We start from the raw sequence: 66,239 nt of genomic DNA, 5'->3' as shown, positions 1-66,239 counted from the left end.
CCTTTTGTAGCCATAAAATAGCAAACTATGCTCATGAATTACAGATTAATACTTATTTCCGTGGTTATGAAAATGGATCGAATTTCAAATTCAGTAAAGTGTAATGAAAATATATTTGCCCCCAAGAAAACTGTAATTTACTTAGTGTGCCTATGCCGCAAAATAACAAACATTTTTTCTGAAGAAAAAAAAAGAACATAAAATCACTGCAAATAAACCACAATTTTATTTTTTTAAATAAACATACACTTAACTGAGGGTTGTATTAATGTGTCATGAATGTTCGCTTATATAATAATAGCCTATTGAATAGGCCTGTTTTATTTTGCCTGTAGACTTCATTTAAAAGTTCACATTTATATGAAATGCCAAATATAGGCTATAATACGTTGTCTTTTCTAAGCTGTTTATTTTTAAACTCGAATTCGTGGTTATAGAAAAATTTACATTTGAATTTTTTATCGTTATTTTCGTGATCTCAAAGCCAGCCACACAAAAGGAAATGAAAATAATTTCTCTATTGCCTTCTGGTCAATTGAACTTCCTCTTCAGAAAGAGGTTATCTAGATGAGATGCCTGTCCCTAACATATTCCCAGGCCTGGGCTCACGCTGTAATTATTCCCCGGGTTTTTCTTTGAGATCGGACGCTGCACTGGGTAAGCACAAAGAAGTCAGAGAGCATCCTTGAACCCTTTCAATACGGGGCCACTGATATTCAAATAACATGCAGGAACCATTTGACTGCGCCGCGACAAGAGCATTTCAATTTCATCATTTGCATATGGCTTTTTACCCCTTTTCCTTTTCAAAAGTTTAGAAACAGTTCCCATAACATCAAATCAAGTGTAGAGTTTCAAGGAAAGCTTAGAGATGCTTTATCCTTATTCTTGGACTGCCATCTTTCCGTTTGACATGCAAATTAAAGCAGTTAATTTGGACAATTAAAATAAATATTCAGGGGGCTTTTGTCATCAAAACCCCCTGGAAGCCCCCAGATAAAGTAAAGCTGAACAAATGATGTCTCGGAGATTAATTAGATATTTGATAAGACACGAATCCCTAATCGCAAATACAAGACACATGGGGTTGCGATGTGCTCCAAGTCATAATTAATACCATTTAACAAGATTTTCATTTGGGCATGAAATGTCTTTTCCGGGGCATTAACTATTGATTTATTCCTCAGAGAGAATGCACGTCAATGTGCGATTGCCTATATCAGCAATGTATGATTGATTTTATGTAAAGGAACACTCTTGCCTATCTACATTTTACGTTTGGCAATCGTTCATTTTGACCATTTATACCATCACATAAAATACCTTGGTTCATAATTTATTTTCATTTCGCATAATGAAAACAAGTATGGGACCCAATACAGTGAAACATTCCCATCACACGACTGCTGCCTCAGATTTTAGATCGTTTTAATTATGACAAAATGAAAGTCTTATACGTGTGACTTTATACAAGTAAACATTTATATATTTTTTTAGCAAAGAAATGAAATGGTTAACTGAATTTAAAAAGCTGTGTACATACATATCCACAAAGTGCGTTGAAAGTAAACTCCCTGAATTTCAGGATCCCAAACACGAATAAAACAATCATAATTCACATTTACATGAAAATAACACATTGTTTGTTGTCAATATGTACAATATGATGGCGACTCACATGGGCCAACCAAGTTCATTTGGGTTAGCTCGCCCTTTTTAAGCACTGATCGTAAAAAGTACCCCGCGGTTCATTTTTAAGTTGACAGCTTTATAGTTATGTCATTTTCACATAATATAGAATAATTCTGCTTTTCGTTTGATGGTGAATAACGAGTTGAACATAATCAATATGGTGTTAAGTTTGAATTCTTTTTTGTTTTCAAATGCTTTGCGTAAAATCGTATTTTCCTCCAATACTATCTCTCAAACCCAGACCCGTTTTAATACATGTACCAGTTTTGATAACCTACTGGTCATTTGCTTTATAAAGTTAGTTTCAAGGTCATTCAAATAACAGCCATTCAGTGTTCGTCATGAGGAGATGGATCCTTGATTCTGGGGTTTACCCCGTCTAAAATGAGTTCTGGGGACTCGGACCTGGGGGTCTCCAGGTTACTGGTGTCGGTGTCACTGTCGCTCCCCTTTTTGCCTTCACCACCACCGGCAGTGTGGGTTTTAATGTGCTTGCTCAAATGGTCGCTCCTCATAAAGCGCTTGTTGCATACTGGGCAAGCAAACCTTTTCTCGCCGGTGTGGGTACGGAGGTGTCTCTGAAGTTCATCTGATCTTGTAAATCTTTTGCCACAAAAAAGCCAATTGCAGACAAATGGCCGCTCGCCAGTATGCCATCTCAAATGGGCTTTAAGGTGAGAGGTTTTGCCATACACCTTACCGCAGCCTGGAATGTGACAGCTGTGAAGTCCTTTCCTCCGGAGGCTGGCCCCCGCAGGCCCCAGCCGCTCAGCCTCCTGACAGTTCGGACAGTCGCACGTGGCTCTGCCAGAGTACCTCCTGGATGACCTTGAGGAACCAGAACTGGAACCTGAAATCATAGCGTTGGCGGCAGAGGCGTCCGTGTATGTTGGAATGACTGTTTTGAATCCCTCTTGTGTTAACAGGTGTTGGCTGGTTGATAGAAGATGCGATGCCGTGGGACTTATACCAGTTGAGCTGAATGCCGAGTGTGTCAAAGTGGAGAAGTCAGGGTTATAGCCACTGAGCTGAGAGTGTATGGCTTGGGGGGTCCCGGAATGCAGGGAGGTCTGCAGCGAGCTTGCAGGGTTTTGGACCTCGAGCCATGAGCCAGGGTTGGTATGAACGTCCCACCACGCGGACGCCCCATTAGTAACATCGCCCGAGATGGTTGAATGGAAACCAGACTTGTACCACGACTCATACGGATGTGCCATCCCTACCCTCGGGTACAAGGTTTCTGCTGATGTGTGGACTTTGGAAATGAAGGCTGATTGCCCAGACTCTTGAGACGAAATGCTTGCTGAGTTGGAAAACAGACTGCTGTACTCTGTGGAAAACGCAGATGTGGTCGGGGAGGTGGAGGCTAAGCAGAACGCGCTGTTGCCTGTGCCAGTAGTTGATGTTAGTCCGGTCGATCCGCGGCTTGTTGCTACAGTGAATCCAGGGAGACTGGATCCCAAGTTGCAACTAGAGGAGGATCTTTTCCAAGGATGAAATCCGCCTTTTGAAAAAGCACTGGAATCAGGTAGAGTGGTAAGGGGACTGGTATTGCCAATTTTGTTACAAGTAGCAGCCAGCATAGCTAGAGGTGTAGTTCCAAATCGTGGTTCTTCCTGTAAAGAGATGAATATCTGTACTTTAGAACACTGCAAGTAACATTTACCATTTTCTTTCTGTAAATAAGATGCATGCATTTGCTAGAAGTATAATTTGCGTCTGCCTATGTGGTCGTCCAACCGTTCGGTTGTTGTGCTTGTTTAGATAGCAATTAGTGCAGAGGCTACACAATTATTTACCGCATTGGATTCAAACATACATTTAGTGAAAATGTTCATTCATAAAGAATGTATCGAAATGTGAACTAAATATCCACTGAACCTAATAAACAGACACAATCATGGAGGAAATACAGTAATGTCACTCAGTAGAGAGTTTACTGCAGGTCTCGAAAGTTTGCGCATGTGGGTAGCCTATTATGAAAGTTGGCAAAAACAAAAATTACTTTGATTGAGGAAAATTACAACATCTACACAAGCACTTTCAATACCTACAGTAACAACAAAGCTCAACGATAAGAGAACAATGACCGAAAAGTAGCCTATACAATTTAGTAAGTGTGAAAGTATAAAGCCTACTTCACACATGAAAACCAATATATTTTTTGTCGGCTTACCCCAAGTATAGACGTAGCCATATCCAGGGTCTTTGCTATGTTGAATTGGTCACAATTCTGCAATAGTGTACTTTTCCAATTCGACTCAGACACTTTGCTTTTCCGTAGTCACACGATTTCTCTCTTGGCTCGGAGCTCCTACACTACCTAGTTGTAGAGAGCGCGTTCTTTGAAGTACAGCTGGCAAGAGCAAGCAGCCAATCTATGCGCTGGATTCTTGGCAAGAGGACGACGTCAGCCAATGAGAGATTCGACCAAGGACAGAAACGCTAAAGCTTCATGTCAATCAATAACTCTTGTGCGGATTTGACTGTCAAGCAAGGTACGATTTGGTATTTTTATACATGTTATGTATTCTCCCATCAAGGCTCAATGTGCTCTATATTGTAGAATCGAGATCATTTTGGTTTAAGCTAGTTCTCTGCAAGAGGTAAGAATTTGATATGATTTATTTAGAGGTATTTTGTTTCTGTTGCATTTCAGAAAGCTTTCTGACCAATTGTTATTTTTTTTCAACTGCAGGTTCTTTGTTTCTCTAGGCCTATATAGACATAATTGTAAAATATAATGTTCTGATGTATAGCTGCCTCTGCTTTTATCCCTCGTGGAGTCCCAAATTGTTTTATGTTTCATGTCATAACATGAGGGGATTGGTGATTATTTAAAAAATAGATATATATATTTACGAATTGCGGTGCCTTCATATTTTTTTTTTAACTAAGGATGTCATGCACTTTCAGGAATGGAAACGTCTTCATAGGCGCAGGGCATGTGCTTGCTTACACCATCCATGAAGTTAAGCAGAAGTTCCCATGCACTCACCAGGGGGCCAGAAGTGCAATAAACGGACTCATTATCAATAAACAATGGCTGACTAAAGTGAAGACGCTTACAAGACAAGGTATGTCATACAACAGGTGAATTATCTTAAAAGTTTCTATAGGCTCAAGCGGTGTTGCCATGTGTGCGTTTAAGAGGCTATTGGGGACTTGTTTTTAATCTGTGTGTGTGTGCGCGTGTGTGCGTGGAGTGCGCTCGCGCCCGTCCCCCTGCCTGTCTGTGCCAATTTACGCGCGTGTGTTGAGGCTGTACAGTGGGGCTTTTCGGTTAATTAAAAAGTGACAATTAACTCGATGAGTGGTTGGTGTTCTAAGTGCTACAGCCTGGAAACTAAAAATATTTGAAAAATATTGCAGTCATAATAATCACGAGATGTTGTTTCCCTCATGTCAGCCTGGCGAATGCATTTCATTCAACGATGCAGGCTGATTTAATATGGCACAATGAAACCATAGAGCATTCCACACTAAAGATTTAGGCCAACTGAATTATAACGTTTGGAGATATAATTGAACCATTGAAAAAACATGTGGAGCGCATCAACATTAACTTTTTCTTTCGCCAAATTACTATATATTTTTTTCTTCCTCTGGAATTTATAAAGATCACAATGCAATATATGTCAACGTGTTTCACAGCTTGTTAAAACATTTAGGGGTAATGACATAATGTAACAATGGCCTGCTTTGGTGTGACTCTTCATCCCTTAAAAAGGTAAAGCAATTTTCCATAGAATGGCTTCGCCAAAAGCTGTGTATTACAGTATTCAAAACGAGCGAATAATGCACCATTATTGAGCTTGAATGCTGCCAGTCAACCAAGCGCAATTTGTTCAAAGGCTTCCTCTGCTTTAAATCCCCACCTTTTGAGCGGCGAATATAAAACAATTTCATCAAATCCAACGAACGGAGCCAAGAAAAGTGCTTCATTTTTGCAATCATTGCAATTTTAGTGGTGTGCTATTAGCACTATTAAATGTCGATTATGCATTAACAAATTTGATTGCAATGCCAAAGTGTCTCGAACAGCGTGAGTGTGTGAGCGTGTAATTATTATTTTATATTTTTATATTTTTTTTAAGTACAGTTCTAAATGTTTTGTAGTGTAATGCACCTTTGGTTAAAATGAGGACCGTGTCATTCATTGTTTATTTTTTTAATTTGTTATGTATAATGGTATTCTGGTATTATCTGTCTCTTCCTGTTTTATTAATATTTATTGGTTCGAAGATAAAGATAAAGGATTTATCAGTGAACAAGGCGAAGATAAGGCCCTCGATGGAGTGCTCGTTTTTAATTAGAGTGTTTATCCCCACATTATTCAACATCTAACTGATTATTGAAACACTTCTGGAAATAAAATAAGTAAAGAAATGTATAACGAACAAAAACTTTAGTAACAAAAGAACACGAAAACAATTAGGATTAGATTATCTTTCAAAATGACAGGTGTTGGTTCACATATGATTGCCAATACTCATTTTCAATTGTGTTGACTTTTTAGTCTTTTTGAATGCCATTGTAAATTGGAATTTCATCATGTGGGCCTACCATAATAACAATGTCATAGCCTGCGTAATAGTTGGTAGTAGGCCTACCCAATGCCAGCATCCTTGACGAAATATTGTCATTAAAAATATTTGAACAGTGTCATTCAAGTGGGAATTTGGAGTTGAATCTCGCATGCAGGACTCCACCCGAGAGCACTTTTCTGTGGCAATTAGGAGCCTATTACAAGTCATTAGATTGATCAATGTACCTTAAACAATGAGAATGATTTATTTGGTAGAACAAAACGCTGTGCATCTATTGTGGTGAGGCTAAGTGACGGTGCATCCATCAAGGCGTTCAACGACAAAAGATAAATGATTAATACAAACCTATTCATTTAAACTCTTGATACAAAAGGCCTTTGACTTGCTTCAAATCAAGATTATTAGAGGCTCGTTTTCTGCATGTTAAACGACTCAGGGTGCTGGATTAGGCCAAGTTTTCTGGTTGGTCCCTGCAGGGATTAATTTGCTTTGCTTTTGAGGAAAGTTTATTTGTGGACAATTAACTAATCGGTGTAATCTCATGGTCGAGAGTGGCGGAGGTCCACAGGCCTACACCTGTTTCTGTCCAAGAGGGGAAACAATTTAGGGGCAATGATGCCATGCTTCAATTCTAAGTAGTTTTATATGTTAATTGATGTCATTATCTGAAAACAGGTGTATGATAGTCTACTAAATCCGACAGAAATGTTAAATCAACTCTGCCTAGCCTACATGCTTGTTTGGGTCATGGTGATTGGGTCATTGGGTCTAAGATAGAAAACGATATTTTATCATAAACTCGCGTTTTTTGTATATTGTAAAATCTATAACACATCTCTTTCTATACGATTTATAGACTAACGCACGAGATCATCGATGTGAGTCTATTTTGCGTGTGCAAAGACTTGCATGCCATGCTGTTTTCCATTAATTGTCAATGTACAGTATTCAACCTGTTTCTCAGCCGTGTCTGTCCGGCTCTTGCACAGTAAGCATTGTTGGACACCTTTTACATTTTGCATCCGATGTTTGTAATTCTTCTGGTTGTCAAGGGAGTAAAAAAAAAACAAATGCGGGAAGACTTGTATTCACTATATAATGGTGCATAACAGGAAGATATAGAATCATATTCCTGTTCAGTATGAAATATAATTTTATTGGGAGGGAAATAAACCAGAGCGACAAACCAGTCTGTTGCAAGGAGTAGCCTAGAAGATTCACCTTCAGGGGCGGAATGGAACCAGGAATCGGCCCTGACATGTCAAACACACCAGCCCATTTTTTTCCTTGAGGTCCCCACAAAATGGACTAGCACATCTGGTATTTGCCCGAAATGCCAGATGGCCGCTCTGCCCCTGTTCACCTTGTTAAAGGCACTATAGTCCCACAGCTGCTTACTTGCACTGATTTAACCCTCCCTGATAAGAGGTGCAGACTAACCAGCACTCCCTGCCACTGTCATATTGTGCGTGAGGGATTGTCGTTACATGCCTGACACTTGGATAGGCTCCTGTAATAACTCCTACAGTTACCGATATTGGCTTGTACATGTGTTGTCTATGTTCTGTGGTGAAGCTTGGCTCAGCTCACAAGTACAGTAGGCCTAACATTAACAAGTGTCTGCTAAATTTAGAAACATGGGTCAGCTACCAGTGTCATCTTTCATTTCAGCCAGACGCATGTCCTAGTTTAAGGGTGAGGCGTTAGCCAGTGTGAGTGAGGTCGACTGAACTTGCTGTTAGCTAGACCGGTATTAGCTTCTTCTCCAGAGCTTACATTACCAGAAATATATGTATTTTTTCTCACTCTAAGTTGTGAGTAGATTTAGTAGGCAGTGAAAACTGAAGAAAAGGACATGGCTCCCAAGAAGGTGTGTTTTGTGTATTCTATAGTAGCTCAGGCCAAAGCTGAATGTGTAGCCTCGATTTACATAACGCCACGAGGTCTGACTCGCTATGGACATTGACACGTTGTTTTTATTAGCAGAAGGGAGGTGATGGACAGCAGCCACCACCACTGATTGGACGGTTTGGGACTTCTTTGAAAATAGGAATCGTCGGATTGCCCAATGTAGGGTATGTCTATAGTCGTTACATGTAAACTGGAAATATACATTTGACTGCTTAACAACATGGCCTATGCATTTTTAAGTACAGTACTAAATGTATTCATATGGCTCCCATGAGCCAGTGTAAAGGTATTCTGGTCATTCATTGACTAGTTCATTACAGGCCACATGCCATTAGGCTTTCACTAGACTAGTGGACACAGGTCATGGAGTGCATGCATTTCACTGTACACGTGAACCTAAAGGTCGCAAACCCCGCACCAGTAATTTAATTTGCCTAATGTCATTCAATAATTCAGAATATTGACTCACTCTTAAACGTAAAAGATTAGAACAAACAGACACAAAATGCTTTGGATTGATACATGGGAAGTATAAGATCCAACTCCGATAAAGACATACAACAAACGATACCATGGTGTATAATCCGAAAGCCTACCAAGCAGCAACAGCTCTCACACTATGGTCTTCTGCTATTTCCTGTCATTTACACTGTACAGGGATCAGGATGGTAGCATGAGTGTTCTTTGGAGATCATTTCTCCCGTATGAAATAATAGCAGGCATGTGGCTTCAACATGATCACTGTCCTCACCCTGCTCCCCACCCTGCCTAGCCCCCACTGCTGTTGACCTGGCCTCATGCACTGTGACGGGCTGATGAATAGCGACATGAGAGCTGATTGAAGTGACATGTTTTTTGTCCACCACTGTAGGCAGAATAACAAATGTAAATCTAAAGCAGATTGTGTATTTCTGATAACGGAACAATCCTGCGATTATAAGATGAATCCATGCTGTATCACAGCAATATCCGGGCAATTCCTGTCCTGTCTGTTTTGGAGTCTAAACCAACCAATCTATGAAATGTGGAGCGCACCAGGTGAGGGGATAAAGATAGAAACGTCCAGGATTATATTTAACTGCCTTGCCATTATTACACTTGCATTCATTGAGTAGTCAGTGCAACCTGAAGCACTCTTGAGGTGCTTGTGCTGTGGAACAGAAATCGCTCAGTGAGCACGACATGGGGCTATGTTTGGCTGTACCCGTTCAACAGCTCAGATCTGTCAGGAACGTAATTGTCCCCTGGATTCCAAGCACAATTGATCTATTATGGGATTATCTGACCTTGTAATTGGGCTTAGTGTTTCACAATCAGGCCATTTATGATTCTGAAGATCAAATGTTCAATATATTAGATTGACTTCTTTGTCGTAGTGGAGAATGAAATGGTCTTTCTGCCTTGCAGGCTTTGCTGAGGTCTTTGAATAAACCAACATCATACTCTCAACCCATCAGGATCCACCAACAGTTTCTGGGATGCGTTGACCTCTGTGCTGTTTTTATTTCTAGGAAGTCAACCTTTTTCAACGTACTGACAAAGAGTCAAGCTGCAGCTGAGAATTTCCCCTTCTGCACCATTGACCCAAATGAAAGCAGAGTGCCCATTCCAGATGAACGCTACGATTTCCTGTGCCAATTCCACAAGCCTGTCAGGTATGGGGTCTCACTGTTCACGTATTATTCACACTTCAGACTTGGGATCTCTGCCAAATATGTATAGGTCACTGCAAGTATACACTACAGCGACGTGAGAAGATACAGAAATGTTGTTGACATTGAGTTGCCAGTCCTTTACCATACATATGATAACTGCAGTTTTTCATGTTTTTTATTATTATTATTATTTTTTTAAAGTAAGAGGCCATAGCATTTATGTGTCAGTAGCTGGCTATCATATGTCATTATGAGCGAGGTTAGACCAGCCTATTGGTTTAATGTGAGAAAGTCATAAATCACAGCACTGAACCAATGTCTCTCTGTCTCCGGGGTTGACGGTAGTGCAATATAACATGTTCAGCACTGAGCAATGTGAAACGTTTCATTATGACTCTGCTACGACTTTTCCATGAGCAGTATGACACACACACCATCACCCTTTAGTCATAGCTCTTGTGTCTCAAACCATACATTCCAGAGTATAGGTGCCTGATGATGAAATCAAGGCATGGCACCACTACCTCTGTTGTTGTAGTAGAAGTATAATTGCGAGGTGTAGAACCAGTCTTAGTGTACAGGGTTGGGTTTTATTCTCATTTATCCACATTGAGTGGGAAGGCTCATAGAGCCGAGGCTCAAGGGATACCACTTACTCTGACAGATAGCTAATACCCAGTAGCCAGAGAGAGGGAAAAAAACATATTATTTTTATGTATGTTGTGTATTTTTCATAGAAATCTTAGAAACTGTTTGACCACCAAGAATCTACCCTGGTAGTGTTGATCCATATCCAAAAACATAAGAAAGACTGATTCACAAGCTGTGGGCTTGTCTCTGTATTTTATTATATTAGACTTTAGACATTAGCTGACTTATATAACCCCTGTTTCCTTTCCACTGCCTTAACCCCACTGCCTGTTCTGCAGCAAGGTGCCAGCCTTCCTGAACGTGGTAGACATAGCAGGACTGGTGAAGGGAGCTCACGCTGGCCAGGGTCTGGGCAACGCCTTCCTGTCCCACATCAGTGCCTGCGATGGCATCTTCCACATGACACGTGAGTCCCACCTGTCAGACTATAGCACACTGCATATCACTCTGTAAAATGACCCGCTTTTCATTTGGTTAAAGAGAAGAATTACTGAAAATGTATTTCATACCTCCCTGTAGTATGTTGTTGACAGAGTTTTTCTACCGAGGCCTATATTGTTCTGTCAGCTGTGTTCCAAGACAAACACAAAATTCAGGGATAGTGCAGGTGAAGCCAGACCCAAAACTCACATTCCTATCCAGAGTTTTTCCCTGAATCGGAGGAAAGGGAATGAAAGGAGCCGTGTCTGGTTTGGGAGACTCACTGCACACAATCGGTAGCATGCTCTGAGGTTGGGAAATAAAACTTGACTCAGAGGGATGTCTTTAGTGGCTTCCTGTGACCACAGATTATTGTAACTTGATCCCGAAATGCCACAGTTGATTATGGTTGAGCACAAGAACTGTAAGTAGCCTATATGGCAAAAAATACAGTAAGGTTAAAGGTACAATGCAGCCGTTTTCATCTCAATATCAAATCATTTCTGGGTAACAATTAATTAACTTACTGTGATTGTTTTCAACTAAAATGGTCAAAAAGAAACAAAAATAGCTTCTCAGCAAAGAGCAATTACTCTAGCAAGAATTTAGCTAGGATTGTAAAATAAAAACTAGCTGTTATTGGCAGAGAAGTTTGGAACTCTATTTCTTATTGGTCGATTAACTAATTTACCGCCTGGAGATGTCACCAGAGGGGTATCCTGCAAAGCAAACATTTTCTAAAGCTAACCAGCTTCAGTTAGCATCACATTCCAGCTCAGGATTCATCCGAACTACAGTACGTACTACAATGGTGGATATTGCTTGTCCGCCTGCGGCTAACTCTGGGAGGCTTGTAACTGTGCGTGCATGTCGCTGTTCGAACACCGAACTCTTCATTGAGAAATTGTTGAAACCGTCAACCCATGGGCAAGTCAGTGCCACATTTTCACTTGTGGCAAAATCAAAATGAAGGAAAATGTATCTTGCAAATTCAGCAGGCTGTGGTGTGAAATAGGCTTTTAGAAGTGCCATCTTTATTTTATTACTTATAGTTAATGCCATCTTTGATGTGCTTATCAATACATGAGCTACTTTCATCCCACTCCAATCGATAAAATAATGTTATTAAGTCATACAAAAGTTTTACATTTCAAATGCATTTTGTCATTACTAAATAATGTGATAGGTATTTTACTATTTTCTAACACACAAAAAAACATTTGATTAATAAAATATTGAATCAGCCGTCTTCCTCAAAGGAAGGGGATGATGACGCAATCTTTGCAAGAGGGAGGGAATCTGATTTCATTGGTCCTCAACTCGCGGCTCCGTCATTTCATTTAGGGTAAGGGGAGTTAGCTGTGAGTTAGCCTGCCCCGGAGCAGGTTAGTTCTGAAGGATTCATTGCCATAGAAATTTAGCTGACTAAAAGGTGAGCGCCACTTTCGTATGACTGGTTATCCCGAGTTGAACTCAGAGTTGACCAAAGTTACCTCGCTAACTCCTCAAACCAGGTATGTAGGATACCCCTTAGGCAGGCCAAAACAGACTGAAATGTCAGGCTGTCTTTTCAAACAGCTCTTACACTAAAAGGGCATTATCATCATTTTCACAGTATTATTCTAACCTCATAGTGTGGAAATATACACTGACTATACCAAACATTAGAAACAACTGTTGAGCTTGAAAAACCCCGCAGCGGTGTAGTTCTAGACACAAACCGGTGCGCCTGGCATACCCCGTTCAAAGGCACTTAAATCTTTTGTCTTGCCCATTCACCCTCTGAATGGCACACGTACCCAATCCATGTCTCAATTGTCTCAAGGCTTAGAAATCGGGGAGGTCTCCTCCCCGTCCTCTACATTGAATGAAGTGGATTTAACAAGGGACATCAATAAGGGATCATAGCTCACCTGAATTCACCTGGTCAATCGACAGTATGTAATGGAAAGAGGTGTTCTTAATGTTTTGTTTACTCCAGTGTATATAAAACACAGTAAAATCACATTTTTGATTGCACTGGGCCTTTAATATTTTATTTCTGTGTTTTATATGACATATCCTATAAATGATATGAAATCAATGCAATACCAGCCCGCATCACACTAAATATATTGAAACATTGCTGAGTTTTCCCTCATTTTTGTGCAGATAAATGGCTTTTTAGGGTTAGTTGGCGCTGTTCAGTGAAAGCTGAAAGGTCATTCTGTAATACAGGTACAATTCAGCATTGTTGCTTTCAGTTTATCATGCCCACTAACAGCCTTTTGTATTCTCAGTAAATACACAGATGTGAGTGCATTCGCAAAACAACCCCCACAAAATACTTCTCACTTGTCTAGGTCAACGCCTGAAGTTCTTTTGTGCCTTCGACATCGTCTTTGTCTTACATAATTAACGTGTTACACGCTAGAATAATTTAAATTGCTGCTACAAAAATGTGGATGGAGGCTATTTTAAAAATTGCTGAATTTGTTTACTGATTGTATGCAGCTATTGACTTTGCCATTATATGAAAAGAGCTCTGATTAGTGACTAGGCTGTGGCAGGCAGAGAGCAGGCAAATGGACAGGGTTAAAATACAGACCATTTTCTCATATTGTTCCCAGGTCATCTCTGCAAGGGATTACTTGGTGGACAGTATAAGTGTGTCGTTTCAGATCCGAGGCCATTTTCCAATAGCCTTTCAACTGACTTTGTGTGACAGACTGTACGTCGTGAACTACCTCAGGACTCTGATGAATATCTCAAATGTGTAGCTTGTGACCTTTTCATATTTCTTCACAGCCGTGGAACGGATATCCCCCTGCCGCTTGCTTTCTTCACGGTTACTATTTGTCCTGTGATTAAGAAGGTATGAAGAAGGCATTCGGTTATATCCTCTTCAAATACACAGAAACGCATCACAATGCAGCCTCCTTTCCGAGCAATTATAACAAACTATTGAAATATAGTACAGTATCAAGTGGAGGCTGCGCCAGTGTACACTAAATGACTTTCATGAAAGGGTGTGTTGTGTATGGAAGGATTTAGTTCCCTTAGACAACTGGTCTGAGAGGAGGTTGTCTGCTTTTGTTGATGCAATTGAGGACCACCCACTGTAACTAAGCTATAGCAAAGATTTACTCACTAGGACAAAGTCATGTTAGGTGAGATTTGCCTACGGAGGATACGTTGTGACCATTACTTTTGTCGACTGTCTCTGGGAAATCCCTGTTCTAGTGAGGTTGTACTGTTATGTACTATATAGACGTTATATACATGTACTATATAGACGTTACATCACTAGATGAATGTGTCCCCGGGCACCGAAGACGTGGATGTCGATTAAGGCAGCCCCCCGCACCGCTCTGATTCAGAGGGATTTGGGTTAAATGCGGAAGACACATTTCAGTTGAAGGCATTCAGTTGTACAACTGACTAGGTATCCCCCTCTCCCTTTCGTATTCTGACTAAAGATACAGGTACAGTATGTCTCCTGTGATACTGTGTTGTCTTCTGTCTGCAGTGGCCTCAGGGAGAAGCAGCCGTGTTAATATTGTTTCTTAACCACCGTTTAGAGGCTTCCCAGGGGCTTACATTTAGAGGCTTATATTTCTATCTACCTGAATGACTTTGTTTTGACATTGTACTTATGGATGCATTGAAATGTATTAACAAGATGTTATTATTCGGGTTTTGTGTCAAATGATATGTGCTTACGTACAGCCGCTAGTGAAAGTCTCACCACACCTTCAACAGTCTTCACATTTTGCTGCCTCAGAGATGGAATCCGCAGTAGGGGGTAACAGCGCCACTGACCGCCCCACCACCATTGTTATTGTTTTTGTTGCCGAGCTGAGGAGCGTTGCGTAGCAACATATAGGCCATTCCACTGTTTTTGTCAAAGACAGCAATATTCAAACATTTTCTCAGATTTCAAACAAATGTAAGCCAGGACTGAGACTGGACCACTCAGGAACACTCAACACCTCTTGGAAAGCCATTCGGGTGTCTCTTTGCCATTAAAATGTGTGTAATTGTCCTGCAGAAAAAATACAACTATTCCAGGGTTGAGTTATCAGAAGACTGAGGCAGGTTTTCCTCTAACTTTTTACCTAGGCTTTGCTCCTTCTATATTTTCTTTGATCTTGACAAACTCCCCAGTCCCTGCCAGTGACAAACATATCCATAACATGATGCTGCCACCACAATACTTGGAAATACAGAGGGTTTCACTCTGTTGATATGTATTGGATTTTAACCAAACCTTTTGTTTTTAATTTAGGTCAAAAAGTGAATTTCTTTGCTGTGTTGTTTTGCAGTATTACTTAACGAGCTTGTTGCAAACATAATGGATGGTTTGGAACAGATTCTTTAACACCGGCTTCTTTTCACTTTGCCATACAGGCCAGTAATGTGGAGTGAATGCAATGTTGATCCTCTGTATTTTCAAGTATTATGGTGGCAGCATCATGTTATGAGCATGCTTGTCATCGACAAGGGACTGGGGAGTTTGTCAGGATCATTATAAAAATGAAAGCCTTAGTAAAAAGTTAGAGGAAACCCTGCATCTGTCTTCTGAATACCTAACCCTGGGATGGAGTTATATTTTTTAGCAGGACAATTACACACATGTGAATGCAAAAGACATACCAGAATGGCTTTCCAAGAGGTGTTGAGAAGTTGGAAAAATCATATTCCAAATTATTCACAACTGTAATGGCTGCCAAAAGCGCTTCTACCAACAAGTAGTACCTCTGGGGTGTGAGGACATGCACGATCAAGCCTTCTTCATTTTTTAAATTTGTATTAATTTGGACCCATTTTTATCAATTTTCTTTCACTCTGAAAGTGTGGAGTAGGTTATGCAGATCCCTCGGAAACTCCCCAATTTAAAAAAATAAATGTTTATTTAATTTTATGGCAGGAAAATGTGAAAGCTTTGCCAGTGTTGTGTAGGCTTTCACTAGACACTGTATGTGCTTGCTTTTTTTGTTGACACAAAGAATGAAGCAGATCCTCAAACCAAAACCAGCTCTGTTTTGTCTGTGTGTAGAAAACAGTCTTTCTAAATAGGGATGAAATTATGTGGATGCTTTTACTGGGACTTTACGACGATCTGTTTTGACACACCATTGTTGTCCCTCTGTGGACTCCTTAGAGACTAAGCGGTATGTTCCACAAGTTACCCATTAAACATTGCTGGTTTTGTTTTGCAATTACAGTACAGGCTGCAATATTCCAGGCACTTCTTTTATATTGCTTGATTATACGGTTGGGGTGAGCACACTTTTTCTTGTCTGGAACAGTATGTTTGTCTGAAAATTAGAAACGTGGTTTCTCCAAACATCTTACAGAGCAGAGCACTAGCCGAGTGTCAGTGAAGTGCTTTTTAGTGCATGTGCCTGTGCCAAACTGGAGGACTGGTTGACCTGATTCTTATCCAATGAGGTGGAGGTTTGTGAAACCTCAGCCATACTGTACACTAGATCAGCTGTAAAACTGAACCCTTTTACTTTATTCCGAATGACCATTATGGAAACCCTTTGTAAATGTAGGCCTATCTGCTATCGTTTCATTTTCCTTGAATGACACTAGACACTACTTTCCCCTAGACACTACTTTCCCCTAGACACTACTTTCCCCTAGACATTACTTTCCCCTACTTTCCCCTTTCAATTCGATTATTGCGATAGGTTCCTATTATGATTTGTTCTATAGTCAAAACAACACTCTTGTTTATGTATATTTGTATCATTAACTGGTTGGCATATTGATGAAGTGCGTGATTATGTTCTAAACAGTGCATTCTCCGACTTTACATACCTCAGCTGGAGCCTTATGAAAGCCAGACAGTTGTCAAACAGGCTTTTCAGCCTGGCGTTGGAACTTTGAAGTCAAGTCAGACCAAGTTGCTCAATTCTCCCAGTAGTGTGCATGTTATGAACATTTTTCAACCCCTATGGTTTAATTTAAAAAAAATAAAAAATAAAAAATGGTATAAACAGTGGATTTGCTTTTAACGTAACCTTCCAAAAACTATTAAGGGGCATTTTGGCTTCCTGAAAGCTGATTCTATTGAATGCCTTATAGTTTCCCATATTTCACAAGGGAATGGTTTGAAGGGTATGTGCTCCCAGTGCTTCTACAGTGACTGTAACACCGTTGGATCCTCTTCCTCAGACACGGACACGTTCTAGCTCGACTGTTCTGTGTCCCTCACCAGTAACCACATGCTTCCCCACATGGCCTAATTCACACTGGTTTGATCTCCAACTATTTATTGAAGAAACAGGATGCTCACAGACTAGTCCCTAGTAGCTGCATGAGCAGGCCAAAGGCAGTATCAGAAATCGTATGCTTATGAATCTGTTCGCCATAGCCTGATACTGTACATAGTTGTGAGTCATTCTCATCCATGTGTATTAATTGCTCAATGTGCGTAGCCAAAGAAGTAGCATACAATGTAGTACATTCATCCACAAAGACTGGATGTGGTCAACCAATTGGAAAACATCAGTTTTTCTTGTCTCCTACTCTACTCACTCTAATGCCTTGAGCACCTGCATACTACTACGTTTAACCAAGATTCTACTTAAACCAGCGGAAAAAGACAGAGCAAAGCATTACGATACTATATCTTACATGTGGACATATTGCCAGAGTATTGAATCTTTAACAGTAATATCAAGTATTACAGGGAGTGCTTGCTGTCTGTAATTTGATCAATAAAAACGTTGAACTTGAACATCTGAACTTAAGAAATTGCCAGTCAACAACCCAGATACTGGTAGTATTTACCTATTGCATTGATGTATCTGCCAAATGATGTCAAAGGGAGTCTGGGGAATGAGACTGAATGCTGGTCTTCCTGTGTGGTGCTGGTGTGGAGGGTGATCATGTGACTCGCAGAGAAGTTGTAGACAGGAACCTCTGGTGATGACAACTCGCCCTGTTACTTCTGACCTTTAGGCACTTCTAGTGTCTGTGTCCCCTGGGTAAAAACATGACTGACAGAATCATTCACTGGTAACATTGTAAAATACTGTTTGTGATGGAAAGGAAATGACTGTGATGAAAGGATAATGTAGCACTCTGTAGCTTCCTAGTAAATCAAATCAAAATGTGTTGGTCACAAAGACATATTTGGCAGATGTTATTGCGGGTGTAGCGAAATGCTTATAGCTAGTCACACTGCATTCACAGAAATTATTGTTCAGTTGGATAGCCACAAAATGCACAAATGGTTGTGTTTTACCTTTGTTTCCATTACTAGAGAGGCACTTCATGTCTAACTAGTCTAGACTCATGTTTTGTATGTGGGAGCATTTGTCACTGCTTTGTTGAGCAGTTTGATCACGGTGTGATTTGTACTCAGTAGTCATTACAACATACTCCAAACGATTTCCAGTATTCAGAGAAATAGTATCTGAAGTGACCCCAGCCCCATTTCCAAGTATTCCATGTATGTATATTCAATTATTACAGCATTTCCATAGTTTAATTTAATCGCCAGAGCAAAGAAACGATGGGATAAGTTACTTCCTATTTATGTTCTGTAAGAGCGCAATCATTTTTTTTTTTTTGAAATGCACAGCCTATGTGCTGTTCTGTGTGTGTGTGTGTGCTCCTGCAATTATATCATCTGCTGTCTTACAGAGTGATGTGATTTCCTAGAGACACAGAGCGGATCCACGGCATTTTGCTCTATTTACCGGTGGAAATCATGAATCCTCCTCCAGCGTGTTTGTGGCCTGTGTTGATATATACTGTCTCACCGTTTAAATGAGCATTTGGGATTCTGGCAGAATGAAGAGTTTTTGTCAGCCTCCACTCATCGTGGGTGATTAGACTAAAACGTCTACTCATCTTGACTGGAGATCACAGCAGCTCCAGATAACATGCTTGGTGATTGAAGGTCGAAATATTTTGAATTCTAATGGGGCTTGGCGGATGAATTGCCTGAAATAGACTGTAGAATTTTTCTGCTTCCTCCTCCTGCCCCCCTTCCCTGTCTGCTGTGAAAAGAACCATTGGGAATGGCTGGGCCCGATGATCATAGAATTATTGGATGGTGATTCTAAACCCCTCAAAGAGGAGTTGCTATGGTGATCCCTTTCCAAACTGTAAAATGATTCACCTTTTTGAAAGGCTGGAGGGTCTGAAAGCCGAACACATCATTGTTCAGGTTGCGGTTGGTTAGGAAATTGCTGGTGCCTGTGCAATCAGCACCGCTATGGTAGTTAAGAATCTAAAAAGGTTTGTTCTCTGAATGATGTGGGACAACAGTGATGTGCATATGATGGTTCCTTTCAATCAAGGCGCTCTCGGACCCACTGGCTTAAAAAAAATGACAGAGGAGACTTAAATGAAAAGCGAATGAACACCATTATTGTCTATCAGAGTTAATGAAAACGGTAGCCTCCCCAGTACATTCATTCTTCAACTGCATAAATATCCAACTAGACTGAGAGGTTATCTTCCCAGTCAGATGTCAGCTCTTCACTTTGGCACCTATTTTCAGTGACAAAAATATTGCTGAAAGGATACACATTTGATACATCGGTTTGTTTGGAAGTACTGCAATTGGCTTGAGATTATATTGGAATGGGAGATACCTTGAGGTAGCCGACTGATATTCATAGGATGAAACACTGTCATTTCTTTACAATCAATTCGGAAATATGGTTTCTTGCCGGAAACATGAGGATGTCCTTTTAGATATACAAACATACAATTTCTGATGTCTTTAAACATTTCTTTTTAGATACAGATGTATTTTCCATTTTTGCAATCCGTTGAGAAAGTAAATAACCCAAAACAAGTGAGATGAGTCCTACATGTAAGTCTGCTATCAACATTTTTTTTTCATGATATATATATATAAAAAGAAATCAACATAAATAATCCTGTCTACATTGCCAGTGTTTTGATGCAGGGAAGACGGCTATAATGGGCTTTTCCTGACAAACTCATAAAGTAGTTTTACTGCTTTGAATACCAGGAGAATTGCGGTATTAGATTTGTATAGAACATCTTAAAAGCGGGGCCAGGAATGCAAGCGCTTCAGATCTGCTCTTCCCCCTCTCGCATGTGAAAACATGCACAGGAAGTTAGCAGCCAGTGAGTCAAATAAAATCAATAAACTGTTATTTATCACATGCTTCTTAAACAACTGTGATAGACTAATAGTGAAATGCTTACTTACGGGTCCCTTTCCAACAATGCAGAGTTAACGATAAAGATAAAAAAATATATAGAAATAGTGTCACGAGGAACAAATACATAGTGAATAACTATAAAGACTTAAAGTAACGTGGCTATATACAGGAAGTACCAGTACCAAAGTCGATGTGCAGTGGTACGAGGTAATTGAAGTAGCTATATACATGTAGGTAGGGGTAAAGTGATTAGGCAACCGGATAGATAATAGACAGTAGCAGCAGCGTATGTGGTACGTGTGAATGAGTGTGTGTGGAGTCAGTATGCATTTGTGTACCTGCTATGTATGTGTGGGCATATGTAGTGTGTGTACAGATGTAGGATAATTTGATCGCTCTTTTGTTGCTGAGAAATGCAAACTTTTAGTGTATTTCAGTTTTAAAATTTCAGACTCGATTTGACCTAATGAAAAATGTCCATTAATTATAATCCACATAATAATTCACATTTTCTGTTGCTGCAGGGTAATTCTCCTGCTGTACCAACTGGCTCAAATTAGTATCCCACACATCCTATGTGTGTGTTGGGATGTCAGTGTACGTATGTGTGAGTTTGTGGGTAGAGTCCAGTGTGTGTGCATAGAGTCAATGCAAGAGAGTTAGCGCAATAAAGGGTCAATGCCGGTAGCTATTTGATTAGCTATATAGCTACCACTGTTAAAACTTAATGATGGTATTGGAGTCGTGCCTGGCCGTGCAGTCATGAGTGAACAGGGAGTACAGGAGGGGTCTAAGCATGCACCCCTGAGGGGCCCCCGTGTTGAGGGTCAGCGTGGCGGATGTGTTCTGGCCTACCCTTACCATCTGGGGGGTGGCCCGTCAGAAAGTCCAGGATGCAGTTGCAGAGGGAAGTGTTTAATCCCAGGGTCCTTGGCTTAGTGATGAGCTTTGAGGGTACTATGGTGTTGAACGCTGAGCTCTAGTCAATGAATAACATTCTCACATAGGTGTTCCTTTAGTCCAGGTGGGAAAGGGCAGTGTAGAGATTGCATCATCTGTGGATCTGTTAGGGCGGTATGCAAATTGGAGTCGTTCTAGGGTTTCTGGGATAATGGTGTTGTCAGTCATGACCAGCCTTTCAAAGCACTTCATGGCTACAGACGTGAGTGCTACAGGTCGATAGTCATTTAGGAAGGTTACCTTAGTGTTCTTGGGCACAGGGACTATGAAACATGTTGGTATTACAGACTCAGACAGGGAGAGGTTGAAAATGTCAGTGAAGACACTTGTCAGCTTATGCTCAGAGTACACGTCCTGGGAATCCGTTTGCCTTGCGATCTTGTTGACCTGTTTAAAGGTCTTACTCACATCGGCTGCAGAGAGCGTGATCACACTGTCGTCCGGAACAGCTGATGCTCTCATACATGTTTCAGTGTTACTTGCATAGAAGTAATTTAGCTCGTCTGGTAGGCTCATGTCACTGGGCAGCTCTCGGCTGTGCTTCCCTTTGTAGTCTGTTATAGTTTGCAAGCCCTGCCACGTCCGACGAGCATCGGAGCCGGTGTAGTACGATTCGATCTTAGTCCAGTATTGACGCTTTGCCTGTTTGATGAGGAGGATAGAATTATGGTCAGATTTGCCTAATGGAGAGCGAGGGAGAGCTTTGTATGTGTTGCGTGTGGGGTCAAGGTGGTCTAGAGTTCTTTTCCCCTCTGGTTGCACATTTAACATGCTGGTGGAAATTTGGTAAAACAGATTTAAGATTCCCTGCATTAAAGTCCCCGGGCCACTAGGAGCGCCGCCTCTGGATAAACATTTTCCTGTTTTCCTGTGGGGGTATACAGCTCATTGAGGGTGGTCTTAGTGCCAGCATCGGTCTGTAGTGGTATGTATTCAGCTACGATAAATTCAGATGAAAACTCTCTCGGTAGATAGTGTGGTCTACAGCGTATCATGAGATACTCTACCTCAGGTGAGCAAAACCTTGAGATTTCCGTAGATATCGTGCACCAGCTGTTGTTTACAAATAAACTTAGTCCGCCACCCCTTGTCTTACCAGAGGCTGCTGTTCTATCCTGCCGATACAGTGTAGAAACCACAAGCTGTATGATGTTCATGTCGTCGTTCAGCCACGACTAGGTGAAACGTAAGATATTAGTTTTTAATGTCCCGTTGGCAGTTTAGTCTTGCTTTTAGGTCATCGATTTTATTTTCCAATGACTGGATGTTTGTCAATAGAGCGGATGGCAGTGGGGTTTTACTCGCTCGCCTACGATTTCACAGAAGGCAGCCCGACCTCCACCCCCTTTTTCTCTGTCTTCTCTTCACGCAAATGACGTGGATTTGGGCCTGTTCCCGGGAATGCAGTATATCCTTCACGTCGGACTCGTTAAAGGAAAAGCATCTACCAGTTCGTGGTGAGTAATCGCTGTTCTGATGTCCAGAAGTTATTTTCGGTTATAAGAGATGGTAGCAGCATCATTATGTACAAAATAAGGGACTGATATAAAAACTAGTTACAAACAATGCAATTTTGTAATACAAAAATAACACATTTGGTTAGGAGCACGTAAAACATCAACCATACAATTTTATGGACCTTCCTCTGACACTGCCTGGTGTACCGGTCCTGGATGGCAGGAGCTCGGCCCCAGCGATGACTGTAATTAGAGTGAATTATGTTGACCACATAGCCTCTCCAGGTAGCAACATGATTTATACATTTTTTATTTAACATTTATTTAGCTAGGCAAGTCAGATTTTTATTTACATTGACAGCCTACTTGTAAAGCCCCCCGGCCAAACCCGGACGACGCTGAGCCAATCCCTATGGGACTCCCGATCATGTCCGGTTGTGAAACAGCCAGGGATCGAACCCTGGTCTGTAGTGATGCCTCTAGCACTGCGATGCAGTGCCTTAGACCGCTGCGCCACTCGGGAGGCCTAGAGGAGTCAGTTTGATCAGTATTTACTTGTGACATGTTTCTCCTGTCTCTCCTTGTCTTTGTACTTGACGGAAAAGTAATGACATCAGTCCCTTAAACTAGCTGCATGTTTTCAAGTGTTTCACCTCTACAAACTGAAAATATACGGCCTCTTGAAACAGTTGTCACCCTGGTTCATTGAAAGCTCACATGTCAGCAACCCAGAGGAGTAACAAGCTGTAAAACCAAAAACAATCAATGAGCCCATTATTGTGCCAAATGATTTGAACTAGAGACGTAACAGACCTTGTTCAATACCTGTCTGTGAATTGTATTATTTTCACTATGGGAATGGAATTCTACATCGCAGATGCTGTAAAAGGCAAAGTCAATCTATTGAGACATGCTAACAAAAGAGAAGGCAGTGCATGTTAGAGAGATAGGCACTGTTGCTCTGTTTCCCTAGTCCCTAGCTCCCACTGGTGCTCCCACTGGTGCTGCTACTGGCGCTCTCACTGGTGCTCTAACGTAAGAGTCCTATCCCATGACTTTGCTGAGGCAAGGCTTCCCCAGACTCCACTCCTTACGGCCATTCTCTGGTCAGAGCATTGTTGTGCCGCTCGGGCCCTTAAAAGATAAAGCCCTTTGTTCTGTCAATAAAGGAACACCTGCTAATGGTCTCTTCAAAACATACAGTATTTGAAACAAAGCAGTAAAATGTTAATTGGAAGATAGACTTGACTCCTGAAACCAGGCTCTCTTCCCCTCCACCCTCTTCTTTTTTTCTTTTTTTACTGTCTTCCTTGTGGCTTTGTGTGGCGCCGCAGTCTCATAAGTGCCGTCTTCACAGAGGCCTACCCAGACCCAGTCGTTAAAGGCCTAATTGTGGAGATTTACCTCCTCCGGTTTTTTTTCTCTTCTTCTCCCCTCTTTCTCCTCATGCATAGATAGTAGCCCAGTTACTAAGGCCTGAATGGGCCTGGTGTGATGTAAATGTGAAATCAGAGGAAATGAAAGTAAATGACTTTGGAACGTAGTGTTCAGTAAAGGCTGTTGGTAGATCACTGAAGGGGTAGGGGATCATCTGCTCCTCAACCTAGACGGTACAGCTTCTTCCTCACAATCCACTTGTGAATTCCGTGTGTGTAATAGTGAGTTATTCGTTTGTTGGGAGGGCTGTTATTTAGCAGATTAACCTTGTCAACATATGACTGTTATTGTTATGTCCAGCCTTTCCAACAAATATACATATTAGAGATACAACCCATAGAACATGTATCCCTCTTGTTTGATCTATCCCCAAAAAAGAATGACAATCCTTTGTCAGTATATACATTGATGCCTCTCACAGATGATTCACATTGCGTTATTTTCACTTTAAGTTCATGAAGGGACCGTGCACACAATAGCACATTTTCATTCCAATCAGTGTAGAACTGGGAGCTGGCAAATTGGAGCAGCAAAACAATAATTCCACTGATTGGCCTCTTTCTGTGTGGCGTAAGTGAACTGTTTATACTGTGGAGTACCTCTGGAAGAGGAGAGGAACCAAAACAGCCTGATTAGGCAAAGTGTAATTGGATAAGTTCATTTTACCATGAGTATGACAACGACACGCATGATCATGATAGCTTGCACCAAGGTGTAGAGCTTCTGTTGACTCGAAGGAGACTGGCAAATTTGATTTCATGTTAATCTGTCATTTTGTTGTTGATCTCATCACGCTATCAGAGTTCAAAATGATTGAATGGTGACGTAAGCAGTTGCATTTACATAGATTGATTACTTGTTTGTGTAATGTCAGAAGAAGAAGAAGCCAGTGTAACATGCACATAAAGAATGTATATATGTACTACCATTCAAAAGTTTGGGGTCACTTAGAAATGTCCTTGTTTTTTAAAAGAAAGCACATTTTTTGTCCATTAAAATAACATACAATTGATCAGAAATACAGTGTAGACATTGTTAATGTTGTAAATGACTATTGTAGCTGGAAACGGCAGATTTTTTTATGGAATATCTACATAGGTGTACAGAGGGCCATTATCAGCAACCATCACTCCTGTGTTCCAATGGCACGTGTTGGCTAATTGATCATTAGAAAACGCTTTTGCAATTATGTTAGCACAGCTAAAATGAGTTGTTCTGATTTAAAGAAGCAATACAACTGGTCTTCTTTAGGCTAGTTGAGTATCTGGAGCATCAGCATTTGTGGGTTCAATTACAGGCACAAAATGGCCAGAAACAAAAAAAACTTTCTTCTGAAACTAGTCAGTCTATTCTTGTTCTGAGAAATGAAGGCTATTCCATGTGAGAAATTGCCAAGAAACTGAAGATCTTGTACAACGCTATGTACTACTCCCTTCACAGAACAATGCAAACTGACTCTAACCAGAAGAGAAAGAGGAGTGGGAGGCCCCAGTGCACCGCTGAGAAAGGGGACAAGTATCTAGTTTGAGAAACAGACGTCTCACAAGTCCTCAAATGGTAGCTTCATTAAATAGTACCCGGAAAACACCAGTCTCAACGTCAACAGTGAAGAGGCGACTCCAGGATGCTGGCCTTCTAGACAGAGTTCCTCTAGTGTCTGTGTTCTTTTGCCCACTTTAATCTTTTATTTCTATTGGCCAGTCTGAGATGTGGCCTTTTCTTTGCAACTCTGCCTAGAAGGCCAGCATCCCGGCGTTGCCTCATCACTGTTGATGTTGAGGCTGGTGTTTTGCGGGTACTATTGAATGAAGCTGCCAGTTGAGGACTTGTGAAGCGTCTGTTTCTCATACTATACACTCTAATGTACTTGTCCTCTTGCTCAGTTGTGCACCGGGGCCTCCCACTCCTCTTTCTATTCTGGTTAGTGTCAGTTTGCTCTGTTCCGGAAAGGGAGTAGTACACAGCGTTGTACAAGATCTTCAGTTTCTTGGCAATTTCTTGCATGGAATAGCCTTCATTTCTCAGAACAAGAATAGACTGACGAGTTTCAAAAGAAAGTTATTTGTTTCTGGGCATTTCGAGCCTGTAATCAAACCCACAAATGCTGATGCTCCAGATACTCAACTAGTCTAAAGAAGGCCAGTTGTATTGCTTATTTAATCAGCACAACAGTTTTCAGCTGTGCTAACATAATTGCAAAATGGTTTTCTAATGATCAATTAGCCTTTTAAAATGATAAACTTGGATTAGCTAACACAACGTGCCATTGGAACACAGGAGTAATGGTTGCTGATAATGGGCATCTGTACGCTTATGTAGATATTCCATAAAAAATCTGCCGTTTCCAGCTACAATAGTCATTTACAAAATTAACAATGTCTACACTGTATTTCTGATCAATTTGATGTTATTTTAATGGACAAAAGACATACTTTTCTTTCAAAAGCAAGGACATTTCTAAGTGAACCCAAATTCTTTGAACGGTAGTGTATATCAGACAGTATACCACGGGTATGACCCAAAAATACTTTTTACTTTTGTAATTACTTTGGTAGCCAGTTTATAATAGCAATAAGGCACCTCTGGGGTTTGTGTTATATGGTCAATATACAGTACCACGGCTAACGGCTGTATCCAGGCACTCCGTGTTGCATCGTGCATAAGAACAGCCCTTAGCCGTGATATATTGGCCACCCTTGGGCCTTATTGCTGAAATATAACACAGCACATAACTCAATTAGTTAAACAGGGGAGAGGAAGTCTCAGGAAACTGCAGTGTTGTTGGAATACCTGTTAAAACACCCATCCATGCCATGAATCATCAACCTTTCCAACATGAATCATGGTTGAAACTTGTTCTAAATCAGAAGTATGACAGCCATGATAAGTGGCATGAATCAATCAAATGATGTACTTTCCTCACTGGGCCTCAACTGTCAACACTCCTCTCCACTGAGGTGTCAACACTTCAAGCGGGAGTGCTGTTGGAATATAAAGTAACCCTTCGCCAAAACACGCAGATGTCAAACATATCATGCATCATCCATTAACACAGCAATGCTTTAACCTGAGCTTCAATGTCCTGACAGACACTACACAGCAGGGTTGTGCTCAATTCAGAATTTTGGAATTGACTCCCATTCAACTCACGATTTAAAACTGAAATTGAATTGGCCAAACCCCACAGGATTTTGAATTTGAATTTGAGTGACAGGAAGTAGAATTTAATTCAGTGCAATTCAAATAAATTCCACTCAGTCATAGAACATGAGTTTCATTGAATCTGACAGGTCACTAGATAACAAATAGTTAATCACTTTTCTCTGGAAACAATGTTCATTTCCTGTACTCTTTAACGTTAGTGCTTAGAATAAGCATATTTATGGCAACAAATCATTTAATTTGTTTGGCTTTTTTTCTAAAGCTTTAGGGCCAACTTGAGTAAAGTAATGGATCCTGGGAAATTTAGTATTTCCCCCATATTGTTTGTTGTTGTGATTAAAGAAAAAAAATGACTTTGAATATTCGCATATAGGTTTTGTTTCATTAATCATTCATTTTAAGATTTTGTCCTGAAAATCTATTGTTTCAACAAATGAAATCAAATTTTATTGGTCACATACACATGGTTAGCAGATGTTAATGCGAGTGTAGCGAAATGCTTATGCTTCTAGTTCTGACCATGCAGTAATATCTAACAAGTAATCTAACAATTTCACAACAACTACCTTAAACATACAAGTGTAAAGGAATGAATAAGAATATGTACATATAAATATATGGATGAGCGATGCATGTGTATAATGACGTGCTTTATGTACAATATGTATATTGTTATGGATTACACCTAATACAGAATAGGAGAGGCATTTGAATTTGATTTAATTTCACTAAATGAAATTCTATTTCCTTTTAATTAAAATTCAAATTGCAATTCTGTATCCTGTTTGCGACAAATTTAATTCAACGTCTAGAATTTAATTGGAATTTCCGTGGCTCTCTCAATTCAATTTTGAAGTTAGCACAACCCTGCTACACAGGTGGATGATAAAGCTTCATTTATCGTGAAAATGTAAGGTTTAAGTGCAACTGAAGATCAGTGTTTTACGAAAACAGTTTAAATGATTTTCAAAAAACTCATTGTTAATGCTTGTCAGGTAGAAGAAGATGTGTAAGGGTATGCTGCTCATGAGCTTAACCATACACAGAAACAACATCTTTGTGTTTAGTTACATGGTGTTTTACTCGTGGCTTTATAGAAGTAAAAGTTTCAGAAAACAAGTTAAAATATCAGCCGGATGTCCGAGAAGCCATAAATGATTCTTGTCACCTGCCAGTTGGGTGAATGGTAACGATCACTGTGCTGACACTAGTTAATGGCATAGTAGATAGTGGGCCAGAGAGATGGCCATGACTGGTATTAAAGGATGTCAGTCCCCGTCTGACAGATGCCTCCCACTACCCTTCCATTCCTGCCCCGTGGCCGGAACCCTGAGCCCTTCTCCAGAATCAGGGGGAGGACATCATCAGTGGCTGGCTAAATTGTGTGGTTAAGTGCTTCATTATCTAATCACCATCAAGACCATTGCAACTAGGCCATTGATTAGCAGAGGGAAGGCCCTGTTTTTATGTATTTATATTTACAGTAACATTTTCCGTATGAATACATTTTTATTTCCAGGAGGCAATTTTTAACTGTTTGTGTTTTTAAGAGGCTGTGCCAGACAGCCTCTTAGAAATTAACTAGCTACACACCATACAGATGTACATTCTGGCACAGGCACAGGTACAGAAAGTTGTCTTGTTTCTCAGCACAATAAAAACAGAAACGCCTTTGGCTAAACTCACACATTGGGGTACTAAAGTTGGCAAAGAGTTAAAGTTTTCCATGTAAGTAAAAGGGGGAGCCCACAACTGTTAGAGGAATTTACCATGACACTGCAAGTTGAAGATTCATAGTGGTGCTTACAAAACGTGTGCTTGCTTACGGTATGTATTTTGTAGAATAGTCAAATGTATTGTGATTTGGCTATTACATTTACCAATGGTTTTCTCCCACTGTGCTTTTTGAAGTGGATCTATTTATTCGTCCAATTTTCCCCTGCGAATGTAATCATTGTTGGTGATCTCAGTACTCATAGTACAACTTGTGACCTGAGGAACAGTCGATGCCATTGATCCTGATTGTGTGTGTGTGTGTGTGTGTGTGTGTGTGTGTGTGTGTGTGTGTGTGTGTGTGTGTGTGTGTGTGTGTGTGTGTGTGTGTGTGTGTGTGTGTGTGTGTGTGTGTGTGTGTGTGTGTGTGTGTGTGTGTGTGTGTGTGTGTCAGTGGAGGCTGCTGAGGGAAGAACGGCTCATAATAATGTCCGGAACGGAGCAAATGGAATGGCATCAAACACATGGAAACCATATGTTTGATGCATTTGATAACATTCCACCCATTCCGCTGCAGTCATTACCATGAGCCAGTCCTCCCCAATTAAGGTGCCACCAACCTCCTGTGGTGTGTGCTTGTGTGTATTTCTGTAGCTACAGCAAAGGTTCAAGTACTTGTGCATGTGGTAGTGTGTTATAGTGATGTGATCCTCTTGCTGTATTGTAGGTGCGTTTGAGGATGAGGACATTGTCCATGTGGAGGGGAACGTGGACCCAGTGAGGGACATTGAGATCATCCATGAGGAGCTGAGGCTGAAGGATGAGGAGATGATCGGGCCCATTATGGAGAAGCTGGAGAAGGTGGCCGTGAGGGGAAGCGACAAGAAACTCAAACCTGAATACGTGAGTCAATGTCTCAGCATGTCCAATGCAGCTCCCACACAGCACCTGAGCACAAATAATAACTCTGCGTTCCACACACAGTGTCAATGAGGATTTTCTTTCTACCCCCCCCCCCCCCCCCCCCCCATAGGGTCTCCTTCCTCTCTTTGCGCCATTCTCTCTCTCTTTCTGAGATTGAAAGTGATCGGGGGTCAGGGGTTTTCTGCTGTTGAAATCATGAATAGAGAGTTAGGTATTCAGCTGCTAACCCTGGGTCACAGTGCTGGGCTAATGAAAGTGTTTTCACAAGCCTCTTTTCATCTGAAGTAATACTCAAATCACAGCACAGCTCTCGCTAGCTCGCTCTCGCACCCACAGCAGTTTCTGGAAATTGGGTGAGGCCATACAATGGGTGACCCACAATCCCACATCCCAGATATGAATACAATAAATGTGCTTTGACAGAACATTCTTCGGTTCTCCGCAGTGAGACACAGAATAGACTGTGTAAGATTAGAGGGCGTCGAAATACACTGTATATCATGTCGAAATGCATGCGGGGCCCAAACCTAAGTAATAATATTGATGTATATATAACGAAGCTTTGCCGTATTCACTGCGGTAATTCTGCTTCTGTCGTGATTGTATGATGTGCTCTGTGCAGGGCAGAGGGAGTGTGACCCAATGCAGAATGGGCGAGTAAGCGAGGTAATCTGGCTTTTCAGAGGGAGCGACGTGCTCAATTTCAGAACCCCTGCACATGGAGCCTCTGACCGCTCATTACACTAACGAGCGGGGCCATTTCACCTGCTGCAGGGGCCCCGGCCGGTCGGTCCCCCTCAGAGTAATCCCCCTTAGCAGCCCGGCAGACGGGCAGCCATTCAGGCCAGGCAGGTGGCCGCTGACGCACATAATTGCTGACAATTTTAGGCAATGAATAAAAATAATTTACATTACTTGTCAAAGGTTGTGTATGCCTTGCCAAGTGAAATCTATAGACGGCTCCTTTAGAGGTGAGAGAATGGTCCTTATCAAAGGCTGCATTTCTTACAGGCTGAATTTGGTATTTGACACGTTCAGCTGAGTTTTATTTTGTTTTACTGAGAGCATCCTTCGTCCTTCTGTTTATGTCCAGGTATAGGGTAGGCAGTACCTCTGCCACCGTGTACCATGATTCTCCTTAATGTAAATAAATAAATGGTTTAGCAGCACGTCCTTTTATAGTGCCTTGAGTACCATAAAATAACCAGGTAAATACCATGTATTTGAATTTAAACGGTAATAATTAGCACTTACTGAGTAATTAACGAGAACGTAGAATGAAGCACTGATTTCTGTAGCTGCAGTTTGTTTTCCCAGAGCTCCTCACTTAGTCCTCTCTCTTTCGAAAATACGCCTGAATACTGAATTAACACGCATTTAAGTACAGATATTTACATTTCTGTAGTGTGACATATTATACACATTTCTATACAAATAATGATGTTACTCAATATTCTATAGCTACCTACATGTGTTGGGTATTGATAGGACTGAGACAAACATGGGGTGTTTTATAACTGAAGCTGATTATTTCTGTTATAAAATAGACATGATATCTGCACTTGTTCAAGAGGGATTGAAACCATGCCATCTGCCTTTTTCTGAGAATACTCGGCCAATTGAACCATGCATGTATTTATTCAGCATGAATTCAACTGGCTGATTGTGGGTTCACAAGCAAATATGTCTTTGCATATTGTGAAACACTGTATAGGCCTAATGTTGCAACATCATTTGCTATTCGAACTCCTATTAAAAGACTGTTGTTATGATCACTTCAATCCATTTTGAGATCATAATGTACATTGAACAAGGACAATGTTTCATCCCAGAATTCCCTGTCCGTAACAAACAATAATATTCAGCAGCTAGGACCCCCAGCAGTGTTTCCTGGTGGCAGGCGTATGTGTTTGACCCCTGTGGGACCCATATGCCTTTTATTAACACCTGCCTGTTAGAGGAGCGCTGCACGGAGGCCTAGAGCTGATGAGGGAAACCTGGAGCGGGTTCAGCCTGTGTCACTGGCCGTTTGCTGTTTCCATTTCACACATGATTAATCTCTCTGTGAAGACTTGGGCTGACGCGGGCGGACTGTGCGGCGCTCTTCCTGCTCTCTCTCCTGCTGGCCGCACTCTGGCTGCCTGACTAAAAGGCCTTTAGAATTCCTGCGGAGAGAGAGATGTGCAGAGAGGGAATGCAGCTGCCTGGGGGTCAGTGTGTGGAGCTTTTTCTGCCATTGTGTAATTGAGGCTCTGGCAGGCTCTTTTCCTCTGTTCTTTAAAGGGTTGTGTGATTGTGAAGTGCTGCGAGGGTTTGGGGAGGAAAGAGGAGGTAGGGGGAGTGTTGCAGGGGGTGGAGGAGTTTTTATATGAAGGGGGAGGTTAAGTTGAAAGGAACAAAAAGAATGTGTTCCGCTAATTTCTGTGGGGGTCGGATCAACAATAATAGGCTCAATTTCTTTATTACAAATTTTTATAACTGCCTCCCTCCCATGTTCCCACCCATTCCCGCTCCCAGATCCTGTCATGGCCCAGTCTTGCCTGTGGGTTCTCAACCCACAACTGCTTCAGTAATGAACATGGCAAACACTGCTGGAAAAGCCTAATATTTTCTCCAGGAGGAACAGTGTGTAATTAGTACCTGACTAGTGCATATTCAATGACTGCTCACTGCAGAGAGCCTGAGGGATTTAAAATAACACACACATTACTAACCAACTAGCCTTACCTTTTCTCTCTTTCTTCCCCTTTCTCTCTTCATACTTTTATTATTGGATGGTCCTTATTGAATATGGCAAACAGGTGAACTTAGTGCGACTCACTAGAGGGCATTTTATTCTGTTTTAAGAGAGCAGGGGGGGGGGGCCTTGTGCGTGCCATCCCTGTCAAAGCCCGGCCTCTCCTGTTTCAATACGAGCAGGCATTGTTCATTTGGTCATCAGGATGCCGTGCATTTAGGAAATAATTACCCTGTACCCTGCTGGGTTTGTATTCTTTTTCATCTCCTTTTAATGGCTTCTTGTTCATTCTTTTTTAATCCCGAACAGGACGTAATGCTCAAAATCAAGAACTGGGTCGCGGATGAAAAGAAACATGTCCGCTACTGTCGCGATTGGACTGAGAAGGAGGTAAGACTCAAATGTATTACTGCCATTTATCAGCTTTATCTTTTCATCTGGCCTGAAAGTCAGACTCCTGCTTTTGAGACAAATGGGTCTGATATGCAAATCACAATTGAATGCGCATGCTGTCTTTTTGGGGGGTATTTCTATATGACTTTTTTGTTAACAAACTAATGACATCAGTCCGGCCTGATATTGATCTAAACGCTTTATAGAGGTTCCCTGCAGAGTCCAGACAAGATCCTAATTTGATTTGGCTTCACTTTTTATTCTGCATCCTCCTCAAAGACTACTTTGGAAAGTTTGGATCCTCAGTTCTTGTCCTCTCTCTCTCTCTCTCTCTCTCTCACACAGATCGAAGTGTTGAACAAATACTTGTTTTTGACATCCAAGCCAATGATTTACCTCATTAACCTCTCAGAGAAAGACTACATCAGAAGAAAGAACAAATGGTAAGTCAGTGCTCAGAAATAGGGAGGAACCCCACTGACTTTACATACAGCATGGACAACCACGGACCTTCCCTTTTACAAAATGTGTATTTTCTTATTAATTGTCGACTCCCTTACACCTCACCCATCCATAACCATGAATGAATGATTCCTGTTTTCAGTTTATGTTATATCAGCTCAAACTGCGCGACATTGAACCAATGTTTTCCAAAGAACTTCCGTGGTCAATTCCCAATGTTCAATAACGGTTTTTAAAGCGTGTCCCCCTTCTAACCAGTAACTGCAGATAGTTATGAGTGATGTTTCGATACCGTAGGCTTACAGTGCTCAGAGTAAAGTCCTATTGGGAAGCCTCTTTATTCTCCCCATGCTAAAGTGATCCCTCAGCCACTGTGGAGTTGGTTTGTCTACTACTACCGTACCCACGCTGCTCTACTGACTCCAGACCAATAAGATAGTCTCTCTGTGACAGGACTTGCCTGGGGGTGGCACTCAGCCTGCTCTGACACTCCAGTCACAGTCAACCCTGCTAAAACCAAAGCAGCCCCCAAAACTCTGCACTTCATTAAGTATTAAGACCATCTGGCTTCCATTTTCCATGAAAAATGGCACATTTCCATACGATATCAAAGGGGGAAAGGCTTTAAATGACAACAAAAATTAACATTCAGTGACTCAAAGCCAAAATAGGAATGCATGTCGTATGGAGAGGGCCAATAAATCATAAGGATGGTTCTCTTTAAATATTATGATGTCTACAATTGTTTTCCCCCAAAATGTTTGGTTTTGTCTGAAGAGTTCACTGTTTACATGTGTTGTTTGCTCTTCTTCGAAAATATGAATACTTTGTCTTACTGGGTTGACTCGCCATCTCCAAATACATATTTTGCATGGAATACAAGTGAGATCAGAATGACATCTGCAACTTAGATGTTCACAGTGACTCACAAACATGTGCTTTCAACTACTGTATGTGTTTCCTAGTAAACAGGTCAGAGGGGTTCTTGGTGTAATCAGCGGTTCTATTTGACTTGTCATCTCAAGCCCTGCCTGACTTATCTCTGTCTCATAAACTCTACAGGTGAACTCCGGCTAAATGAGATTGTGTCATGTTTCCAAATCTATCTGTTTAGCTCTGGTCTGGTAAACAGTGTTCTCCATGTCCCATTCATGCAGTACCTGATATATGGGCCCTATGGTTTTGCCATGGCCTGTTGCAGAGTGCTAGTGTGGCCATAGGGGTGATGAGAGCGGGCTTTTTCACTTGAGCACCTTGAGGAGAGTGGAGCTTCCCTGGCCACAGGGAGAGCAGACTGGGAGATGGCCATTACAGGTGAAAGGGATACTTGTCTTATCTACGCAACAGTCACATACTGTCCATAACCACTCACCTGTGGATTGGTATCGCACTTTTTCAATTACCCTCTAGGATTCGGTGTCAAACAGTTTGTTCCTGCTTTTGTTTGTCTCTGCTTCGCTCGGCAGACTCGTTAGATTCGGAGGGAAGTTGTTCAACTGATGACTGTCTGTTCAAAAATGTTCCTGACATGACAGTCTTGTCTGTCTGTCTGTCTGTCTGACAGCGGGAGGAGGGAACGCTGCAACAGAAACACATAAATCTGATGAATCATGACGTTGCGGAGCGTCAGTCATGGGCAGGATTTTGTTTTTTCTTATGTTACCTCTGTGTGGTTCTGTTTTTTTACTGTGAGAAATGCAATAAATCTCGGGGCGTTTTCAAATGGGCAAACAGTAGTGCCGTTGTGTCCAGAGGGCTCAGCGTGGAACAATGCAGACATCAAAGTGTTTCTGATTGACAAGTGATGGGCCACTTCCCTTGTCCAGAGTGGAGCCCACACCTGTACAGAGATGATTACAGGTAGATTTAGCTGCCCCTAAATGTACACTAAATGCTGCTCTCAGCCCTAATAGCAGGCAGTCTGCTGTGGCGACGCCAGACTGCCATTTGGCTGTCGCCATGCTCCCGTGTTTTCCCCCAGAACAGTTGAGATGATGATACGGTTAAAGACTATTCAAAGCAAACAGCAAGACAAATTGTAATCTCCGCTTTTAATGTGAGTAGAGAATAAAGAGGCGCACCATAGAAGGTAAACAGGCCAGTCTTGTCTTTTTTTGGTTTGGGACACTCGGGGGGCCATTTTCCAGGCCCACGGCACTGTGTTCATTTACACAGTACAGTGTTTGCAATGTCTGTTAATCACATATTCACTTTCAGGCAGACTTTTCAGTTGTTATTGTTGATGGTGTGTTCTCATATTTTTGTCTCAAGCATACGTTTTGGCTACACACTTTCCTTTTCAATCATTTCCTGTTTGATCACCATGTTCAGATAGCGTTGCAAATGGAAAGGCCTTTTGTTGAGTGACAGATAGGCACGTGCACAGATAGGGCTCAACCAGTGCTCGAGCACCTGCCCTTTTGCCCTCCTATGAGAAAGTGCTTTAGCAGCTAAGTGGAATTATTTTATTTTGAATTTTATATTTAAAAAAAAAATGTATGTAACGAATTGCAAATCAAACTAGCTCATAAATCCTCCCCCGCGCTCCCGCATCAAGCGTGCACTCGCCTGACTTTTGCATTGTGCTTGTGCTTGCCCGTAGCAAGCAGCGCCGGGTGGATAGTTTGAATAGGCCTACTGGTAGGCTACTTTTTGAGTTGGACCTGTTATGTGTGTCTCTCACTGTTATGGACAGAGAAGGGGCGAATTCAAGTGTTTGGTGGTAATAAGCAAATGTCATCAGCAGAACAAACTGACATGAAGTAAAATGGTTTGTTTTGACAGCATCGCAAACTAGCTAGCTAACTAGGAGATTTACATCATCATCCGCTATGGTCAGCTGGTAGACACTTTTCTGATGTCACTCATCTCATCTCTAGTTAGTAGCCTACTAGGAGTCATTGGCTCTAGCTTGCTTACAATGAGTGACAAATGTGATATTGCAGAAAATAAATAGGCCATAATACAAATGTTCTGATACAGAGACCATTTGCATTTTATGAATATCGAGTAATGATTTAGGAAAGTAAGTGTTTTGGACCTGCCCCCCGAAAGGTCTGTGCACGGCCCTGACAGATATAGGCCTACTATTATGATGGTGTGTCTTTACATCAGCGAAATACTTCCATGTTATATAACGTAGGGAAAGAATTCTACCAGAGGAAAACGTGTCCATTTGCTAGACCATCATATCCCTGTTTGGAGTGCAGTGTTGTAACCACTACATACCAAGCTGACCTCATTTCAACAAGAGTAAACTGTATTAGCGTTAGCAAGCAGCCATCATTAATGGTGGGATCAGAGAGGGAACAGGGCCTCCTTTCATCCCCAGGTTCTCTGCTGGAGACGGTACATCATTTACTGTAGAGAGGAGCACGTGGGTATAATTCCATACAGTACAGTACAGTGCGTGTGTATGAGAATGTGTCCATGTGCATGTTTGAAGTCTGTTGCCGAGGCGACTCCATGCTCATTTGGATGTTGGCGTAATTGCGGTGTGGAGATCAAAGGCCGGCTGGCCGAGTGATGTTCCAGAGGAGCCTTTACCACTCCGGCCCTCTCCTCTGTGGAGCGGGGGCTGCCTGCTGCTCGCGCCCGCTCCCCTCTCCCCTCCAGCCATGCGCTGCCTCCTGCACATCCCCGCTCGTAAAAAATGATTAAGGCAGCATTTGTCATGTGTTTATGACTGAGAGGCATTGCGTGATAGGGAATGGCATCTACAAGAGTCTACCAAGAGGCTTTCTCTTCCCTCGGCGTCAGTAGGCTGCCTGGAACACTTTTGTCTGTGTCACATAGTTTGTGTATTAGAGAGGGTCATTACTCCTCAGTTTATAATGTGGGTGTTTGTCTGCTGTTTGTATGTTTTCACTTGTCAAGGCACAAGCTGGTAATTTAAAAGCTCCTGGTCGGTGGAGTTTTCAACCTTTTTTAATATTTTCATTAGCCTCGATATTATCAGATATTTAATCCAATGTCCTTAGCAGACAGCCAACTGCCATCGCATTTAGTAAACGCAAAGCTCCATTTGAGAGCCAGCCTGTTTTGCTGAAGAGTTTTTTTTCCTCCTCATAATGTGCTTTAAAGTAAATTGGAGCCTCTTAAGTAGGTGTGTTGACCTTTAAGAAAACCGGAAAGCGTGACCTCTCTGAGTGTGCAGAGTTTGTACTGTGAGCTGGGAGAGGAATGTCAGGGTAGGACGGCTCTTCACAGGGGGCTTTTACATGCAAGGGGTATATCTGTCTGTCTGTCTCTGTCTGCGTGTGTGTGTCTGGCACGTGTCTGTCTGTGGATTGGCCGTATGTTTATTGCTTTCTTCCTGCTTATGTTGTGTGTCTCCAGACATGTTACTTTGTTCTTACTGGCTGTCTCTTCATTTCTCTCTTGATATGGAAAGTAAACCAGCAGGTATGTTTGCTTATTGAACTACCCCAGCTGGCCTGTAGGTGGTGCTTTGACAATTCAAGTAAAGGTACCTCTGCAGTGAATCGCAGCAGGGTGATGGTCTAGCCACGTTTAGTTTTAAAAGATCCCACTGTCTGAGAGGATGTGCTCCGTTTGTCCCTCGGCTTCTCACTACAACCTACTCATCTATGTTTTGTTCAGGTTTTCTATTAATTTGATTTCAGGATTGACTTTATGTTTTTAACTTTTATTTTGGTGCAGAGTAATGATAACTGTACATTTTCTTTAACGTTAGAGGATTTGTTAACGAACTGGCAAGCGCGCGCATCTTGGTCCCCATCAGATTTTGAGGCAGACTGTCACCGAGGGAAGGCATTGTTGTGGTCTGCTGAGAACCGTTACAGGAAAGCGGTGGCAGCAGCCCACTTTTGCTACTCCAAACCATAATTCCCGTAAACAGAATTGAACGTTTATTGAGTGCAAAACCGCTGGCTCCATCCAAGTTTTAAGGAACTGCTGTCTAGGGAGTCACGGTTTGCCTTTCAAAGCGATGCGGGACATATATGATCAGTGGGTCCCCTTTCACTCTGTCCACAGCCGTCCCCTCTCCCCTTATGTACTGTGGGATCCTGGAGAGAAAAACCGCGTTCCCGTGGAAGGAAGACATGTACCCTGCTGAAAACACACACTCCTAGTGGAAGCCTTCAGTTAGGCTTTGTAATGAGTGTGGATGACTTTGAGAGGCTCGGAGAGGAGTAAACCATATCCACATGGTCTCTAATAAAAGTCCCGGAGCATCAGTTCACTTGGCTTTGTTATTGACCGTCCCTGGTCTGTCTGCCTGGTCTATCACACTGTCGTTGTTCACCATGTTGGATGAGTAGAAGACACTGGGTAGCCTGGCTGCCTTTTGTTGTGGTCTGGTCTGGTGAGGTCTGATGGGGTTTGTTGGGGAAGACACGCAGGCAGGGACGGCTCTGTTCGGTTGTTGTTATCACTAATGAGATCCTAACGGTGAGTGTCACAGCCTTCCTTCCTGGCCATAGGAACAAAGCAGACACTCGTTTGTTCTCTGTTGACCTCACAAGACAGCGACGTGTTCCCCGAAACGGTCCCCTTGTGTAATAAAGATTGGGACAATGCCAAGTGGGTGAACCCGGGCTACATACTTGACCAGAGTGCATAGCTTCAGGTTAGATACTGATCAGAAGTCCCATTTTGTTTGAACTGAGTAAAGCTCACTTACCTCTTGCTCTTTTTTGGCCATACTTTCTGTGTTACTAACTAGGTCAACTGCCGTGACAACACTGGATTTGGTTTGAATCCGCTGCTTAAAGCGTGTGTGTCAGCATATAATACATGATCACAGCCTCATTCCGTTCAGTCCGTGTTCTTTTGATAAGAATAGCCATTTCTGTTGTAACACAGTATGCTAACCTCTTCCAAAGCATTCAGAAGCAGCTCTGTGGTGGAGGGGGGAAAAAGAAGCCCTCGGAAGCATTCTTTGTGCTATCGAGAGCATAAGAATCTCCGTGTGTTTTAAGTCAGGCTAATGATATATTTTGATAGCTTTGGCAAGTTGTGCTGTTTATTATCTTTTGTGATAAGGGTTAAAACAAAACACACATGTCACAGCAAGTGTCCTGCAGCCTGGCAGCTTTAATGAGATAAATTAATGAATTTAGTGTTGCCACATACAGCTCCTGAAAGCTTGTTATCAGAGTGATTGTTGAACTGTTATGAATGGAAAAAGGAAACGGGGGGGGGGGGGGGGGGGGACAGGATGGGGGGGGGACATGATTGGCTGATGTTCCATATGTCCTTGATTACCTTCTCTCTGCTTTTATTCTAATAAGTGCCATTCTTTGTACTCCCTTGGACGGGTAGACAGTCTGACACAAGATGAGAATAAATATTGCATGTGGTACACATTAAGCTGTCATCCAGGAAGAGAGAGGGAGAGATGGAGAAATCCACCGCTTTACATTCTGCTGCTTGCGCTACACTTTGCCTGCTCTTGTCACAATTGTCACATCTTGATGACTTTCTCCCCCCTCGTGTTCTTGCTCGCAGTCAATTGCAATGAATGACAGCCCTGCTGCCCCGTATAGAGAATTATTTAGGGTGATGTAGTATGTACTCCTGGGAGTTACTGTTTGAATTTCTGATCGTGATATTCGTTTTTTTTATTTTATGGAGTGTTTGTTCATTCAATAAAGCCAAATTCACTATGGATTTGATCTATGTTTGTTTTCAAGTATTTGTACTTCATGAAAGAAAGTTGTTAGCGAAAAAAACAATTGAAAAAGCCTGTTGTTAGCATGGCCTTGTTGTGCAGCTTGAGAAAAGAGAGCAAGAGGATGCTCTTAATTAAGCCTCTTCCCATTGTGCCGGTACCGCTCTGCTCCCCTCAGCCGTGAAGAGGGAAACAAGTTCACAATATTGGCTGTGATGTGAGGAAAGTAGTGAGAGAGGCTGAGGTTGTGTGCTGGCTGCTTGCCTCTCAGGGCTGTATGTATTGCCTCTCTTCGCCTCTCCATCCAGCCGTGGCCACGAGGAGCAGAGAGCTTCTGCACTCGTGTCCTCACAGGAGCGCACCACTGGGAGGATGAAAAGTGTCCCACAGAGCCCCTGACTTCCCAGCCTCAAACGGCACCGTGAGCTCATACCTCTCATTCCCCCCCTCCACTGAGGGAGGAGGGGTGGAGAGCTGGTCGAGATGCTGCGTGCTCCAGAGCGTTCAGCGGGAACTGAGAAACAGAGAGGGGGGGGGGATAAAGCCTCTGGGTTGTTATTGTATTAGTTGGTGCATGGCATGCAAGCCAGCAGCAGCAACAGCAGACAGATGGGGAATCCTTCAGCTGTGTGTGTGTGTGTGTGTGTGTGTGTGTGTGTGTGTGTGTGTGTGTGTGTGTGTGTGTGTGTGTGTGTGTGTGTGTGTGTGTGTGTGTGTGTGTGTGTGTGTGTGTGTGTGTGTGTGTGTGTGCGTGCGTGCGTGCGTGATTTCCAGGTTCAAGTGCTGAGGAGCTTTGTTTGGCTGTGTGTCTGTCCACCTGTGGGTGGGTCAGTAATGAAGTAGTGGAGAGGGAGAGATTGTTAGAGGATTACTTCTCAGTCCTGTCAGCATTCAATTGCATCTGAAAGGAGGCCACTCTGGGCCTAGGTGCTGGGTCCCTTTGTCCTCACCTTTTTACAGGCTTACCTGACTAAGCAGTGATAATGAAGCCGGTCCGTATGAATGCACGGCAGACACAGGCCCAGGTCACAGGCTCAGGTAGCTGCACCTGTACTTTAGGAGCTCCCATTGTGTCCTCCCTCCTGAGTCGTTTAAGCAGATCAAAGCTGTGACAAAGCCCAGGGCAGCCCCAGGCAGGCGGAAACACAGGAATTATTCCCCCTTCAGGATTCTCTCACAGAACAAGACAAATAGACAAGGCACCCCTGTGGGAAGTGTTCATCCCAGCCTACTGTGTGTTGGAAGCTCTTTTGTTTTTAGTAGGTTGTCATTACTTTACCATAGGTTGTTCCGTTGAATAGACAGACATATTGTAATTGCTGCAGGCGTGTATTGTAGAGCTAATAACCTGTGTTAATTTAGGTGTAGGTATTGTCGGCTTATTGTGGAATAAAATATGTAGGCGACACACAAAAAAGGCTATTAGGGTATCGAATAACAGCATGTTTAGGATGTGGTTGTTTTGAATAATCTAAAAAACATGACCGCAAGAAAATCCCGTTAGAGTATTATGAAGACATACCAGAAATATGCATAATTTGATGTATATATTTTAGGTTGAATAGAGATTAAAACAAATACATTTAGAAATATAAATCGTTGGAGGCCGGTTTTAAAGAAAATATTGATGTATTATATTTGCTTTTAAATGATTATATACGGGATATATATACATACTTTTTTTTAGGAGACTAGCAGGAAAAGCAGCAGAAACCTGGCTCGTTCCCCAGTCTTGTTTGAGGCTTTTAGGCCGGTGAGTGATTAGCAGAAATAATGTCCCTGTCACCCTTAATCACATTAAAACGTGGTTAACATTTAATTTTTCCTACTTGATATGCAAAAATTTCCACTAGATTTGCAGCGGAGGCCATTGAAATTCCATTATAAAAAGAATAAAAATTTCAGGCGTCATTTGTTCAGAGAAGGAGATCTAGATTTGAAAGTGCTGAATCTTTCTATTAGCAGAGCTGTGAGAGATGGCACTCTATACTGAGGCATAATGGGACAGTGACAAGACACACACACACACACAGAGTGTCTTTTCTTTCACAGTCTTTTGTTCTCTTCCCCCAGTAATGTATTGTATCTACTTTGATATTTTGGCATCTTTGACAGTGGTCACCCTGCTTTTACAAACAACACATCTGAACTCAATTGCACAGTATGTTAAGGAACATGTTTTTTTCTCAAATAGTACGGGTACTTTGAAGCATTCTTGGATTGAGTCAACACTGTGTAAACTGTATACTGAAAGTGAAACATTTCGACAATAGAATATACATTTTATTTGCCAGTTTCTGATGAATTAAGCTCGGCATTGCTTAGATTGTAGAGTGCATAGTTGAGACAGATGGCCCAGACTCAGTATCAAGCTGTCAGCGCATTAAAGATACAGGACATAGACCCATCTGAGTGCAGACAACTTTTCACTTATTACCTGCACGGTCCGACTTTGACAAGACGGACTGACATCACATGACACTTTGTACGTCATTATTTACCAATGTATGCGTGATGGTATAGCCTCTTGGAGAGGAGCAATATTTTTGACGTTTTGGCATGAACATTTACCCGATTCATTTGTCAAGACGCGTTCTCACACAAATAATTGGAGAGGATGTAACTACTGTAAAGTGGCGTGACTAGACAGTGGTGAAGTTCCAGAAATTGGTCGGAGAAGTCATGTTGACAGAACATCAAATCTCTTAATTGACAGTGCTGCGTTGCCTCTGTTGGGAGAAGGGGGTGTACCTTGTTCCCGTGGCAAGGTGTTTGTCTGCTCCTGTGTCACTCGATGCGAGGACCCAGGGACCCTCGTGCTCATTTGGCGCTCACATTCTCCATCTCGGCGTCCGCATTATTAAAATCATCCCTCAGCGCTCCACCAAGAGCCTCTTTGTTACTTGGCTGGCGAAGCTCGCTTCTGTCAAGTCTTCACCAATTACAGTCGCAGGTACAATGGTCTATTCACAGGATCACAGCCCTTGACTGGTGTGGGGAGAGTGATTTGTGAATCATTATTCGGCTGCCTGTAGAGAATGCGATACCTGAGGAATGCAAATAATCTGCCAGCCAATAGACGGCTGGGCTCCGAAAAGTGACAGGCTACAGCTGTTATTATCCCAGATTGGATTCTTTTCCCCTCTTGGAGAGGCAGTCATCTCCTTGGCTTTCAAGCTGGAGGTTTCCACTAAATGTTGTTTCTTTCCCTTCATGGGAAGTGGTGGCCAGCTCATAGTGGCGGCTGTCAAATCCTCAACTCTCGTTTAAGCGCATCACAGCCTCACTCTTAGCAGGAAGGGAAATATTAGGCAATGGTTCTAGATAGATAGTTATGTTTACTGCAGAGGGAATCCATTGATGGTGTAAGAAGCGATTTTGGCATCACTCAGTAAGATAAATTAAATGATAAAAAAAAAAGCATCCAAGCAACCGCTGCTATGACATTTCCCTGAAGTTGTCATTCTTTTCCCATATTTAGCATTGATTGTATTGTTGTAAGCTGTAAGTGGTAGAAATACACTAGAGTTGATTGACTGCACCAGTGATCCAATAGCGAGATGATAAACGGTTGACATTGTTATTGGAATAGCTGTGGCATTGAGGTTGTGCGGTCACTCCCTGCCTTTTGATTTATAGGTTTTTAAACAGGAAAGTAGGATTACAGATAATGACAGGGGCCTTTAGAATCAAGTCTGGGAGCTCTCTCTGTCGGGCCCAAAGTGTTCAAATGGGTCTGTGTGATGCTGCTCGTTGGGTTTCGTCCAATCCCAGGCCAGGCTGAAAGCGTGTGGGGCTAATCTCATAATTATCCGACCCCCCCCCCCCCTCACACATTGTTCTGGCAGAGAGTTACCATTAACTGTGAGGATATCTTTGTCCTGCAATGTCAGGTGTCCCGCTGAGTCACAGGGCAGAAAAACCTCTTAAAACGGCTTTAAGGGAAGTGAATAACTAAGACGTTCATAAGTGGGAACACTATACTTACATCCATCCTGCAGGCCTTCCAGCAATTATTGGACTGGGTGCTAACGGTTTGAAATAAATATACTTGTCCTTTACAGTAAAGATTCAACCGACAGTAAGAATGGATTTGGGGTAAAACATTGCCATTTTAACTATATAATTGTCAACAATCTGCTTTTTCTTAATGGGATGTCATTGCATGTATTCTTTCATACCTACACATGACATGTCACATAAACGTAGTCCTGAACTGGGAACTTGTTAATAACCGAAACTTAGCAACAAAGTGAAACTGTGCAATCGCAGGGCGACCTTGGCAGGGCAATGTTCCGAAACGGCATGGTAAACAGGCCGGGCTGTTCTCTCATGAATATGCATAGGCCAGCCGACGGATAACAAACGCTACTCTGTTCTGTTCTGTCAGTCAACACCAACACCACGAAGCTCCATCCTGTCTGTGTTGTTGTGTCTACTGTCCAGGTTGGTGAAAATCAAGGAGTGGGTGGACAGTCACGACCCCGGGGCGCTGGTCATCCCCTTCAGCGGAGGAGTGGAGAGTGTCCTGCAGGACATGAGTGAAGAGGAGATTCAGAAGTACTGCACCGAGCACAAGGCTCAGAGGTTAATTAGCATTCAGTCTCCCCACACTTTATTATCAACTGTGCCCTCCACGCACTCCTTTAATTACATGCGCTGATAGAATAATAAATGGGAGAGTAATTACCATTATAAAGCAAGGATCCCTCTCTTAACGGGAACAACTCAGTCAAAGGGTTTTCTTCTGAAATTAAGTTTTTAACTGTCATCTGTCATCTACAGGTATAATTATAACTTGGGCATTTTGGGTGTATTGTTCGTATGTGAAAACCTCTATGGAGGAAGAGAAATTGTGACAGCAGATTTTTTTTTCTCCCGAGCCCTGAGAGACGTTGGGATGAATTCTTAAAGGTGCTAAATGAGACGGCAAGCGTGCCAATTAATCCAAAAAAATCACTGGAGAATTAAATGCTCTATGTTAAACGAAGTGATCCTATTTTATTTATTTAATGAGTTTATATGCCGGGATTGATGTGGTCTTGCCAGAGAGGTGGCTACGAATCAAAGCAATACTAAAATACCCTAAATGACCTAGCATTTACAGCACCGTGAACAACATGAAAATTGATATTGCTTTCACCCTGCTTATTCTGACAGCGTTCTGACAAGGATCATCAAGGCTGGCTATGGAGCCCTACAGTTGGAGTACTTCTTCACAGCTGGACCAGACGAGGTCCGTGCGTGGACCATCCGGGTAAGACCCTGTCCCAGCGGCTGGCCGCACCGCGAGCCGTTCCACCCTGCTGGCATCCAGCCTGATATCAGCCACTTTCAACTTTGTCATGGTCCTGCTTTAGCTAGTCATTACAGGCCAAGGATAACTTCAATTACTGGTGAGCTGCTGAACAGTGAAAGTGGGGGGCTACATTGATTGAGGAGGGCAACAATTGATTTTGCCCATTACGTCCTGAGAATGTTTCCATCCAGCGCAGATCTGCCTGCCCTCCTCCTGCCGTGGGAGATAAGGGGCCCTAGCATTGTGCCTGCCTAATCTGTGTGACGGGGGTTGTCTGTGCTGAAATTGATGTGGCTTTTCATTTGACCATTTGTGGGCCCTGCTGGGGGCTCCTCCTCCCTGTGTCTCAGTTTACTGAGCCCGCCGAGAGCCTGGGTGACACTGAATCACAGGCGGATTGACATCGATACAGATGTTGGCTCGGCACACTGGTATTGTGCAAATGTTTTAGAGGGAATAAAAGGATTAAGGGCCGTCCTAATAATGTGTCCTACCTGTCAGGAGTAGCATACCGATGCATTGGTTCATCCTAACACATGTAAGTAACGTGAGCAGTGTTTAAGACAACTGGCTAAACTGAAAGTATGTACAGTACGTTCTTAAGAAAAAGACGACTTTGAGCTTAAAGTTTTTGATTGACAATAATATATGAGCCACCTCCTCCCAGCCATGAGTGATGTCCTCGGTGTGTTTAGGAAAGTAACAGAAGTCCTCCAAGCCTTTCTCTCCTGTGGGCTTGTCTCCTTTGACATAACTGATTACGGTTAGCCTTGATTGTGTATGTGAGAGGCATTTAGTCTGGTAAGCATCGGTGAGTAACTATATTAACCCAATACATCTCACATTGTAAAAACTGCACTCTGTAACGTGGTGCTGCTAAGCCCTTTAGCATGCTTTATTAGGCAGCCTCGAGGTGACCATTATCTATCAGGCTGCTCTGCATAGCTGTTAACTACTATGATGTGTACCTCTTGTAGTGTGGCATAGGACAAAATCATCCCCTAATCTATTTTTCTCCACCTAGACAAACCTTGATGCTGATTAATGGTAGTTAAACTTACAAGCACTCCGTCAATGAGATTGCATAGGGATGGTAATGTATTGGAGTCATTAAATACACATCATTCTTTTGGCATGAAATATGTTGACCCCAACCTGATTATATACATAATTAAAGGTGCTCAACAGTTTCGAGGCACAGTGCTACAGAGCAGGGAGAGGGAGAGAGGGAGAGCAGGTCGACAGGCACAAGTCATAATGATGCAGAGCAGGAATGTCACTTATTTGGGTCATTTGTCAATTTCCCCCAGCATTATTTCAATGCATATAAATTGCGTATTTTATCAGAGACAGTTGTGACTTCTAGCGCTAAATGGGATTTAATGTAGAAAGAATGTATAAAAACAGTTAGGGAAAACAGTTGTTTTTGGTACTCGGAATGTACATCTAAAACAATCAATTTGATATTTTCCATAGTTATTCCATTATAATGTATGTTCCGTTTAAATTGAAATGTATATTCCATAAAGGGAACTTTTACATTTCCTTTCAATCATCTGCTGTGCTATGAAAACCTTTTGAGGAAGTTCAAATACGACAAAGAGGAGTAAGAATATGTACAAATACATATGCAGACAGTATACACTGTATATAAAATATAGTGAACGTTTCTATTTCAAAATGGTCAGGTATGATACAGCCAGGTCAATATAGTGTCTCTCCCACTGCAACACTGCCCCTCTCGCTCTCTGACGACCTGAGGCCAAAGTCGCAACCCACAATGAGGCAAGATTGCTTGGACAGAAATCAATAGCACCCTGGAATGGGAATCAGAAATTGCTGGTGGGCATTGATAGCAGCTCTGACTCCTTATCGGCCTCAAGGCTGCTCTACCAATGCACAACGGTGTGTAGTGCTATCCAGAAATCAGGAGCGAGGTAAGAATAACCCCCAACACACCCCCTAGCCATGCTCACTTCACCATCCCCCTATCAAACAGCATGTCAGTCCTGTGCTGTAATCCATCTTCTCCAAAACAATTAATTTACCTTGTGTGTCCTTTCTCTTTCCTCCTCCTGACAGAAAGGAACCAAGGCTCCACAGGCAGCCGGCAAGATCCACACGGACTTTGAGAAGGGCTTCATTATGGCTGAAGTAATGAAATTTGAGGATTTTAAAGAGGGAGGCAGTGAGAACGCTGTCAAGGTGAGCCGTCGGGGTGCGCCAGGAGATGAGGGAAGTCTCCTGTGATCAGTGGAGCTGACAGTCACCACACTGCTCGCACTGCAAATGCTCTTCACCTTTACTCAGGGGAAGAAATTACTGCACACACTCCGCCAGCGCACCTGACAAGCCAACTGATTCCGTCTCTAAACACTGCAATTCTACTCCTGCTGCACATATCTTTATCCCAATCTGCTCTAACAGGCTCATGGTAGGCCTTTCTTATACCTCAGACCAGCCGCTCAGAGGAAGCTCTCGGTACCCCACCAGGCGTTAACCAGCCACATCTATAGAGCACACCGTTAGCTTTACACTCTTTGCCGCCAAATCCCCAAGCCACTGTAGCAGCACTGTTACAGCGATATAAAGGGGCAAGTTAAATAAAGTGTGATTTTTTTTTACATAAGGACTGTTTCACGGATGAACAGCACATAAGTGTGGCCTGCATATCTTCTTTTATAACTGCCAATGTAACTGCCAATGTTTGTTTTGACCTTTTTACTGGGATGTGGCTTTTAAATGGGCTCTGCTCTGTCAAATATAATCACTGTACTTCATGGTGAATTTGTGAAGACAATAGCTCTACGATAAATACAGCAGGTTATGTCGCTGAGCGCTTAAAGGCCCAGTGCAGTCAAAAACGTGATTTGTCTGTGGTTGTACATACTTCTGAGGTTGGAATAATACTGTGAAAATTATGATAATGCCCTTTTAGTGTAAGAGCTGTTTGAAAAGACTGCCTGAAATCTCAGCCTGTTTTGTTAGGATTGAGTTTTGGCCTGCCTAGTAACATCACCAGGCGGTAAATTGGTTAATAGTAGAAATAGTTCCAAATCTCTCTGCCAATAACAGCTAGTTTTGAGTTTGCCCCTCCCCACTCAGACCACTCCCCAACAGTCCCAGCCAGTTTTGTTTCTTTTTGTCCATTTTAATTTAAAACAATCACAGTAAGGTACTTAATTTTTACCCAGAAATTATTTGATATTGAGATAAAAATGGCTGCATTGGATCATTAAACGTTTTTATTCTCAGTCTATGAGTGCATGGAAATGCTCAGGGTAACTATAAGACATTGGCCTCAACTACAACACCTCTCGTCGGCCTGGTCGAGTTAATGCTATTGGGTCTTGCGTTTTCTTTTTTCAGAAGAAAGCTCGGGGCAAGGAACAACATTCCAAAGTGTTCCATGTCACACAATGGATTGTAGCAATTTCCCGACACCCACCGTGACTAGTGTGTCTGATGCTGTTGGTTTGTCTTGTATGGTCCTGCCCTTGACACAGCAGGACATGAATCTGTCCATGTCAGTGGTTAGCACGTGTCTGGAGGAAGTGCCTCTATTGGTTTACCTCCAGAACCTTGACTGGCATCTGTTATTAGTGGGTACAAAGCCCTTCACAGTCCTATTATGTAGATAGTTGTGGTACTTAAGCTTCAAACACGATTAAACTTGACCACCAGCCAATAGCTGTTGATGACATCAAACCATGTGGTAATTGGATACTTTTTAACCTGAAATTGGCCTGGCTTCTGTTTTAAAACACAGCAGGTCTAAAAGTAACAGTGAGTAGTTGTTTCACCAATGGAATATATGGATTAAACAATTAGGGATGTGGACAAAGTGGAGATCACAGAGTTTCTAGATGAGTATCAGACAGTAATCCCTCCTAAATCCTGTGCAGGAGATGTGTGATTAGCACTGGCAAGGAGTGAGAGCTTGGCATACTGACTCCTAATGTCACCCAGTAGATCTCCAAATCCTCTGTCTGGCAGATATCCATGCACTACATTACTAGCCCTATAGGGATCTGGAAATTACCAAAACATTTGAATAATTCAATAATATTTCACCTCAATTCTTTGTAAAAATGTGTATAAAACCTCTGTAATGTATTTCTGGTTACTAGTTCCTAAAGTGTCAGGAGAGGGTGAAATGTGCAGGGCTCTAGGGGTTTGAACATGATTGTTATAGAAGCCTGACGTCAGAGCCTCAGGTCCTGTTGCATGCTCTCCTTCCAATCCCCGTTCCCTCGTTTATATGTGGACATGGAGCATTTTTGACTGCAGCATTAAGGCCAATGCTAGTTCATGTCAGTTGTGGGAATGGGCTGTTTGAATAGGCCAGCGTACAGGGATATCACATTATTAGTAATCATATCTGCTTAAGCCAAGCTTGCTCCTCCAGATGGCTGCTTTCAAGTGCAAATGAACCAGTTAGACGTGTCTGGTTTAATACATACTCTGGAATCACAAATAGCCATTGATCCCCCCCCCCCCCTCCAAGCAGTGTTTCTGGTGCTATAGAGTCTGGATTAAATGGTCTCCTGAGCCTTTAAAGGGACATTGATTCTTCTAATTAATTGTGCTCTGTGCAGAACCAGAATGCATAAACCCATCCATATTAGCACTTCAAGTCAATTATTTTGAGTTTGCCCGGGAAGGGGAACAAACACATCTAATGTATACAAAAGAAATGTTGGAACTTATTTTGTTTCCTTGAGAAGTATGAGGTTGCTATAATGAAGAGCGTTATTAACATTTTACTTGTACATATGAATGGAAATTGACAGAGAAGAGGGTTGTTCACTCAGTGGGAATCTAGTCACCCCATGAATAAAACATGACTGTGTGTATATGCTGTTTTCAGGAAAGAGTGAGATGATCACGTGTGTTCATTGCTAATTTACTATTTATAGCCATTTCTTGTTTTTCATTGCTGTCATTAATTAGGTGTTGTGTTTCTCTGTTTTACAGGCATCGGGGAAATACAGACAACAGGGGAAAACCTACATTGTGGAGGACGGAGACGTCATCTTTTTCAAATTCAACACCCCGAACCAGCCCAAGACTAAGAAGTGACTCCGTCACAGTCTGTTGGCTACCAGAATGGACTGCGCCGTTAGATAATTCGTCTTCTTTGTTTTTAGACAGAATGAAGCTGGAGATTGTGATTGATACCTGCCAGGTCGGCTCAGTCCTACCTACTGCCCACTCTGCCACATTATCCCTGTTTGTTTTTGGTTCAGGAGAATTCCATACAGTCCCCCTTGCCAAAGAACAGGTCCACTAAACGTTGACAGCTTTTGGTAGGAGCATTTGAAGAAGCGTATTACTCTCTTGATACTTCATTAATCTCCATCACTGGTGCCAGGCCTGACACAGCTGACAGCAGGGACAATGCGACCTGCTCCTCTCTTCCTTCCAGAGATAATGCATGTTTTACAGTAGCCCAGATGTCTATACTCAATAAAACATTTGACAAAACCAGCCTGTGTGTGTTTGGGGATGTCTGTATTGACTGGCGCGCGGGTTGCAGACAGCGATAGTGGGTCCTGCTGGCAACTGATTACAGAATTAAAAGACACAGTTGACAGTGGCTCTGGCAGAGAGAGGACAACCATAATTGTATCTGTAAAGCGATTCTTATTGTAGAGGCCTAAGTGTGGGATATTGATTATTTCATACAAGAGAATTGGTCAGGTGAAATTGTGTTTGAATGAACCTTTCCTCTCCATGGTTAGTCCTGATATTCTGAGATGTTCTGTATTTAAAGAGACTGCTTATAAATGTGCACCCCATTATTATTGAGAGTGCCATTATCATTAGACTTAGGTATGAAGGCTGTTTTTGTAATAATTCCTCTGTGTCGCCATTCTATTGAATGACCGGGAAAACGCAACAACTAAACCAAAACTATTTCCATTTGAATAGTCTTCACAGAAGTCTTTATTTATATTAAATTCTGAAAAGAAAATAGAAGTCACAATTCGGGAGCACAACTAAAAAAGAAAAACACAAAAAAAACATTCCTAGTCCCACTGAAGTAGTGTTTTTCTCACCTGTATACTTTGTGTGTAAGTGTTTTTGAGGCATTTATGCTGATGGAATGGTATGGCTGGAGCTGCGGACGCTGCTGCAAAGTGAAATTGTCTGCTCCACAGGAGTGAGAACACAGAGCGGATCAAGCTCCTTCGCTGAATATCTTGCCTCTATAAATACCCCTCTCTGCAGAGAACAAAATGGCCTTCTCGTAGAGGCACAAAGATTGAATAAAAATTGTCATTTCTCTGGAAGTGCATTGCATGCACTAGCTTAAAGAAATTGTGTGTTGACCAAACAAAGCTTGCACAAACCCTGCAAAGCATAGTGTTTGGCATTGAAATAAAGTTGTATTACTGTCTTCAAGATATAATCAAAAATAGAATCATGACCAAAAACTAGGATCATGTTTGATGGGGGATGTTGAGGGCGGAAGAAAATGGATGGCCTGACATTCTCCTGTAGAATTCTCTCATATAGTGCAGAATTCATGGTTCCTTCTATTAAGGCAAGTCGTCCAGGTCCTGAGGCAGCAAAGCATCCCCAAACCATCACACTACCTCCACCATGCGTGACCGTTGGTATGAGGTTCTTACCATGGAATGCAGTGTTTGGTTTTCGCCAGGCATAATGGGACCCATCTCGTCCAAAAAGTTGACTGAATATATCTAAAAGAGCACCTGGAACATCACCAATACTCTTGGGAGAATGTTCTATGGACAGATGAGTCAAAAGTATAACTTTTTGGATGACATGGGTCCCATTTGTCCCGTGGAAAACCAAACACTGCATTTCCACAGTAAGAACCTTATACCAACGGTCAAGCATGGTGGTGGTAGTGTGATTGTTTGGGGATGCTTTGCTGCCTCAGGACCTGGACAACTTGCCTTAATAGAAGGAACCATGAATTCTGCTCTGAATAAGATAATTCTACAGGAGAATGTCAGGCTATTAATCTGTGAGCTGAAGCGCAGCTGGGTCATCAGCAAGACAATGATCCAAAACACACAATCAAGTCTACATGAAAATGGCAACAACAAAAAAAATATATAGAATTTTTGGAATGGCCTAGTCAAAGTCCAGACCTAATCCCAGGATGTTTTGGCAGGACATGAAATGAGAAGTTCATGCTTGAAAACCCATAAATGTCACTGAGTTAAAGCAGTTCTGTATGCTAGAGTGGGCTGAAATTCCCCACACAGCGATGTGAGAGACTGATCAACAACTACAGGAATAACAACCACTTATTGAGTGTAAGGGGGCAATTACTTTTTCACACAGGGGAATTGGGTGTTGCATAACTTTGTTAATTAAATAAATCAAATAAGGATACTTTGTTTTTGTTCTTTGTAAACCCATGTTCCCTTTATCTAATATTAGGTTTTGGTTGAAGATCTGATAACATTCAGTATCAAAAATAGAGAAAATCAGAAAGGGGACAAATACTTTTTCACGGCATTGTAGGTCTTGCGGCATTACAAATCTTCCTCCTACAGTAGCCCCATTAAGAACACTCAACAACTTTCACTGGCCATCATAGTTGCCATGTACAGAGGGACAAAAAAGTATTTAGTCAGCCACCAATTGTGCAAGTTCTCCCACTTAAAAAGATGAGAGAGGCCTGTAATTTTTTATCATAGGTACACATCAACTATGACAGACAAAATTAGAGAAAAAAAAACAGAAAATCACATTGTAGGATTTTTAATGAATTTATTTGCAAATTATGGTGGAAAATAAGTATTTGGTCAATAACAAATGTTTATCTCAATACTTTGTTATACACCCTTTGTTGGCAATGACAGAGGTCAAATGGTTTCTGTAAGTCTTCACAAGGTTTTCACACACTGTTGCAGGTATTTTGGTCCATTCCTCCATGCAGATCTCCTCTAGAGCAGTGATGTTTTGGGGCTGTTGCTGGGCAACACCGACTTTCAACTCCCTCCAAAGATTTTCTATGGGGTTGAGATGTGGAGACTGGCTAGGCCACTCCAGGACCTTGAAATGCTTCTTACGAAGCCACTCCTTTGTTGCCCGGGCGGTGTGTTTGGGATCATTGTCATGCTGAAAGACCCAGCCACGTTTAATCTTCAATGCCCTTGCTGATGGAAGGAGGTTTTCACTCAAAATCTCACGATACATGTCCCCATTCATTCTTTCCTTTACACGGATCAGTCGTCCTGGTCCCTTTGCAGAAAAACAGCCCCAAAGCATGATGTTTCCACCCCCATGCTTCACAGTAGGTATGGTGTTCTTTGGATGCAACTCAGCATTCTTTGTCCTCCAAACATGACGAGTTGAGTTTTTACCAAAAAGTAAAATTTTGGTTTCATCTGACCATATGACATTCTCCCAATCTTCTTCTGGATCATCCAAATGCTCTCTAGCAAACTTCAGACGGGCCTGGACATGTACTGGCTTAAGCAGGGGGACACGACTGGCACTGCAGGATTTGAGTCCCTGGCGGCGTAGTGTGTTACTGATGGTAGGCTTTGTTACTTTGGTCCTAGTTCTCTGCAGGTCATTCACTAGGTCCCCCCGTGTGGTTCTGGAATTTTTGCTCACCGTTGTTGTGATCATTTTGACCCCACGGGGTGAGATCTTGTGTGGAGCCCCAGATCGAGGGAGATTATTAGTGGTCTTGTATGTCTTCCATTTCCTAACAATTGCTCCCACAGTTGATTTCTTCAAACCAAGCTGCTTACCTATTGCAGATTCAGTCTTCCCAGCCTGGTGCAGGTTTACAATTTTGTTTCTGGTGTCCTTTTACAGCTCTTTGGTCTTGGCCATAGTGGAGTTTGGAGTGTGACTGTTTGAGGTTGTGGACAGGTGTCTTTTATACAGGCAACGAGTGGAGGACAGAGGAACCTCTTAAAGAAGAAGTTACAGGTCTGTGAGAGCCAGAAATCTTGCTTGTTTGTAGGTGAACAAATACTTATTTTCCCCCATAATTTGCAAATAAATTCATAAAAAAATCCTACAATGTGATTTTCTGGATTTTTTTCCCTCATTTTGTCTGTCATAGTTGAAGTGTACCTATGATGAAAATTACAGGCCTCTCATCTTTTTAAGTGGGAGAACTTGCACAATTGGTGGCTGACTAAATACTTTTTTGCCCCACTCTGTGTTCTATATGCTTGTGTAAGTTAAGCTACTGGGGGTATTTTAGGTTAATTATTGTGTGAGTGAAACAATGAAGTTTCTCCAGGGACTACAGCGGGGGCTAAAGACATTCCTTCACATTCTTTTTAGGCAAGAGTGGTGTTGTTGTTGTTAGCCAACCCCCAAACTCTACTTTGAGGCCCATTCATCTAGTGTAGTTTTAAGGGCCTTGGATTGACAAATTGTTCTCTGTGGTCTGCCGTCAGTGTTTTGTTTTTCATATAATGCAGTGACAGTACATTTCTTAGGAACGGTAATAATGTTATTTAGAATCGTACAGATGTACCCCTTAAGAAAAAACACCATAAAAGGATTCTGGTCTTTAATCAAGTCATAAGTAGGCCATTTTGGTGTTTAATACCAACAAGCTTGCTATCAAAGGGCCAGAGCAGGGCTAATTTGGTCTCCTTTCTGTAAGGGAACTCCACATCTGCCTGTATATCATGTCTTGTTAAATAGTTTGCATTAGTAGAAGGCAAATAATTCAAGCTGTCTAATTTAGCTGTCTAATCCAGGCTGTATCACAATTGGCCCAGCGTTGTCCGGGTTTGGCCGATGTAGGCCGTCATTTTAAATAAGAATTTGTTCTTAACTGACATGCCTAGTTAAATTAAATAAAGGTTCAATAATAATTATTATTTTTAATTTAAAAAAAAAGTAAATCAATGTTTTTAGACTTTATTGGAGAACAGCTTTGATGTTACAGTGATCTCTCTGCTTGCTTTACTGTAAAATGATTCCCACATTTCACACTTGGTTTAATAACAATTTGTGGTATCATATCTGACATTGAAATTATTTAATGTGTTGAAAGTAGTTATATTTTTAAGTCTAGATCAATTACAATGAATTTACAGAATGAAGGACAGTAGTTGGATGTTGGGACATCAACAACGATTAGTAGCTGTTTGGGCCCTCTCTGTCTATTGGTACAAACGTTCTGTCAGCATCATCAATCAAGTGGTGCCACTCCGCCCAGAGGCTAACCACAATGGCACCAAATCAAGAATGGCAGAGAGTAAAAAGCCAGTTCTAAAAAGTGCACTCATGAAAGACCAAAGCCTGCTATTGTAAATCACCAGCCTGGTCTCATAGACTAGAAATAACATAGTAAATGAAAATCTGGGACACTCAAATTAGTATGATATGTTACGTTTGGTACGGTTACATAAGACAGAAGGTTACTTATGACAAATAACGTGAATGTCTAGCAAACCAAAGGTTGCGTGTTTGAATCTCATCAAGGACAACTGTGGCATTTGAGCTAATTAGTTTGAAACTTTGAAACTACTTTTGAGCTACTTTGCAACTAATTTAGCATGTTAGCTAACCCTTCCCCTAGCCCTTAACAATTTAACCTACTCCTAACCCTAACCTTAACCCTAACCTTAAAGGACTCCCCGCAGAGGAAGTTGCCACCTCTATTTTGATGTAATTTCCTGTCATAGTGAGGAAAAGCACATTTAGGTTCCCCCTCCAAAGAATGACGAAGGCTACTTATACATATTCACAAATCGGGTGTGAGAATTTCCACGTGGAATTGATTAACATCAACAAATAGGCCATTGACAGCTGTCAGTGTAGCTAGCTAGCATGCTAACCTTATCTAACTAGCTATCTTGCTAACCTATCTTGTTTTTTTAACTACACCGTATTCAAAAGATTAGACAGCTGGCTCTATGGCTGGTTCTGGAGCTGGATTTAAACAGATGGAAGCCACTGGCCTATTTTAGACGTCACCATCTATTATCTCCAAAGTTTTGATATCTTCCATTAATTGCGGCCACAAATCTGCCATATAAATAGATGATGACGATCTATTTCTATGAGATGATGCTCTGTTAATATGGATAACTATTTAAAGATAGCTGATATGCATTTTTCTACATTGTAATGGACACAGTGTAATCTTTGGTAGCTAGGCTGCTGGCAGGCTTTGGTACATCAAAGCCAAGCCAGCCTGTGCTCATGGTTCTCACATGGGAAGTGGAATGATAGTCTACAATGACTTTGCTCACGATCATGCACGCTGCAAATGACTTGATAAGTTCCTTGAATTTTCTTTTGTGGGTGCCTTTTCATTATCTACATAGACACTTGTGGTTTCTAGCTAACGTTACACCAAACAAAGCAGTGAAGCACGTAACGAAGAAATACTTTAGTGGCCAAAACCATTCATCTTGGGGTGACGGGGGGAGTGGGTTTGCAATGCTATCATATCATGCAATTATACCATTTTACCCGCAAAACACCAGTCTCAACGTCAACAGTGGAGAGGCGACTCCAGGATGCTGGCCTTCTAGGAAGAGTTCCTCTGTCCAGTGTCTGTGTTCTTTTGCCCATCTTAAAATTGTATTTTTATTGGCCAGTCTGAGATATGGCTTTTTCTTTGCAACTCTGCCTAGAAGGCCAGCATCCCGGAGTCGCCTCTTCACTGTTGACGTTGAGACTGGTGTTTTGCAGGTACTATTTAATAAAGCTGCCAGTTGAGGACTTGTGAGGCGTCTGTTTCTCAAACAAGACACTTTAATGTACTTGTCCTCTTGCTCAGTTGTGCACCGGGACCTCCCACTCCTCTTTCTATTCTGGTTAGAGCCTGTTCTGTGAAGGGAGTAGTACACAGCGTTGTACGAGATCTTCAGTTTCTTGGCAATTTCTTGCATTGAATAGCCTTCCTTTCTCAGAACAAGAAAAGACTGACGAGTTTCAGAAGAAAGTTCTTTGTTTCTAGCCATTTTGAGCCTGTAATCGAACCCACAAATGCGGATGCTCCATATAGTCAACTAGTCTAAAGAAGTTTTAATGCTTATTTAATCAGCATGACAGTTTTCAGATGTGCTAACATAATTGCAAAAGGGTTTTCTAATGATCAATTATCCATTTAAAATGATAAACTTAGATAAGCTAACACAACATGCAATTGGAACACAGGAGTGATGGTTGCTGATAATGAGCCTCTGTACTCCTATGTAGATATTCCATTAAAAAATCTGCTGTTTCCAGCTACAATAGTCATTTACAACACTAACAACATCTACACTGTATTTCTGATCAATTTCATGTTATTTTAATGGACAAAAAAAATCATTTTCTTTCAATAACAAGGACATTTCTAAGTGACCCCAACTTTTGAATGGTAGTGTGTGTGTGTGTGTGTGTGTGTGTGTGTGTGTGTGTGTATATATATATATATATATATATATATATATATATATAGTACCAGTCAAAAGTTTGGACACACCTACTCATTCAAGTTGAAAAAAAAAATCTTTGCTATTTTCTACATTGTAGAATAATAGTGAAGACATCAAAACTATGAAATAATACATATGGAATCATGTAGTAACCAAGAAAGTGAAACAAATCTAAATATATTTTATATTCTTCAAAGTAGCCACCCTTTGCTTTAATGACAGTTTTGCACACTCTTGGCATTCTCCCAACCAGCTTCATGAGGTAGTCACGTGGAATGCATTTCAATTAACAGGTGTGCATTGTTAAAAGTTCATTTGTGCAATTTCTTTCCTTCTTAATGTTGGTATAGAGAAGATAGCCCTATTTGGTAAAATACCAAGTCTATATTATGGCAAGAATAGCTCAAATAAGCAAAGATAAATGACAGTCCATCATTACTTTAAGACATGAAGGTCAATCAATCCGTAAAATTTTCAGGAATCAAGTGCAGTTGCAAAAATCATCCAGCACTATGATGAATCTGGCTCTCATGAGGACTGCCACAGGAAAGGAAGAACCAGAGTTACCTTTGCTGCAGAGCATGAGTTCAGTAGAGTTACCAGCCTCAGAAATTGCAGACTAAATAAATGCTTAACAGAGTTCAAGTAAAAGACACATCAACTGTTCAGAGGAGACCGCGTAAATCAGGCCTTCATGTTCGAATTGCTACAAAGAAACCACTACAAAAGGACACCAATAATAAGAAGAGACTTGCTTGGGCCAAGAAACATGAGCAATGGACATTAGACCGGTGGGAAGTCTGTCCTTTGGTCTGATGAGTCCAAATTTGAGATTTTTGGTTACAACCGCCATGTCTTTGTGAGACGCAGAGGAGGTGAACGGATGATCTCCTTACGTGTGGTTCCCACCGTGAAGCATGAAGGAGGAGGTGTGATGGTGTGGGGGTGCTTTCCTGGTGACACTGTGTGATCTTTTTAGAATTCAAGGCACACTTGAGCATTCTGCAGCGATACACCATCTCATCTGGTTTGCCCTTAGTGGGACTACCATTTGTTTTTCAAAAGGACAATGACGCAACACACCTCCAGTCTGTGTAAGGGCTATTTGACCAAGGAGGAGAGTGATGGAGTGCTGCATCAGATGACCTGGCATCCAGAATCACCCAACCTCAACCCAATTGAGATGGTTTGGGATGAGTTGGCCCGCAGAGTGAAGGAAAAGCAGCCAACAAGTGCTCAGCATATGTGGGAACTCCTTCAAGACTGTTGGAAAAGCATTCCAGGTGAAGCTGGTCGAGAGAAAGCTATGAGTGTGCAAAGCTGTCATCAAGGCAAAGGGTGGCTACTTTGAAGAATCTCAAATACAAAATATATTTGGATTTGTTTAACACTTTTTTGGTTACTACATGATTCCACATGTGTTATTTCATAGTTATGATGTCTTCACTATTATAATATTTTTAAAGTGTTCTACTCCGCTAGCCAGCACCTCGCCTAAATAGGTGTGTGTTTCTTTCCCCTCTAGATTCACCATTATTCTACAATGTATGTCTGTCTAGCTGGCTCCAGAGTAGCACAGCGGTCTAAGGCACTACATCTCAGTGCAAGAGGCGTCACTACAGTCCCTGGTTTGAATCCAGGCTGAATCACATCCGGCCGTGATTGGGAGTCCCATAGGGCGGCGCACAATTGGCCTAGCATTGTCCGGGTTTGGCCTGGGTAGGCCGTCATTGTCTTAACTGACTTGCCTAGTTAAATAAAGGTCAAATAAATACATTTGAAACATTTAAAAAATAACTTTAATGAGTAGGTGTGTCCAAACTTTTGACTGATATTGTGTATATATATATATATATATATTTATTTTCTGTTTACAGACTACCTCAACAAATTATCCAATTAATTATTGTAATTTTCTGGTTAAAAACAGGAGGGTCAAAAACCACACCTTATTTTATATTTGCTCCCTGGCTCATGCAGCCAATTGGACACAAGGCTGTTTTGCTCAGTCACAAAGAGGAAGAACTTTGCAGCTGTTTCTGATTAATAAACAACGCCATGCTGGTGGGTGGTAACATTCAAATAAAACCCAGACCTGAAACTAAATGTAGGCTGAAAACTATTTGTATGTCATATCATAGGGAAAGATACGGCATTCACAAGGATTTACACGAAGTGGGCAGTTCGGATTTGGCATTCAAGCCCAAATATATTCTACTTTGATTAAAACAATGACTTATTGACTTAAATCGTAGTGCAACATCATGGGTAAGCTCTGGCCACCGTCTTTCAGCTCAAATAAGTGGATTTAACCCCTAGCCTAGCTAATGTTAGCATTAGCCACTTAGCTAACGTTAGTAACAACTAATTGGAATTGCAATAACATATTATTAATTGTAATTTGTAACATATCATCTGACATGGATGATGGACATTCACAAATTAATACAAACCATACCAAACATAATATATCATGCTAATTTGGGTGTCCAGATTTGTATCTACTATGTTACATCTACCCCTGAGTCCAGGTTGCAGCCACAATAGTTATAATAGTTCAGCCTTAACCCCAAAAGAATGAGAATTTACAAAGAATTTATGGGATGATAAATAAACACATAAATAACCTTGACATGTTGAGTACAAACAATGCACACACAAGGGATATGTGTTTGGAAATTCTGTGGAGACTGTAAATGTAAATAGTCCGGGTGGCCATTTGATTCAGCACTCTTTTGGCTTGGGGGTAGAAGCTGCCTTTTGGTCCTAGACTTGGCGCTCCGATACCGCTTGCCGTGCGGTAGCAAAGAGAACAGTCTATGACTTGGGTTACTGGAGTCTTTGACAATATTTTGGGCTTTCCTCTGACACTGTCTAGTATATAGGTCCTGGATGGCAGGAAGTTTGGCCCCAGTGATGTACTGGGCCGTATGCACTACCCTCTGTAGCACCTTACAGTCAGATGCTGAGCAGTTGTCATACCAGGCAGTGATGCAACTGGTCAAGATGCTCTCGATGGTGCAGCTGTAGAACTTTTTGAGGATCTGGGGACCCATGCCAAATCTTATCAGTCTCCTGAGGGGAAAAAACGTGTCTTGGTGTGTTTGGACCATGATAGTTCGTTGGTGATGTGGTCACAGAGGAACTTGAAACTCTCGACCCGCTCCACTACAGCCTCGTCAATGTTAATGGGAGCCTGTTTGTCCCCTTTTCCTGTAGTCCACAATCAGCTCCTTTGTCTTGCTCACATTGAGGGAGAGGTTGTTGTCCTGGCACCACACTGCCACGTCTCTGACCTCCTCCCTATAGGCCGTTTCATCATTGTCGGTAATCAGGCCTACCACTGTTGTGTCATCTGCAAACTTAATGATGGTGTTGGAGTCGTGTTTGGCCACGCAGTCGTGGGTGAACAGGGAGTACAGGAGTGGACTAACCACGCACCCCTGAGGGGCCCCAGTGTTGAGGATCAGTGTGGCAGACGTGTTCTTGACTACCCTTACCACCTGGCCCATCAGGAAGTCCAGCTGCAGAGGGAGATGTTTAGTCCCAGAATCCTTAGCTTAGTGATGAGCTTTGTGGGCGCTATGGTGTTGAACGCTGAGCTGTAGTCAATGAATAGCATTCTCACATAGGTGTTCCTTTTGTCACAGTGGGAAAGGACAGTGTGGAGTGCGATTGAGATTGCGTCATCTGTGGATCTATTGGGGCGGTATGTGAATTGGAGTGGCTCTAGGTTATCCGGGATGATGCACAGTAGCTTTCCATTTGGAAGTTGTTACAACAGGAAGAGCATAACTTAAAGTTGATTTATTACTGTCACCTTCAGGCTGAACAAACCTACAATAAAGTTAATGCCATTTTTTAAACTCATTTTAAGAAATCATGTGGGGGAGTGTCCATGGCTTGCTGCAAGATGTTGACAGATCTAACATTCCTTTACATTTACCAAATCGGTTTGTTTATTGATAGACCCAAAGGTCACAGGCTGATCTGACAGATGGATTGGAATTAATTTGAATATGATTCTCCCCCAGGAAGTATGAAGGAACAAAATGGAAAGAAATATGATTATTTTTTCCAAAGGGGCATCATTCCAGAATATATCCCTTTTTCAAGTTCTGAGAGGAGGCTGTTGTGTACATTACAGGCCTGTGTTATTTGCCCTTGATATAGTAAACTGGGTTTCATTGGGCGTAAATGACTATCAGTGAGTGACTTTCACTGAATACGTCCAACCTGCTACAATACAGGAGATCAGTGGGTACCTAGACTTTGGACCTCCTGCTCCACAGCTGAACCCGAGTGACTCCTAGAAAACCAGAATAATGTTTCTGTGTCCGTATTCATGCCTTTCTCAAAGTTGTAATCGAGATCCATTTGGTATTCTACCCACAATTCCCCCTCCTTTCACCATTTTACATTTTCCCTCCGAGGCGCCATTTACAGTGTCCCACAAGGTGTCTCCAGCAGAGCAGTTTCTCCCCATGGGGTCACCTCTCTCTTGGACTGGCCCTCATGACACAACTGTCAATACGCTAATATGAGTTTTGATCCTGTTCTTTTCATCCTGGCTGACCAAGAACACGCTCTGCCTCAATGCTTAATTCTGGACAATGACAGATATTACAGGGGTTGTCTGCTTTAGTTAATATGATTAATCTTATCCAGCATCATTTAACCTTGTGCTTATCTAATTTTCCTCTTTAACCCACTGTAAGCTATTGTTGTTACTGAATACGCAATCAATTGCAGTGCTAAAATACAGTAGTAGTGAAAGATGTGATGCCATTTAATTCAACTTACATTTGGTGTAAATATACTGTAATATATTTACAAGATAAACTGAATATTGATGGAACTGTACAGAGCTATACAGACCATTGTATTGAACAGCTTGCTCCTTGTTGCATCAAAACTCCCACTGGGTAATTGCTCTGAAAAGTTAGTCTGCTCATGGCATTCTCATGTCTTCTACGATATTGGATTAGATGTCTGCTCTTATTAGGATCTATATTTGACTTTCCCTTTTAACTTGGATTTCTTTGTTGAAATTGCTGATAACTTTCCTTGGACTGGAGTAAGACAGACAGACATAGCTGCAAGAATTTCTAAAGGCTGTTTCCGTAGGCCTATGTTTACCTGACACTTGGATTGACAGCAGAGTGATTGGAAATATCCACCATTCACTGGCGTGAGCTCCTGAGTGCCAGAAAAGTGCTTTTGTAGTCTGCTTGTAATGGGCCAAGTTTGAATTGAAGGTTGAGAGAAATGGCCCCACTCTGGTCGCACTCTGTGAGGAACTGACATACCGCAAATAATGTTCTGGAGAAGAAGTGAGGGCCTTGCATCACAGACAGAGGAAAGGCAATACAACACAATTATATTCAATTTCAACGCAATCTTGCCAATATTGCATTATATGTACAAGATAGTTAATAAAAAAATTAGATACATGCTATAACTCACTTTACAGGAAAGCACTAGTAGTGAACTGGATAGCAGCTGTTTATTTATTGTACCCTTGCCTAATGCACTACCAGTATTTTTGAAGGACCTCTGTGCTACCTTCCATGATATAAACAAGGTGGAAATGACATTTCCTTAGGAATGATGACAAGTATGGTAGAATGTATTATTCTTACTGTAAGAAAGGTCACCTTTAGTGCATGAGCTCACCCCAGTGAGAATTCCAAAATCAACATTCAATATGAACATAAAATACCACAGCCATACTTCATTATATAAATGAACAGTTTACTTATTAGAAAAAGACTAATATTAAATGTACATAGAGTATAACAGTGTACAATGATGTTTGACTACTTTTGGTGTTCCTAGCTTTTGAGCATAGGGTCTGCTCTGTGCCAGAGTGCGCTCTGGGGGGTCGTAAATTTAGAGCGTTTCGCTCTCGGAGGGTTCACTGAACGCTCTGGCAGAGGGATAGGGTTGATCCGAGCGTTCTGACCTCACAACGTTAGTCAAGCACCCAAGCGAACTGGCTAATATTGGCTAACTTGCTAGCTACTTCCAGACACAAATGAGAGAACACATCACTCTGACCATTGTACTCGCTCTAGCAGAGCTGTTATCCCAGAGCTTTGGTAGCTGTGCTGCGGACGACAATTTATTTACACTGTTTTGCCGGCGTTTACTGACACCGGCCATATTCAATAGGTGTTGAGCATTCGTAAATTAATCAACTATTCTGCGCGAATTTACGTACGCACCCATAATCTCAACTACTGACAGACTATCAAAATCCCTGTGATGAACAGTTGACAATCGATACTATGTTTAGTGAAAATTGACATCTAAATTGGGCCAATCTATTTTATTCAGCTGCCAACACAAGGAAAGCATCTAGCTACAAATGCAGCCATCACATCTTATTTTGAAAAACCAAGGGTCGAACTGCACTGAAATCTTAATTAACAGATTAATTGGTTTATAGTTACACTAGCTGGCTTTAAATTTAGGATAGGCATAAATTACCTAAATTGAGAGGTAAGGGAAATAATTTAAGAGTATGTTTAAAATCCACTGTGGCTGCAGAACGCTTGTATACATTAACGGTTATCAATGGACAGCATAGCTCCTGGCTCCATATAATTTTTTTGTCACCATATTATTGAGAGAAAAATAAACAGGAAAGGAATTCGTCAGAAGATGACTGACATGTACACTGGCGAATGATAATGTAGGGAATAAAATATGGTAGCCAATTGGGTTTAAGAAGAACGGCGGGATTTCCTGTGCGTTACCCAATCTTGGAGACCCCACCCTTTGTGTTTCCCGCACCGTCAATCAAAATAGAAACAATTGACTAGAATCACCGATTGCAGCCAGCCTTCGATTACTGTAATCATGTTTCGCTTGTGGTAATACAGAGATTCTGCGAAATAAAATAATTCACGCAATGACTGGTATGTAATGTTCAACCTAACCATCGGTATGTTTGCACCCTTTAGCTAAGCTAATGTTAGCTAGCTGTTTTAATATTTTTCCAACAGCTTAGCCAACAGTGAACGTTAGCCTGCATGCTAGCCACAACTACAACATACGTAGCTAGCTAAGGCTTCAGACAGTTTGATCAACTCCACACCGCAGCTGTAATGGAGGTCAGTCCAGCTTGAAGTGTTACGTTATAGCTAGTAGAATAGCTAGAAACAAATTTGCTGCCGTTTCCCGTGTGGAGATTAAACTTAACTCTGGTTTGTTTTGCTCCGTTTCCTTCATTCTGTACCTTGTAACGTTAGCCCCAGAACAGCCAGTGAAACAAGAGGAAATGGCTGCCTTGGACGTGGACAGCAGTCAAAGCGAGTTTCTGCAGCAAGACTGTGGCACAGGAGATCAGGTAGCTAACGTTGCTATTTAGAAATTGCCCTCGTATGCTTCTCGGTTAGGGTTTCAGTAAGTGCGTGGTGCTTTGTGAAGTTCACACGTTTTAACATTTGTAGTAAAAGTCGAACTTCCTGTGTGGCACCGGACTAACGGCCACCCACTTTCTTCCTTTTAAACCCGCCCATTGTGGGTAGGACACTCAGTCGTCATCGCTCGCTCTGCTGGCAGCTACCTGCAGCAAGATCGAGTCGGCATCATCAGATGGGGGTAACGGTGCTGCCGCTGCAGTGGTAAGTCACCACCACTGGCTCTGCAATAATGTAGACAACCCCAAAATGTAGCTATCTTTTATCAATAGAACGCGAGTTGTGTCGGCAGAGATATGCCCAAAGGCCTTCATGTAAGTGAGCTCATATTTGGTTCACACAATATGAAGTTAGGGTTCTCATGCACCTTCTAGACAAACAATACTCTGGTCATTAAACACCTCTAAACCAATCTTCAAATATGTTGCTAAATCGTGTGAACAAGCAGCACCAAGCTCTTATTCCTATATTCTTCATGAATGGTAATAACTTTTGCGATTTATTTTTTAATGCACGTAGTTATTCATAACTAATCATGCTATGGCTTTTCCAACTGGCTGAATACAATAAATAATTGGCTTACTGTTTTTTTTAATGTAAGTAATTATTTCACTGCTATCTCTAACATGACATACTTCATCTCAATGTTGCAATCTGCATCTTAATGAGGCACCTTCTATGCAAATGAATAGTTTTTATTCACTAAAACAAGACGTTTTATCCTGCAGACGACAGACCTAACATCCATCCAGTTAACAGGGAACCCAGATAGATGGGAGGTTTTGACCCCCACAACAACACGGAAGGAGGAACCTGGCGCGGTCCATATCCAGAGTCGGGGGATCGTGACATCAAACGGACAGTATGTTCTTCCTCTCCAGAACCTTCAGAACCAACCGATCTTTGTGACATCAGGAAGCGACACCTCCGCCAACACAGTGCCTAACATTCAGTACATTCAGACAGCTGATGGACAGCAATTGAGCTTCTCCACCTCCAGTGAGGACGGGGCCACTCTGAGCCAAGATGCCACAGGGCAGATCCAGATCTTGCCTGACGGAACTCAGACTATAAGTGTGACTGGGGCCGGAGACATCCTTACTAATAACCAGAACCTCATATCACAGACTGGTCATGTCCAGCAGATCCAGGGTGTTTCTATTGGCAGCTCCACCTTTAACAACCAGGGTCAGGTTGTCACTAATGTGCCT

General features: G+C 41.9%; 3 protein-coding genes across 10 annotated transcripts in view; 2 read left to right on the top strand and 1 right to left on the bottom strand.

Moving 5' to 3' along the window:
- Positions 1-1,460: 1,460 nt before the first annotated feature.
- LOC109902533 (transcription factor Sp9) lies at positions 1,461-4,020 on the bottom strand. Its single transcript, XM_020498960.2, has 2 exons — positions 3,869-4,020; positions 1,461-3,308 (listed from the first exon to the last, which is right to left on the bottom strand). The coding sequence occupies exons 1-2, from the start codon at positions 3,887-3,889 to the stop codon at positions 2,022-2,024; spliced, it is 1,308 nt and encodes a 435-aa protein (XP_020354549.1). The 5' UTR covers positions 3,890-4,020; the 3' UTR covers positions 1,461-2,021.
- Positions 4,021-7,927: 3,907 nt separating this feature from the next.
- LOC109866780 (obg-like ATPase 1) lies at positions 7,928-50,693 on the top strand. 2 transcript variants are annotated; one of them, XM_031795224.1, is made up of 11 exons: positions 7,928-8,112; positions 8,229-8,317; positions 9,665-9,808; positions 10,738-10,865; positions 29,479-29,654; positions 32,722-32,802; positions 33,151-33,248; positions 44,351-44,491; positions 45,065-45,161; positions 47,286-47,408; positions 50,181-50,693. In XM_031795224.1, exons 1-11 carry the CDS (start codon positions 8,098-8,100, stop codon positions 50,283-50,285), a joined length of 1,197 nt encoding a protein of 398 aa, XP_031651084.1. In that variant the 5' UTR covers positions 7,928-8,097; the 3' UTR covers positions 50,286-50,693. The 2 variants fall into 2 exon arrangements, with proteins under 2 accessions (XP_031651084.1, XP_031651083.1); XM_031795223.1 differs by having other exon boundaries at positions 8,226-8,317.
- A 13,679-nt stretch (positions 50,694-64,372) lies between these two features.
- Positions 64,373-66,239, top strand: part of LOC109866740 (transcription factor Sp3) — a 9,334-nt gene continuing 7,467 nt past the window's right edge. The window contains exons 1-5 of one of the 7 annotated variants that reach the window (XM_031795220.1): positions 64,375-64,524; positions 64,612-64,719; positions 64,858-64,955; positions 65,137-65,232; positions 65,757-66,239. The exon at positions 65,757-66,239 is cut by the window's right edge and continues 733 nt beyond it. In XM_031795220.1, the coding sequence (XP_031651080.1) occupies positions 64,887-64,955; positions 65,137-65,232; positions 65,757-66,239 (648 nt within the window). In that variant the 5' untranslated portion in view covers positions 64,375-64,524; positions 64,612-64,719; positions 64,858-64,886. Of the gene's footprint in view, positions 64,720-64,857; positions 64,956-65,136; positions 65,233-65,756 lie in introns of all 7 variants that reach the window. The other 6 variants (XM_020455582.2, XM_020455591.2, XM_020455574.2 and 3 more) reach the window with 6 other exon arrangements.

Source organism: Oncorhynchus kisutch, linkage group LG2 (genome assembly GCF_002021735.2).
Source record: "Oncorhynchus kisutch isolate 150728-3 linkage group LG2, Okis_V2, whole genome shotgun sequence".
NCBI lineage: Eukaryota > Metazoa > Chordata > Actinopteri > Salmoniformes > Salmonidae > Oncorhynchus > Oncorhynchus kisutch.
Note: the sequence above shows the minus strand (reverse complement) of the source record. Positions and strands in the feature narration are given on the sequence as shown.

Coding starts and splice junctions, on each gene's coding strand:
- LOC109902533 (XM_020498960.2), bottom strand. CDS start 3,889: ATGGCTACGTCTATACTTGGG. Junction 3,309..3,868: donor TGGCTACGTCTATACTTGGG/GTAAGCCGACAA, acceptor ATCTCTTTACAG/GAAGAACCACGATTTGGAAC.
- LOC109866780 (XM_031795223.1), top strand. Junction 10,866..29,478: donor TGGCATCTTCCACATGACAC/GTGAGTCCCACC, acceptor GCTGTATTGTAG/GTGCGTTTGAGGATGAGGAC. Junction 45,162..47,285: donor TCCGTGCGTGGACCATCCGG/GTAAGACCCTGT, acceptor TCCTCCTGACAG/AAAGGAACCAAGGCTCCACA.